This window comes from Cajanus cajan, chromosome 8 (genome assembly GCF_000230855.2).
Source record: "Cajanus cajan strain Asha chromosome 8, NIPB_CcT2T_4, whole genome shotgun sequence".
NCBI classification, from domain to species: Eukaryota; Viridiplantae; Streptophyta; class Magnoliopsida; order Fabales; family Fabaceae; genus Cajanus; species Cajanus cajan.
The window spans coordinates 18547607-18619695 of NC_138524.1; the positions used below are offsets into that span (position 1 = coordinate 18547607).

At 31.8% G+C, this 72089-nt stretch overlaps 4 protein-coding genes and 1 pseudogene across 6 annotated transcripts; all 5 read right to left on the bottom strand.

The window, feature by feature from the left end:
* Positions 1-24106: 24106 nt before the first annotated feature.
* Positions 24107-28018, bottom strand: LOC109807665 (G-type lectin S-receptor-like serine/threonine-protein kinase At4g27290). Its single transcript, XM_020370240.3, has 7 exons — positions 26465-28018; positions 25934-26041; positions 25652-25809; positions 25359-25569; positions 24984-25221; positions 24754-24904; positions 24107-24664 (listed from the first exon to the last, which is right to left on the bottom strand). The coding sequence occupies exons 1-7, from the start codon at positions 27732-27734 to the stop codon at positions 24356-24358; spliced, it is 2445 nt and encodes an 814-aa protein (XP_020225829.2). The 5' UTR covers positions 27735-28018; the 3' UTR covers positions 24107-24355.
* A 2244-nt stretch (positions 28019-30262) lies between these two features.
* LOC145950800 (G-type lectin S-receptor-like serine/threonine-protein kinase SD1-1) lies at positions 30263-32335 on the bottom strand (annotated as a pseudogene). The gene is made up of 3 exons (XR_014428651.1): positions 32009-32335; positions 31778-31928; positions 30263-31694 (listed from the first exon to the last, which is right to left on the bottom strand). The product of XR_014428651.1 is annotated as a G-type lectin S-receptor-like serine/threonine-protein kinase SD1-1 (transcript).
* On the bottom strand, positions 32008-32855 carry LOC145950287 (G-type lectin S-receptor-like serine/threonine-protein kinase SD1-1). The gene is made up of 4 exons (XM_083061369.1): positions 32817-32855; positions 32659-32772; positions 32457-32576; positions 32008-32247 (listed from the first exon to the last, which is right to left on the bottom strand). The coding sequence occupies exons 1-4, from the start codon at positions 32853-32855 to the stop codon at positions 32008-32010; spliced, it is 513 nt and encodes a 170-aa protein (XP_082917495.1).
* Positions 32675-47903, bottom strand: LOC109807091 (G-type lectin S-receptor-like serine/threonine-protein kinase At4g27290). The gene is made up of 3 exons (XM_083062576.1): positions 46708-47903; positions 33349-33477; positions 32675-33044 (listed from the first exon to the last, which is right to left on the bottom strand). The coding sequence occupies exons 1-3, from the start codon at positions 47729-47731 to the stop codon at positions 32908-32910; spliced, it is 1290 nt and encodes a 429-aa protein (XP_082918702.1). The 5' UTR covers positions 47732-47903; the 3' UTR covers positions 32675-32907.
* A 2443-nt stretch (positions 47904-50346) lies between these two features.
* Positions 50347-53911, bottom strand: LOC109807666 (G-type lectin S-receptor-like serine/threonine-protein kinase At4g27290). 2 transcript variants are annotated; one of them, XM_029273103.2, is made up of 7 exons: positions 52498-53911; positions 52091-52198; positions 51813-51886; positions 51521-51731; positions 51167-51404; positions 50947-51097; positions 50347-50863 (listed from the first exon to the last, which is right to left on the bottom strand). In XM_029273103.2, exons 1-7 carry the CDS (start codon positions 53777-53779, stop codon positions 50555-50557), a joined length of 2373 nt encoding a protein of 790 aa, XP_029128936.2. In that variant the 5' UTR covers positions 53780-53911; the 3' UTR covers positions 50347-50554. The 2 variants fall into 2 exon arrangements, with proteins under 2 accessions (XP_029128936.2, XP_020225831.2); XM_020370242.3 differs by having other exon boundaries at positions 50388-50863; positions 51813-51970; positions 52498-53907.
* Positions 53912-72089: the final 18178 nt, after the last annotated feature.

Sequence of the window (72089 nt, forward strand, 5' to 3'; positions counted from 1 at the left end):
TGAAAGAGAAGTCTAGGGTTAATATATATAAACAAGATAGTTACTCTAAAAATTATTACGTAAGTTTCCTTCTTAATTTGACATATAGACGCAAAGAGAATCTCCACCAATAAGAAAACATAATTTTCTTGGAAATAAAAGATTAACTGTTATTTTCTAATTTCAAATTTCATTTGAAAGTTTTCATTTAAAAAAATAATATGCAACTTTTTTGTTTGCTGAATTAGACAATAATATACATGCTTCCATGAAAGATAGAAATTGAGAATCTACCTCTATTCATTGGGTTAAATTTCCTTGTTTCTGAATGAAACAATAATAATATAATAATAATAATAATAATAATAATAATAATAATAATAATTATTATTATTATTATTATTATTATTATTATTATTATTATTATTATTGTGTGTAATAATTTATAATGCTTTAGTTTCATAAATATAAGAATTTTTTTTAATATAATCTTTATTTTTATGTTCACATATGTATAAGGAGATCCTATTTTGAGTTGACACAAATGATATAAGATTTAGTGTGAAGTTGTGTTTTTCATAATGTGAGTTGAACATCTCTATGATCATAAAATCTTATTTTGGTGTACATATCTATTCAAGAAGATTTATTGGTACCAAAAGTAAAATTTCTTTGATTGACTTTCTACTTATCCTTAGTTCAATAAATAAAGTTTTAAGTGAAATTAAATATTATCAAGTTTCGACAAATTATTAAGTGAATAATAATATTTAATTTGAAGATCTCTTCATGTTATTGGTTCCTTTCTAGTAATCATGATAGTATCATTCTCAATATATCTACTATTTTATTCATTAAAAAAAATATAAGAGGAGGTTGGTGGAACATTTATTTTTCCAATTAAAATAAGACATTTCACTATCTTACAATTCATATGGGGCACGTTTTTTTATATATTTTTATTTCAGATTTCAAATTTAGTTGACAAATTTTTTTATCACTATATACTTTTCAATTTTTTATTTTTATGTTTATGACATTCATTTATTTATCATAATTATATATGAATTAAAATTCAATATTTTTAAATAAATTATTAATAAATAAAAATAATCTTGTGTTATAATATAAATTATTTATCATAAATATAAAATATAGTTTAAAAATATTTATTTATATAAATTTTAAATATAATTCATATATTCAAATATAGTATATATATATATAATTTATTATAAAGCTAAAATACTAATAATTATATTAAAAGTTATATAAACTATAGTTTTTTTATTAACTAGCTATGTAAAATTTTGAAATTAGTTATCACCATTAAACCCTATTTATATAGACGAAAAATGTTTAACTCAATAACTACTCATTACATGAACCAAAATATACGCAGTAAAGGGGAAAAGAAACATAGGCTAGTTAATTTGGAGTGAGCAAAAAGAGAAACAGAAAGCAGATGGTATTTGAAGGTTAGCAAATGAGAGAAATAGTATAATAACATAAAACACGCTTCCTTGGAATGGAATCTCGATACTTGTCGTGTTCACTGTTCCAACCTTCTCTTTTTTTGGTTCCACTCCTAACACTTTTCTTAATTCAGTATTACTGCCATTAAGTTAACGATCTGGTATCAAGTGATTAGGTGTACTAGCCTAAACGATCGAGTGGAATTGTTGTCTGGAGGCTAGCTTAAGCGAGCTCATGCGAGCTCTTTCTTAAGTAAGCAAGTATGCTACCTTAAGCCAGTGAAAGTCTTTGTCCTTATCTAGTTAAAGCAAGCATGTCTACTAGCTTAAGAGAGCTCTAGCTAAAGTGAACATATGTGCTAGGTTAAGCGAGCAAAATGTTCATTTGAGAGTTAGCTTAAGGGTAAGGCTAATCTAAGGATGACAAAAATACCCACATCCGCGCGCGTATCTGTGGGTAAAATCCGTTACGAATAATAAATGGATAGGCTAATTGGGTACCTGCAGATAATGGAGATGGATAATTTTTTAACCGTTTATAAACGGGACAGGAGCGGGTATGATGGTATCCATACCCGTGGGTACCCATTTAATAATATTTCTTAAATATCCTAATTATCCTTGTACTACATAACCCTAAAACTACACTCTCTCATCTTTTTTTTTTTTCATAATCACACAGCCCACACATTAGTCATCAAACATTATGAGATTGAATTATTGTAACTTTATGATATGAAACTTTCATTTACTTGTGAGATTGATGAATTTTAAATTATTGATTATCTTATTTTTTTATTATTATTTCAACATAATTAACGTTAATTACAAGTTCAAAATTAACATTAAATTTTTATTTTTAATATTTCAATGACATTAAATATAAACTTAAAATTATTTGTAATATAATTTTTTAATTTCTTAAAAAATTTATAAATATCCATGGATATCCACGGATATTTAAGAAATTCATGGATACTCGCTTAACGGATACTCGCGTAAGTATGAGATGGATATGGGACCAATTTTTATCTAGAAGGTGTGGGGACGAGTTTACTATTACCCGCCCCCATGGGGCCCCATTGCCATCCCTAGGCTAATCCAACATATTTTTAGGTCTAAAATAAATTTTTAAATGAGATATTTTTAAAAATTAATAATGATATATTTTGATAAAATAAAATAAAATTATTTTAATAAAACTTGTTTTTAATAAAAATTTCGAGCATATGTAAAATTGTTTATTAAATTATCATAATCAATTTCTTTTTATCATTTATTTTTTGGTAGATGTTAAATTTAATCCATTTAATTTTTGTGTAGACATTGTCGATTTTAAATAAGATTTAATTAATTTTACTTTTGAAAAACTTCTTTCAACCAATGCAACACTTACAGGAATTGTTAACATTATTTTTTAAGTAATATATGCATTTAGAAAAGAATTAATTCTTTTTAAATAATTAAGTATGTCAATTGGTGTATTATTTTCTACTTGTATAAATTCTCTTACAATTTTAAGTTCTGTAAATAAATCTAATCTATCAATATATGAGTGATTATTATGTTTTAATAAATGCTAAAGATTAAGGTAATATTCTTTTAAATTTTTATTGTCTAGTGACTTTAATTTTTCAATGCTAAATAGAAAATTAAAGATATCTTCATACATTTTAAATTGTTCAAATCTACTTTGTGATGTAGAAATTACTTGATCTATGATATATATATATATATATATATATATATATATATATATATATATATATATATAATCAATTTTAAATGATTCTTCAGGAGATTTTATAGTTTCATTATCAATAATCTCATCAATTTTTTTTTCTATGAATAATACATCTTTCACGAAACTTAGGTACGTTGTATATTCATTTCAATGACAATCTTTTTAGCATAAATTATGTCATTTTCAAACTCGTCTTCTCTATACTTTTCAAAAAAAGAAATAAGACTTTTTAATTTTTCTATAGCAACATAAATACTCATATCTTTTGATGACTAAAACTTTTTATTAATTGAATTTACTACAAATAATATATGTCATATTAAATAATTACATGCCTAATGAAAATTCAAAATTTTCAAGCTCATAAGTTGTTAAACAAACAACTTTACTTTTTTATTTTAGGATCATCGTTAGTTTCATTTAATTTCAATAAAGTATCTCTTATTTGTGAAGTTTGAAATTTTAAAGCTTTTACACTTTCACTATGACTTCCCCAATGTGTTTGTGACAATAATTTGAGAGTTAAGTTAGGGATATGATTTTGTAGAATTTTCCATTTTTTAATTGAAGGAGAAAATAAGGTATATATACGTTGTAATGCTCCAAAAAAATGAAGTAGCTTTAGGACAAGAAATATTAGCCATATCACAAAGTATCAAATTTAGACTATGACAACTACATGTGAAACATAAAATGATCTAGGATTAATGTCTAAAATTCTTTTTTTGCACACCTTGACATTTTCATTTCATATTTGATTCATTATCATAATCTTGTCCTCTTAGGTTATTGATGTCAAGTGATCCAATAATATTTATTTCATTCATAATAGCATCAAAAAGACCATTTCCACTTGTATCTTATACTTTGAAAAATTCTTAAAAAAATATTCAGACTTATGTTAGAGTTGAAGAAACATCTAGACATCATAATACTAAAGGCATTAATTTGTTCTTTATGATGACTTAATTATATCTGGAGTACAATCAAGTATCAGTGAAAAATATTTTTCATTCTTAATTTTTTTAATAATGTTTGTTTTAATCTCACTTGCTAACAAATTTATTATTTCATTTTGTATTCTATGTCCAAGGTAATGATAATAAATTTCATTACCTTTAATCCGACAAATGTGATCTTACATTATAGGATCAAATTCTACAATCATTTCAATTATACTTAAAAAGAATCCACTATTTTTTTCATAAATCTTTTCATTTTTTTCATTGAAGGTTAAGTTATTTTTTCAAGAGTTTTAACAATCGCAATAATTCCAAATAATGCATTTTCCCAATGTTCCTTATCTCTATTTATTTATTCTTGAACATGTGTATCAATTATTTTATTTTTTAAGAATCTAGTTTCTAAGATAATCCATGAAGTCATATTAGCAATGTGTTCTTTACTTATTTCATGATTCCTCAATTTAAGGTTAATATTCCTCCAACCTCTACTACCTACCTTCATTAGCTAATTTACTTGTACTAGGAGCAACATTAAAACAATTTCTAACAAAAACAAAATACATTGTCCAAGTCTTGGGAATAAATCAATCATCTTCTTTCACATGTTTTACCATTGGACAACTTTTGAATGTAAAATGATAGAGAAATTAAAGTGTCTTGAGAATTCATCTTTAAGAAAATTTATATTGTTAACTTTAATAGGACTTTTTTCTGTTAACAATGTTCTCAAACTTATATTAACATTTGTCCACAGACTTAATCATATATATTTTTAGTTGTTACTTCTAATTTTTCAATTTCTTTTTCTTTTTCATTGTGAGTTTGAGAATCAATATAATATTATTTATCAATTTATATATGTCTTCTCTTCATTTTCATTGGTATTTACATTATTAACTTATTCATTTAATGAACAATCACCTATATTTTCAACTTTACTTTTTTTATTTGTGTTGATAAATCTATCTATAGCTCACTTATGTGAATCAATTAAATCATCAACTCTTTTTTTTTTTTTTTTTGGAATAACTAGATTCATATTTTCTGGTTAACATTTTAAAATAAAGCAATTAATGTTTGATACTATATTAAAAAATATATAAAAAAAATAAATAATTATAAATCAAGAATACAAAGAAACTCATTATGTTGTTCTTGGTAGAGTGTGATCTATGAAAAAGAGATTATTCTACTCATAGGATCTTTTAATGAAATTAGTTTTTGAAAATTTATCTCATCAAACTCCAAAAACTCGTACATTACAAAAGAGAATTACCAGAATAAATCAACCTAAAGTACCCAATAAAGAAACCCTTTGTCATGTTGTCTTTGCGGCTTGTGAAAGTCAAAGCATACAACAAGCACAGTGATGTGAGAAAGCATAAATGGAAGAGTGTTAGCAGATAAGACAATAATGTGTTAAGTGTGTAGTCTAAGTTCTAGTCCCACATTGCTTAGTTTGTAAAACTTGCCTCTTCCTTATGCTATATATATAGAGGCACCTTGTAAGGTTCTAATGCATCAAAATAAAAAATAAAAAAAAAACTCTTCCTAGTGTAACCGTGGATGTAGGTACATACATAGTGTGCTGAACCACGTAAATAGTTGTGTTTCTCTTTCTCCTTTTTTATTCTCTCTTTTAATGCTTGTTGCCTAACAACTGGTATCAGAGCCTTAGGTTCGGGAGAATATTCTTAGTATGCTCTGTGGTTGTTAAGTCTCAATTTTACTTCTTTTTGATGAGACTTATTGAACAAATTCCACTCATCCTTTGAACCATTGCAATATAATTGTTCTCTTTTTGGTTCATTTTGTATGCAGATATAACTAACCCAAATTCATCTAACAATACCTTAATCCACCTCATTTTTTGTACAGGTATTGAGCTAGAGATTTGAGGATTGAAGATCTTTTGGATTGGAAACACAAGGAGCCAAGGAGCAGAGCAGAGTGTCTGCGCCGGGCGTAAGATGACGCTGCGCCGGGCTTGAGAAGAACAGAGCAGTGGACTTTTGGAAGTTGTACATGCGCCGGGCGCGAGACTCCACCACGCCGGGCGTGATCGAGGCAGAGAGTACCTCAATACTCTCTGGAACGAATTGCGCCGGGCTTAATAGAGAATTGCGCCGGGCTCGCTCTAAGGCAGAGAATGCTTGAAAGTCTCTGGAAGACACTGCGCCGGGCGTAAAAAGTAATTGCGCCGGGCTTATAACGAGGCAGAAAGTGCTCAGAAGACTATGCGCCGGGCGCGACAACTTATGCGCCGGGCGCAGAACCCTAATCTGACCTCCCAGGCTCGTATTTGAAGCCATTTTCGAGGGTTTCTCCCTCATTCACACATTGGGCGCGTTTTGGGAGCTGTGGAAGGGATTCCCGGAGCTTGGAGCCGTTCGTGTGTGGGTCTTTCCTTCGGTTCTTCATTTCTCCCTTCATCTCTATTTTGTATTTACCCTCTTTGTTGAGTGGTTTCACCCATTTTTGTGGGGTTAGATGTAACCAACGAATTCTATTGTAATCCTTACGGTTTTTATGATATATATACATGTTGTTTCATTCATTGTTGTTTATGTTTCTATTCTTAATGCTTGCTTTGGATTTAATCTCATTGCATGATATAGGTTCCATTGGGTATTGGAAAATAACCCTTGAAACTAGCTCTGAAACAAATGCCTAGTGGGAAATGTATCTAGGAATGGAGCTTAGCCCATTAGTAGTCTTAAACCCTAGCCCGTAATGCGGATGTAGATATTGGGTACTCAAGGGATTGATATTCAATATCCACATCTAGGCTCTTGCTCTAAGGGATTAGGTTTGAGTAAACTATTGGGTTGACTAAGCAATGAATTTAACAAGAGATTAAGGATTCATTAGTTTGACGTTTGGTGAAATCTGACCCCACAATCTCACAAAACCATAAAATCATTTCTACCCTTTCCACTCACAAACCAATATTTATTTACAGCTTTCATTCCAATAGTCTTAACCTTGAATTCACATGACAAATTATGAAATTGGAATTATTTTTTAGTCACGAATAGTCAATAAATGCTTATTTTACCTTCTAATCCCTGTGGATACGATATTTTTACTACTTGAACGGCCGGTATACTTGCCGTGTTTGAGACCGTTGATAGAATTAAACTAAATTTCAATTATAACAAAAGTACTTCAACGGAAATTTCAACAGTGGTTGCAGCTTTATCTGATCTTCCACAACAGAAAAAGATAATCTTCAGCATTCTTAGTATGCTCTGTGGTTGCAGCTTTATCTGATCTTCCACAACAGAAAAGGATAATCTTCAGCTTAGAGGAGAGAGAGTCTCAGTTTAGAGAGCAAGAGCTTTTCTCAGCAACAGAGCAATGGCGTTAGAAGAGGGGAAGGTGAAGATAGAGAAGTTTGATGGCAAAGACTTCGGCTTCTGGAAGATGCAGATAGAGGATTATCTGTATCAGAAGAAGTTATATCAACCCTTAATAGGGGAGAAGCCAGACGATATGAAACAGGAAGAGTGGAACTTGCTAGATCGACAGGCTCTTGGCGTGATCAGACTGACATTGGCCAAGAATGTCGCGTTCAACATCATCAATGAGAAGACAACTGCAAGTCTGATGAAGACACTATCAGACATGTATGAAAAACCGTCTGCAGCCAACAAAGTACACATAATGCGTCGGTTGTTCAACCTCGAGATGGGAGAAGGTAACCCTGTGATTAATCATATTAATGACTTTAACACTATTCTTGCCATGTTAGAGTCAGTACAAATCAAATTTGAAGATGAGGTGAAGGCATTGATACTATTGTCATCGTTACCGGAAAGTTGGGCTGCAACTGTTATTGCAGTTAGTAGTTCTGCAAGGGATAGCAAGTTAAAGCTCAACGACATTCGCGACCTGATCTTGAGCGAAGATGTTCACAGGAGAGATTCCGAGGAGCCTTCCAGTTCTAGTTCCAATTCAGCATTAAATACTGAAAGTAGAGGAAGGACCACTCAAAAGGGTTACAACAATTGAGGAAGATCAAAGTCAAGAGCTAAAGGTCAGCCAAAATTCTGGAATGATATTGTTTGTTGGAATTGTGACAAGAGAGGTCACTTTACCAATCAATGCAAAGCTCCGAAGAAAAACAAGAATCGCAAGAAGCGTGATGATGATGAATCCGCAAATGCAGCAACTGACGAGATAGACGAGGCATTAATCTGCAGCCTAGATAGTCCTATCGAGTCATGGATTATGGACTCAGGTGCGTCATTCCACACCACTCCTTCTAATGAATTGTTAACTAACTATGTTTCTGGAAGGTTTGGAAAGGTTTATCTTGCAGATGGAAAACCTCTGAGTATTGTTGGAAAAGGAGATATTGCTATCAGGACCTCAAGTGGGAGCCATTGGACACTGAAAAATGTCAGACATATCCCTGCCTTAAAAAGAAATTTAATATCTGTAGGGAAGCTGGATGATGAGGGGCACGAAACCACTTTTGGAGATGGAGCTTGGAAAGTCAAGAAAGGCAATCTCATTGTCGCTCGTGGAAAGAAGCGAGGGTCACTTTACATGGTTGCAGATGAGAACATGATAGCAGTTACTGAGGCTGTCAATAATTCATTCTTGTGGCACCAAAGACTTGGGCACATGAGTGAGAAAGGAATGAAGCTAATGGCGGCAAAGGGTAAGCTATCAAAATTAAAGCATGTAGATATCGACACTTGTGAACACTGTATCTTGGGAAAACAAAAAAAAATTAGTTTCTCAAGGCAAGGAAAGACACTGAAAATAGAAAAGCTTGAATTGGTGCATACAGATGTTTGGGGGCCAGCTCTAGTGAAATCTCTTGGAGGCTCATGCTATTATGTCACCTTTATCGATGATGCTACGAGAAAGGTATGGGTTTATTTTCTCAAAAATAAGTCTGACGTGTTTTCTGTGTTTAAAAAATGGAAAACAGAAGTTGAAAATCAGACAGGTTTAAAGTTGAAAAGTCTGAAATCTGACAATGGTGGAGAGTATAATAGCCACGAATTCAAGAACTTTTGTTCAGAACATGGGATCAGAATGATCAAGACAATACCAGGAACACCAGAGCAAAACGGTGTTGCAGAAAGAATGAATAGAACATTGAACGAGAGGGCTAGGTGCATGCGGATCCAATCGGGCTTGCCTAAGGTGTTTTGGGCAGATGCAATCAACACAGCGGCATATCTCATAATTAGAGGACCATCAGTTCCTTTGGGTTATCAATTGCCTGAAGAGGTATGGTCTGGAAAGGAGGTAAATCTTTCACATTTAAGAGTATTTGGCTGTATGTCATATGTTTTGATAGACTCTGATAGTAGAGATAAATTGGATCCCAAGGCCAAAAAGTGTTATTTTATCGGTTATGGTTCTGACATATATGGCTACAGATTTTGGGATAACCAAAACAAGAAAATCATTAGAAGCAGGAATGTCACTTTTAATGAGAATCTATTTTATAAGGATAGATTTTCTGCAGAATCTATTGATACAGGCAAATTGCCAGAGCCTTCTGAGAAAGTAGCACTTGAAGAAATTTCAGAAAGTGATGTAACCAACAAAAGCCAGAGTACAGATATAGAGGTTGAGTCAGAACCAAAACCAACATCTCCACCTTTGAGAAGATCCTGTAGAGTTTCAGTTGCACCAGAAAGGTATTCTCCTTCATTACACTATTTATTGTTGACTGACGCTGGTGAGCCAGAATACTTCGATGAGGCTATACAGGGGAATGATTCCGTCAAGTGGGAGTTAGCAATGAAGGATGAGATGACATCTCTTCAGAAGAATGGTACATGGTCACTAACTGAATTGCCAGAAGGAAAGGTGGCTCTACAAAACAAATGGGTCTACAGGCTAAAGGAAGAATCTGATGGTAGAAGAAGATACAAGGCGAGACTTGTAGTCAAAGGATTTCAGCAGAAACCAGGAATTGACTTCACAGAGATTTTCTCTCCAGTTGTAAAAATGACTACCATCAGAGTTATTCTAAGTATTGTTGCTGCAGAGAATCTTCACTTGGAGCAGTTAGATGTTAAAACTGCATTCTTGCATGGAGATTTAGATGAAGATATTTATATGACCTAGCCAGAAGGTTTTGAAATTTCAGGCAAGGAAAATCTTGTATGCAAGCTTCATAAAAGCTTGTATGGCTTGAAACAATCACCGAGGCAGTGGTACAAAAAATTTAATGAGTTCATGCAAAACTCAGGATTTAGCAGATGCGACATGGATCATTGTTGTTATGTTAAGAAATATGTTGATAGTTATATTATCCTTGCTCTATATGTTGATGACATGCTGATTGCAGGGCCTAATATGATAGAAATTAACAGGCTAAAGCAACAATTGACTGAATACTTCGAGATGAAGGATCTTGGTCCAGCTAAACAAATTCTTGGCATGAGGATTTCCAGAAATAGAGCAGAAGGAGTCTTGAAGTTGTCTCAAGAGAAATATATAGAGAAGCTTCTTGACAGATTTAATGTTGGAGATGCCAAAATCAGGAACACTCCTTTGGGAACTCACATGAAACTCTCAAAGAAGCAATCACCAGAGACAGATGAAGAAAAGGGCCACATGTCAAAAGTACCATATGCATCAGCAGTTGGGAGCTTAATGTATGCCATGGTGTGTACCAGACCTGACATAGCACATGCTGTTGGAGTTGTCAGTCGATTCCTATCGAATCCCGGGAAGGAGCATTGGGAAGGTGTAAAGTGGATACTAAGATATCTGAAGGGTACTTTAGGAATAAGTTTATTCTTCAGAAGAGGTAATTTCACTTTACAAGGGTTTTTTGATGCAGATTTGGGAGGAGATTTGGAACAAGAAAAAGCACCACTGGTTACATTTTCACCTTGGGAGGAACTGCAGTGTGTTGGAAGTCTAAGCTTCAGAACAGAGTTGCTCTCTCAACTACCGAAGCTGAGTACGTAGCCATCTCAGAAGCAGCCAAGGAGATGATCTGGCTAAAGAACTTTCTCAGTGAATTAGGGAAAGAACAAAAGAATGCTCCATTGTTCAGTGACAGTCAGAGTGCTATATGTCTTGCAAAGAATCCTGTCTTTCATTCTAGATGCAAGCATATTCAACTAAGATACCATTTCATCAGAGAGTTGATAAATGATGAAGAATTATCTTTGCTGAAGATCTCAGGATCAGAAAATCCAGCAGATATGCTAACTAAGACTGTTACAACTGACAAGCTGAGGCTCTGCACTACCTCAGCTGGTCTTCAAGGATAATTGAAGATGAAGACATTGCACTAGGCGAAGGAGCCGATGAACTCGATGTTTACAAGGAAGCTAACTAGAACTCAGACTCCAAGTGGGAGAATTGTTAAGTGTGTAGTCTAAGTTCTAGTCCCACATTGCTTAATTTGTAAAACTTGCCTCTTCCTTATGCTATATATATAGCGGCACCTTGTAAGGTTCTAATGCATCAAAAAAAAAAAAAAAAACTCTTCCTAGTGTAACCGTGGATGTAGGTACATACATAGTGTGCTGAACCACGTAAATAGTTGTGTTTCTCTTTCTCCTTTTTTATTATCTCTTTTAATGCTTGTTGCCTAACATAATGTCCATACCTTAGCATTTTCAAAAATGGTTCAGCTTTAGCCCTAAATGACTTAGCAAGCCTTGATCGATAATCTTTTGGGAATATATATAGAATGTCACCAATGTCGAAGGAAGAGCTTGGAGAGCCTTCTAAGCCACATCGAGAATGTCGCAGGAAAAATGCTTCCTCATTCGGACGGTGAAAGTATCGGCTATTCCTTTCATATGCGACACAAAATTTTATTTGTGACACGACGTTGGTCATCCTTGGACGACCTATTATTAAATGGACCTACTAAATCGATTATTACGTCACTAGTATAATATAGTAGATACGAAATCGGTTACGAGCTTAATCGTTTTGGTATGTGTTACTAAACCAGTAACTATTTAACTGAGTAATAAGTCACACATATAAAATTGATTTAAAACTTGTTTGAATAAAAGTGTTTCTGGTAATTTTTCTAATGGAAATATAGAGTATTTTCTAATAGAAAAACTCTAAAAAAAATGTTTTTAAACTTATATTTAAACAAAATTTTAATTTGTAATTAATTTTGTTATATACAAAATTGGTTATGTGATAATTCTGTGACTTTCTTAAGATTCTTGATGTTGGGTTTAGAACTCTCACCTTTGGGTTCGAAGATTGATTGATTTGTTTGATTTGTGAATTATGATGCATGAATTGATGTTTATAAATTACAAGTATTATAAAACATTTGTATGTCTTTTGGTGTTGAATGTGTGGTGGTTGAGCCATCGAAGGGCATGTGAATCCCTCCAAATCGGGAAAATCGTGTTTATATGCAAGTGATTTTGCAATCAGGTTAAGCATTAACACAAAATAGACCTTTAGTGACATTTAATATGATTTTTAGTGTCAATTTTATTGTTATAAAATCTTTTATTGGCATTTTCACATTAGTCACTATATGTAGTGTCGCTAAAATATTTAACAGCAATTATTCTAAATGTTGGTAAAAACCTTTATAATGGTAAAAAAAAGTGTATAACTTTTTGTGGCATTTTTAACTTTCTAGTCGATGTGGAACTTGTAAAATGAAGGTTGTCTTCTACTTATATATTCTTTTTAATTACTTTATCTATAGTTGATGTGTGACTTGTAAGATGAGAATTGTCTTCTACTTATATATTCTTTTTAATTTGCTTATTTTTTTTTTAATTATCTTATCAATAGTCGGTTCCCTCAAATTTAGGGACTATTGAGTTTAATAATAGTGAGTAATCTCTTACCAACTTAGAATAGTAAGTTATAGGTCTAACTCAACCCTACAAAATAATCTTGTAAGGTGAGAGTTATCATCTATTTATATACTCTTTAATTATCTTATTTATAGTCAATGTGGGACTTAAGTTTTTCCTAATAAATAATTGTCCTAATAAATAATTGTAATAGTAAATTTTAGTATAATGTAAATACATTTTTAGTGACCATTATATATTAATCATTAATATTTTTATTAAATAATAAAATAAAGATAATTAATTTATTGTCGTTAAATAATTATCGATAATAATAAATTTTGTTGTAGTGATGGGAAATATAGTTCTTAGTGCTATTGGGCTAAGCACGGTAATTATGAGGTCAAGTGTGAAGCTCTTTAGATCATTCCCTACTCTTTTTTCTCTTGACCCTAAGCAAAAGAAATATTTTGCTAAGAGTGGTACATTACAAAATTAGGTTTCGTGATCTACATTAGAATCATAATATTGGATGTTTGTTAATTAATGACTTTTGAATCACTTAAAAATATTGTTTAAAACTTCATATATGATTCAATTAGTGAATAAAGGTTAAATAGTCATATTAGAAAATTATTATGTATTCTTTGTAATTTTAAGTATAGTAAATGATTAATTAAGCTTTGAGATCAACATAATATATAATTGTAGTTAATTTTATAACCAAATATTATATTGAAATACCATAAAGGTCATAGAAGCATAAGAAAAATGGTATATAAGTCTTAAATATGAATATATATTTGTTATATATAATATAAAAATAATGTACGTAGAATTATAATAGATTTATTAGTGTATAATTTAATGGGTTGTGTTATTGTGTTGACAAATATGTTCTTTGTTACTTAGGTCATTATGAATGATTGCTGTGTGAGAAGTCTAAGTAATACTTAGCCATTTGAGTATAACGTCTAAGCCTAAGACTTTGCCATTTTTTGAAAGTCTAGGTAAAATACTTAGTCAATTGTTAAGTTTAAGCGATATGTTAGCCAATTAATAGCTAGAATAATTGAAATATTAATAATTGAGATTAATTGAAAATCATGTGATATTGTGACATGCGTCATTTGCATATCTTGATTTTTGACATAGAATTGGTGTGGAATCTTATACCAAGGAGGTCCCTTAGTTGTTAATGGATCCAAACCTTGGGGTTAGTTAGCTTACTTTGGGAACCCCATTCATGCTCTATTGTGACTAAGCCCGACGTATCCTAGTGGATCCTTACCCTTGACAAAAGTGTTTGGGTGCAAGCTTTATTTTTGGGTGTTTAGTATTGACATGTATGTACTCTTAGGCTATCTTATAATCCTTTGGGAAGCATGTGCTTTTGAATGGTGCTACATGCAATTGCACTAGAGTATGTGTGACATTACATACTGCACATGATATAACAACCTTTTATATGTTTGAATATAATTTGTTATTGTTATTAATATATTTATTATATATGTGTATTTGTTATGTTTGTGTCTATTCAAACTTATTTCATGTGAAGTCCCACATCGGCTAGTAAGGTGAACGAAGCATGTCATATATATGGGTGTGGATACCTTACTCTTGAGGACGCGTTTTGGGGTGGTGTTGGCCATTCCCGAGAACAAATCCGTGAGGCCGTGGGCCAAAGCGGACAATATCCTCATGCGGGTTGCTTGGGCTGTTACATTTGGTATCAGAGCCGGGACCCGGGCCGGTGTGCCAGCGAGGGCGCTGGACTCCCTTGAGGGGGGGTGGATTGTGAAGTCCCACATCGGTTAGGAAGGAGAACGAAGCATGCCATATATATGGGTGTGGATACCTTCCTTGTGTGAAGGCCTTTTGGGGTGGCATGCGTGCCATTGCCAGAAGCAAAACCGTGAGGGCTGCGGCCAAAGCGGACAATATCCACATGCGGGTTGCTGGGCTGTTACATTTCACACTAGGAGCATATAAGTAAAACATATTCCACTCTTTTTTGTTTGTTATGTTTGTGTTTGGGGTTTAGGGTTTACCAAAGGTTTGATGTTGATTATAAGGCTTTGGCCTCCAAGACTATGGATACCATGCTTTCACATGATTGCGACATTCGGACTTGGATACTCTATATATTTTAGTTGGTTCATCTTTTATTTATACATTTTAATTGTGTTAATTCATGCTTCATAGACATTTGTATGACTTTCTATAATGTCTTAATTATTTATCATAGATTTTAATATTGTTTCATTTATCCAATTAGAAATAAAATGTGGAATTTTTAACATACCGTTGTTTTTCTTTAAATAAATTGCAATAATTCTTTTAGTAATTATAATAATCACAAAGGGATAAATCGCATCACATATGCACAAGGTCATCACATATGGACAAGGTTGTATATTTGAAATTTGAATTTTTTACCAAAATATTATTTTTTTAAAAAAAATTACAAGATTAACAACTGTGCAAGTTTATTTACCACACTAGAACCATTTACTGTGCATGCTCAGAATTCGGTCCCCGGGGAACCGAATTCTGAGCTTCAAAGTATTATTTTTTTTGTTTTTTTAACTTAGAATTCGGTTCCCGAGGAATCAAATTTTGAGTTGTTTTTATATTTTTTTTTGTGTTTGGGGACCGAATTCTGAGCTTCAAAGTATTATTTTTTTAACTTAGAATTCGGTTCTCGGGGAATCAAATTTTGAGTTGTTTTTATATTTTTTTTTGTGTTTGCGATGAAATTTGGGCAGATTTTAAAAGTGGAACGGTCCGTTCCGAAAGCAGAACGGGCCGTTCTGCTTAAAGCCACAGAGTCATTTTTTCGAAATTGAAACGGGCGAAGAACGGGCCATTCCAGAATTAAAAATTACACCTTTTTTTGAATGTGGAACGACCTTGAAACGACCCGTTCCAGGAACTGTTTTAACGAAGGAGAACGTGGTTTGGAACGGCCCGTTCTGGGAAAAATTTTAAAAATGACATTAAATATATATATATATATATATATCATTTAATAATAAAAAAATTATATCATTTAATACATTAATAAAAATTAATATATATATATATATATATATATATATATATATAATTGAAATTGGTTAATAATTATATAATTTTTAATATGTATATAGTACTTGCAAACAGTAAAAACGCAAGGTTTCTACACTTATAAAATACTTTAAATAGTACTTAAAAACAATTATAAAATATTATTTAAACTTATAAAATAAAACAAAAAGAATCTAAAAAAACTAAAATCAAACTTAAGAAAATTTAAAAGGATTAAAAGTATATTATACTCCTTCAATTATTCCGTCTCATAAAGGTTTGAAAACTCGTATGTTTTATTAATTATCTTTTGATTTCTATTTTATTAGTCACTTTTATCTCATAGTTTATATAAGACTTTTGATAATTTTTAAAATAATAATTATATATTATTAAATGATATATATATATATATATATATTTAATCACATAATCAAAAGATATATATATTTTAATAATCATGAAAAAAATTTACAGATATTTCTTACAAATTTTGCTACAATTTTAATAATCATGGAAAAAAAATTCCATGGTAAAAATTTACAGAAAATATTGTAAGAATTTTATTTTTTTTCTTGCAAAAATAAATTCGCAAGTAATGTTTACTAAATGGTAGAAAAATTTTGCAGGTAACTTTTTCTGCGAATTTTCCTGCAAATTTTAATTCGTAGGAAAAATAAAAAATATTTAAATTCATAAGTTTAATATTTTAAAAAATCTCCAAGTCCCACATCGATTGAAAATTAAACAATTAAAGAGTATATAAGTTGGGGCAACACTTACCTTACAAGTTGAATTGTATGGTTGAGTGTTAGGCTTATAATCTACAATCTTAGAATTTAAAAGATTATGTATGAGGTATGAAAATAAAAGATTATGAATTCTTAAAATATATAATTTATAGTAATTTTTTTTAATTTTTTCGTAAAAAATATTCCTGCAGAATTTCTTGCGAAAAAATTCGCAGGAAAGTTTCTTGTAGGAAATGCAATTTTTTTTTGCAAGAAACTTTCCTACGAATTTTTTTTTGCAGGAAACTTTCCTACGAATTTTTTTCACAAGAAATTTCGTAGGAAAATTTCCTGTGAATTTTAAAATTCGCAAAAATATATTATCCACAAAGGTATTACCTGCAAATAAAATTTCGCAGAAAAATTTGTAAGAACATTTCCTGCAAATTTTTATGAAAAATTCGCAGGAAAAGTCACATGTAATAAGAAAAATTCTAGTAGTGTATATAGATGTATATATTTGGCACATGGATAAATACAATTTTAGTGTTGATTGTAAATAAAATTTAACAACATATTTTATATATTTTATATGTCACTATAGTCTATACCCGGCCCACACTTGATAATATACCAATATATATTATATTTATTGTGTAGGAAAAAAAATAAGTTTTAGTGACAATTTTTGTATCACTATATGGTGTGGCACTATAATAATTTTCTTGTAGTGTGATTCTCTTATTTATTTATATTCATTTTGTTCATGTATCTATTAAAATGTTCATTTTAATTTTTTATCTTTTACATTTGAATTGATTTGGTCTTTTTAAAACCATGATCATTTTTATTATTACAACATAACTTTGAATAAAAATTTAACTAATTCAATACGTGAATCTTATAATATTAAATTCACATTTATGAAAACAAAGTAATTCAATTAATGTTAATTTCAAGAGAGCTATAAACATAGTGAAAATCGTATGGAAAATATATTTCATGAACAACTAAAAATTAATATGAAATTATATTTTTAAAATTTTTTAATTGCTTTTGAACTTATTTTTTATATGAAACATGTTAATGAAACTTTTTTTTTTTTGAATTTTTGTTGCGTTCGATAATTTTCTTATAAGTAAATATTATAAAATAAACTTCAAGTCTTGAACTTGTTAAAAAGGGATTATGTATAAAAATTGAAAATAATTGTTGTTTCAAAAATAACCAAATGAATCCAAATTTTAAAAAAATAAAGGATCAAAATGAATATTTGATAAACGACCAAAATGAATCTTAAGTAAAATAAAGAAAATAATATAGTTTAGTAAAAGAAAAAAATCCCATGAATTATACTTTGAAAATCAAACTCAAAAAAAAAAAAAAAATAGTGATGAAACTTCTATTTTAGCTTAATGTAAAATGCGGTCTTGACATAACAAAAGCCAGTGTTGTAATTTTATAACTCAAAACAAGAAATAGTTAACCATTAAGTTTTTATGTTTTTGACATTAAGCCTAGAATCATTTTGAAAATACAACAAAAATGATATTTCGGCTATTTTATTATGTTTAGTTTTAAAAATAAGACGAATGGACCCTAAATTAATGAATAGATATAAAACTGCATTGTGCAAATGTCATAAATTCTACGAATTAATAATTTTGAACCCTAATTAAGTCATTTATTAGTGTTACTGTAACACGTAAATGCATATAATACAATATGCAAATCGAAAATAAAAAACAATAAAAATAATTGATACGATTGTATTTGTTAATCCTGTTTTATTTAATTAAAAATAACATAACTGCATCATTTTCCGTGATAAACATCTTGATTAATATATATAAAAAATTAACATATATTTTCATCTTCACTTCATTATATTATAGATGATTTTATAATCTGTAAAAGATATTAATCCCTATAATATAAATTATTCTCTAATTTCTAAAATATTAAAAAAAGGGAAAAAATTAATCACTATATAAGAGTTTTTGACATGTACTACCAATGTGGCCGAGCTAAATTGGTTCAACGTATATGAGTTATTATAAACTTTATAATATTTATATGAATTTTAATGGATAAAAAAATTAAATATGTTTTTAGTATTTTAAAAAATAGGTGAGTTTATTTTTTTTTTATCATTCTAAAATTTGTAAACATTATTTTTTTTTTATAAAATGATCAAATTATAATTTTTTTATGTAATTTTTTTTGTTTTTTGGTGTACATCTTCAAAATATAAAGTCACTTTATTTTTCCCATAAAAATTAGTTTAATCTAAATAAATAATATTTTTTAATGATTTATAAATAAATTTAGAGGTATCATCCACTAGCATGATATATCAGAAATAATTGTGAATAACATCCAAGATAATCACTTAACTTTTAACAAAGAAACAAGTGATTAAAAATGATTATATAATAATATAAATTAAAAACAATAATTCCAAATTTTTGAGGATGTGACAAATCTAAAAATTTCTTTCCACAAAATCGAAATTTATCTATTTTATAGATATTAAGAGCATATATTTAATAAAAATAATTGATACGTACTTAAAATAAGCATATTAAATCACTAATATTTAATTCCTAAATATGTCATTCTTTATTTCATTTAATGTCACTAATTTTAATAGATGAAATTTCAATAACTTTAATCAAAAACTATATAAACTGTGTTTTATTTTTATTTTTTCCCCATAAAACATACCCTCTAATAACTAAAACTGTTTAGGAATAACAAGAAGTAGAAAAGAAAAACTACACATATTTAGCAAAAACTTTAACAATTCATAATTCGTTTGGCCATTTGAATAGTTCTAGTTTCTTTATTTACAGATTGTCTAAGAACAACATGATGTTACCAAACCTTTTGTACCCAAATACAACAAATGTATGATGCATATTAACTAAAGTCTATGAAGCAAACCCTAAAATCATGCAAGACCATACACTCATTAGAACCGTTTGACAAGCTTAATTAAAATGTAGTGTTTTTCTAAAATAACCCAAACCCCATCTTTAAAAGGCCATCAAGAGCCTCATTGTAACTCAGACCAGCAAGCAAAAATAATAAAACAACACAATTGTTTTATTAGCACAGTAGCGGGTCTCCAAAACAAGTCACATTTTGTTCATCATGGACATGAAGAAGGTCACTTGTGTTGTCCTCATGGCTGCTGCCTCCATGAGTGCTGCAGTGGCTGCCACTGAGGTTCCTGCCCCTGCCCCTGGCCCAAGCAGTGGAGCCTCAGCTACCTTGCCCCTTGTTGGCTCCTTGGTTGGAGCTTCTGTCTTGTCTTTCTTTGCCCTGTTCCACTAAGCACGTCATGGCAAGAGACTTACAAAAGAAACAAGGAATGTAAGAGCAAGAATCATGATAGAATGTAAGAATGGATGATATGATTTTGTAACCAAAAATATTTATATTGACATTATTTAATGAGAATGTCCATGGCTTCATGCTAATGTGTAAACACTTTAACATTGCGTTTTAGAATAATATATAATATATCGATAAATTACATTATAAATTATTGCAAACGAGATTATGATTAGACGAAAACAATCACGATCGAAGTTTTTTTTAATAAAAAAATATTGGGCAGAAACTGGTCTCGAATAAAAAATTGGATTCAAAAGTCCATTATGCATAAGGTTACATACGATATCTGTTACAAAAATGGTTACCCTTATGAGAACAATTCTAAAACAAAAAGTGCAGAAAAGAACCGTACAGATTTTAATTTTATTTGAAATTATGTTGGAGCTGAATTTTCGCAGATACTATAGGAAAGGCTGAGTTTTGCAAGATGATACAACCACACTACAGGGAACTTAATCCTTTGGAGAGATCTTACCATGAAAAAAATTGGTATGTTGTCTTTTTAAGTTAGAGTCTCCTATGTAACATTGTGTACGTTGTTACTTGATGGAGTTATTTTATGATATTTGTTTAAGAGAATATTTTATAAGACTTATTTTTTATTAGAGGAGCATAATATAATTTTATTCATGAGTCTTTATTTATAGAGAAAATTTGTTATATAAAATTAAATATTGATATTATCCTATTCTAAAATAAGGAAATAAATCTTAAAATAATCAGAACATATTAAATCTAAATATTTAAAATATAAATAAAATATTCTTATAAAAAAACTAACTTAATCTCCTAAAGATATTTAGGCATATTCCCAACATTACTTTATTGTATATGATATATGTTGTTTTATATTGTGTTATATGTTGTAAGTATTGTTGTATTTAGAACTATGAGGATTGAGAAATTCTTGAATGTTAAAGTTATTTTGAATTGTTTAAGTCAAGATTAAAGTTGGTCGAGTTTTAAGGAAGATATATAAAGTATTTAAGAAACTTGAACTTCATAAACTTATTTTTTTAAAATTTTAGAGAGATAAATTTTAGAATCAAGAAAATTGTTTCTTCTTTTGACATTATTTAGAGTCCCTAATTCCTTCCCTGAGGTAGTAATTGAGTAGTTGAGTTTGATATTCAATCCTAGCAATTGTGAATCTTTATGACAAGTTGTTGTATGAGAGGTTTTGAAATCTTTTTCATTTTCCTATCTTCTCTTTGCTATGTGAACCAATTGTGATAAGGGAAGCTTGTTGTTTAAATCCTTAAGATGCTTTAAAGTTGTGTTTGAAGTTGTTCAGCCCATTGGTGGCTCAGTTGTTAAAGATTGAAGTTGTTTTTAGGTTGTAAAAGGTTAGGGTTTTTCAAGTGTTCAAGACTTGTGACCCAATGAACTTGAAAAATTGATGAGTTTTGATGTTGCATTGTGAAATTGATGTTGAATTCATGATATATAGATTGTTTGGATGTTTCTTGATGGTTTGCATGTGATGGATCATATTTTTGGTGGTTAGATTTGATGAAAGAAGGTGAATCTACATGAGGAGAGTTCATGTTTTTGCCTAGCAAAGATGAATGCTTGCTTAGTCACTAATATGTAGTATAAACTTTTTATGTGGAATATTTTAGATATTCTATGTCAATCCTAAACTTGTTATAGATCTCGATGACATAAAATGTCCAAACATTTTATGAAAGGTCAATACCCATCATAGAAAATGCATTTTCTATTATGGGTAGCCAACACTTTTCATGGTATGAGTGCCAAGTGTAATGTTTTTAACACATTGACACCTATTTTCTATGGTGAATAATTTCACACCCATCATAAAATATTCCACATTTTATGACAGCATGCTTCATAAAATGTGGGATTCTTTTAAAAAAAAATATTTGGCTATTTTTTAATTTTTCCCAACCTATATAATAAGATTTTTTTCAAGTATAGTTCAATATAGTATAGGATTGTCCAACTCAATACAGTCATATATAATATGTAATATGCCTTAAATAAACAACCAAATAACAATAATAACATAAAGTAATACCTTGTATATAAAGAAACACTCAACGATTCTAAGTTAATCACGTATAATGAACAAATTAAGAAAAAGTTTCCAATTTCCTAAATACAAATAAACAAACACAAAGCTAGTTCAATAGTTAACTAACATGCCTCTATGATGGGTGTTGACTTACCGACATAGAAAGAACTTTCTTTATTAGTGAAATAATACTTGACATAAAAAAGTTTTCTCATATTTACAATTTTGTCATCACATCACTTTCTATGGCACGTGACATAAACCCCGACATAAAATGTGTTATAAAAAAGCTACTTTGCACCGATTAGAGTTCATCTAGGGCCCAAATTACATTCTCACTTAGCAACTTTATTATTGCTCAACAAGAAGACAATTCCGTGATAGCTTCTTTTAGAGCTCGTCCAACAAGAGGACCCTCAAGGTTAAACCACTTAAATTGCTCATTCAGTTGTATGAGATCTCCATAAGTTGTTATACATAACTACACATTTGTTACTCAATTGTATAAGTTGTTATCAATTGTTTTCAATTTCTTATGTTGTTAACACTAGAAGAAAATGTTAAAATAGCTGCGAGAAATAAGCGTCGATTAATAATTGATGCAAATATTATCAGAAAAACTGACGTTATTTTAAAACGTAATATCGACTTTTTTAACACTAATTTAAATTAAATTAGTGTTAAAAAAATTGACACTAAAAAACATTATATCTAAAAAAAAAATAATTTTAACTTTTTCAACGCTAAATTTAAAATGTCATGAATCATGTACTAAGTCGTGAATCATGTGCACTATGAGTTGGCGTACGTATGTATGTATCAAGTCCACCATATACATGAATCATGATAACCAAAAGTCAAAGTTAGGCTCAACTAGAATTTAATGCTTTTGGACCTAGTGTAATTGTTTAGAAGATAAAATCCAGTTTTGGTATTTTTTTTATATTATTGATAACTATGAATAATGTTGACGAAGTCGAACAACTTTTGCGTCTACTTCGTCTAGTTAAAGTTGAATATATACTTTGCAACTAAAATGATTGTTGAAGATCTTAATTATATGCTATTTGACACTGACGTTCCCTTCGGTGACGGTCAAATGACAATGAAATGAGATCAAGGGGGATGCAAATGCCGGTAAGTGTGCCTTCTCGGTTCTTCCATCGATTGTTAAATGAGAAATAAAGCACAAATTTTTTTAAAATGGTTGGCACCGTGCCCATATGCCTTAATTTTCGATACAAAAACTAACAATATGATAGTTTCAGTGGTGTTGAACTCATAATATTTGCTGTTGAACTCATATTTAAAATATTGAATTTAAATTTTGTAATTTGAAAAAATCTAATTAAAATTTATTATTAAAAATGATCCATCAGTATTTGTAAGTATAGCGTGAGAATATTATTCTCTTTGTTCTCTATTATAATATAAAAGAAAAACTCATTATTATATATAAACAAATTTCAAAATTTTTACGTCATTTAATAATATATTTTTAAAATATTTTCTTAATTATAACGTTTCAGTTGTATTTTTTAATATTTATATTAAATATAATTTAGAAATAATAAAATGATAATAAGTAATTAAATTTAAAAATTTATTTAATATTTTTCTTAGTTTTAGAGAGACGTAGCGTCTTTTAGATTCAAATCAAAGAGTATTTTATTTTTTTTCAACTGAGCGCCTCAAACCACGATTTTGAATATAAATTCTTATACTTTTGAATGTAACCGATAACTTGAAGCAGATTGGCATTACAAAAATGTAACTAATGTAAGACTTTATGTCAAATCAAGTAATGTCTCTAGCTTAATATTTTCTCTTTTAAGTTAATTTATTACATAAAACTTATTCTTTTTTATTTAAATAAAATCAAATATTTTAAAATCTTTTATCAACAAATTTATCTAAACAAAATTTTATTTTAATTCTAATCAATTATTGCAATACTTCATAATTCATATAATAGATTATTCAACCGTATTTACAAACACAAATTAATACACACTCTTTAATAGTATGCTTATCCCAAATATCAGTTTGGATACATGAACAAAGTTAAAAGCTGGAGTTCATAATAGCTCTTTCACTAGTTATGCATGTATAATCAAATAACTGATATGTATCACATAAGCTGAAACCTAATCATTTTCTTGCCTTCATTTTCTATCTTGCATCTAACATTGTGATGGAAAGCTTGTTAACTGAGCCCAATATGTGATTTGAGGGTGAAGAATTTTCTTCATAAGTAACATCTTTCTCGATGTAAAAAGCAGGAACCTTTGGATTTGGCAATAATTTATCACCATTCAACATTAAAATAACAGATGATATGTTTGGCCTATCTTCTGGTCTTTGTTGCACACATAGTAGTCCTACCTGTATGCATCGCATGACTTCCGAGGGTGCACATTGTTTTCCTAACACTTCATCCAGTAGTTCCATTGTCCTCTCTTCAGTCCATAATTTCCATGACTAAGATGGTGAGAACTAAGTTAGTAGGTTGGAATTGGAAATAATGAAATTTATACTAATTAGCAACATTGTTAGATCAATATGCTTACATGGCCAAGAAGATTATTGCTGTTTTCTGCGTCTGAAAATTCTCTGTTTTTTTTCCCACTTACAATCTCTAATATTATCACACCATAACTAAAAACATCTGATTTCATTGAAAAATGTCCACGTGTAGCATACTCTGGAGGTATATAACCACTGAAAATGACTTTTCATTATTAAAGTAGAACTTGACAATACATTATCAATAATCATAGTAAGATATAAAGTAACTTACTATGTTCCAGCCACCTTATTTGTGTTTGCCTCAACTTGATCTCCCAAAAATAATCGAGCCAAGCCAAAGTCTGATATTTTAGGATCCAAATTTGCATCTAGTAAAATGTTACTAGTTTTAAGATCTCTATGAATAACCCTCAGCCTAGAATCGTGATGAAGATATGAAAGTCCTCGAGCTATGCCACTAATGATGTTGAAACGCTTATGCCAATCTAGCAACCTCTTTTTGGTCTCGTCTAGTAAAAAACAGACATGCATTTAGCGCAACAGTTACAACCTTCATCATTTCATGAACCACAAATACAAAATTAAAAAGAAGATTTCCATATATATGACTTGATCAATGTTTAAAATAAATCGTAAAGGTTCCGACCAAAAACAAAGTTGTCCAAGCTTTTGTTAGCCATGTATTCATAAATTAACATTTTTTCTTCCCCATCGATGCAACAACCCACAAGTTTTACAAGATTACGGTGCTGAAGTTTTGCGATCAAAGCTACTTCGTTTTTGAACTCTTCTAACCCTTGGCCAGATTTCTTTGAAAGCCTTTTCACCGCTAACTCTTGTCCATCTATCAGTATGCCCTGGAAAAAAAAAATCATCTTCAAAAACTAGAAATATTTTATGAAAAAAAAAAAAATTTTGGAAATCAATTTTCTTTATCACCTTGTATACTGGTCCAAAGCCACCTTCTCCTAGCTTGTTTTTGGTTGAAAAGTTTTCAGTAGCATTAGATAAGACCGACAAATTGAAAGTTGGCAAATCAGCAACTTCGTGTCTATGTTTAATTTTGTAGGGCTTGCTATTAAGTTTTCTTACTATTCCTGTTTGGTTGAAAGATAGCAGTATTTAAACACCAGCTAACATGTAAAATTCATATACTTTGTTTTCTTCTTTTCTTGTTCCTAACTGGCTATATTCAATGGTAAATTATATTTATATACTTACCTGGATTTTTTATTATAAATATGCATGCACATGTGACTAATCCAAAAAGAATCACACCAACAGTGATTTCTATTGTCCTTTTCTTGATGTTTCCATGGCCAGCATGATCTAAAAGTAACATAGTATGATCAGTCACCATAACCAACTTTAAGCACAGCAGCTGTAGTGATTCAAGCTTAAAAAATTGAATCTAATTTCTTTACACCAAGTGAGAGAGAAAAACATTTTATTTAATTAGAAAAACAAATGCCACATAATAAATACAATACATTACTAATAAATTAGTTTTATTGGCAAAAGCTTGCAACCAACATATCTTCCTTTCAATTATTTTCATTTGAGCATGCATTTCAAGGCACAACAATACAATGATTGCTCAAGTCACCTTGAATATTCTCATGGCCTTACCCTACTCCACTCTTTTCTCGTAGAATAATGCAATAATCAACAGGAAATGGAACGGGAAAAGAAAGGGAAGAAATCCAAGGCAAAAATCAAAATCAAAATAAATTAAAAAAATTGATTGAGTACCTAATTCTGAAGCAGGGACTCTGACATACAAGTCTTGTCCCCATTGAGGGAATTTCCTCGAGTCTACTAAAGTATTAAACCAAAGTAGACAGCCACTTCCTCCATCACGAATATCTAAATTTGCATATGCTGCACAGGAACAATTTTTAAGACATGACTTCCGACATTCATCAAGGTTCATGGTTCTATTAAACCATGATGAAGACGTGTCTGGCAATTTCAAGTGTGTGTACTTCAAGAAGCCATCTGCATAACTGTTTTTGCAATTAGATATATTCCTTGGAACACAACCATCGGACCAAATTGCGACATTCCATTGATCAGGATACTTGGGAACATACCCTCTCAGGCATTCACAAGTTGGAGAGTTACCATCATAATTGCAAATAGAATTTGCACCACAAAAGGCATAACTCTCGCATTGATCTTTCTCCTCACTTGTGAAGGCCACTTGCCGAGTGCTTCTTTGAGTTGACCAAAACAAAATCTTCCCTGCACCTGAAGGGGTCAGTGTAACTACCTCGAAGAACGGTCTATCAAGAAGCTCAAACTCAAAATAGACCTCTTTTTCATTGGACACAAATTTTAATGACGATTGAGATGGAGCCGGATTTCCAACTAGAGACAAACCATTCCATGATCCTTCTCTCATTATTATATCATGTCCCTTGAATTTAATTACTTGAGGATATCCTCTAAGATCCATTTTAAAAGCATATTCTCCCTCAGCAGGATCTTCAATACTTTTCCAAGATGATACATATCTTTCTAGACCAGTCTCTAAGTTCCATCCAACTTTCATACCTGACAGCCATGTATCACCCGGATAATCAAAACTTTGCCACAAGACACTGTCCATGTTGATTTCTTGTCCATTTTTCACAACAAAATTTCCGGAATCCAAAAGATGAGCAGTTGGATTATTCCCTTCGTTGCTTGATATGTTGGAAGACCAAATAGTGTTGTTTGTAGCATTGAGAAGCACAAGAATCCCTTTTTCATTGAGTTTGAGAAGTCCTGATTTATCATCAAGAGGGTTATTTCTGTTGGCCACCCACACCACTGTTAAAGGGGATACGTTTGTGTACCATATACCCAAGTATCGTCTTGTTGAATTTCCTGGACTGAAGAAACCCACTTCAATAATTCCACTTGCAGAAACCAAGGTATCACCATCTCTGATAGATTGACCCACTGCTAAACTGTCTAGTGAAGTGGAAGTAGTAATCAGGTAGGAGAATAATAAGAACCAAATGAATAACATTTTCATGCTATGGAAGCAATGACTTATAAATTACGTTCGCAACCACGATATGGCCTCTACCACTAGTAGAAGTAGAAGCTTGAGGAAGACGAGCTTTTGGGAGAATATATAAGGTTTTTTGATTACGCAGAGGAATTATAGCAATAATAATATGCAAGAGAAATTGACATTGATATTTTTCTACTATAGAATGAGAGAGATCTCAATGAACTGATTCGGAAGGGGGCCAAAAGGGAAGTTGCAAAAGAGTGTTAGAATGGTAGATGGTTAATAGAGTAATACCAAGACAACACAACACTCATTATTGTCAGAACTCAAAAGAAGACTTGTAAGTCAATGACAACCGTATAGTTGTTGCGCGTATAAAAGTCATAATAGAAATTAGATATAACAAAAGATATTCTTCCGTTGCGGGTGATGCATGATAACGAATTGTGTTGAAAAACTTATGTTACTTCATTTTTTACTTTGAAAAAAAATATAATGGTGCCAAAAATTCTGACAGAGAATATACACTACAACAAAATTTATTATTAATATAATAAAAATTATTTAATACTATTAAAATAATTATTTTTATTTTATTATTTAAAAAATATTAATGACTAATATATAATAATTATTAAAAAAAATATTTATATTATATTAAAATTTATTATTAACAATAGTTATTTATTAAAAAAAATTTAAGTCTCATATCAATTAAAAATAAGATAATTAAAGAATATGTAAGTGGATAATAACTCTCACCTTACAAGTTAATTTTGTATGGTTAAATTAGACCCATAATTTACTATTCTAAGTTAGTATATTAGATAATTAAATAATATATAAGTTATGAATCATTTCTTAAATTTTTAGTAGTAATAGAAAAAAATTAAATACCAGTTAAAATTGCCACAAAAATTTAAACATTTTTTTTTATCATTATAAAAATCTTTATCAGCATGCAGAATAATATGAAAATACTAGTAAAAAATTTTGTAGTTATTTTTATTGTCACTAAAAGTCTAATTTTTTTGTAGTGAGGATGAGAAAATATAAATCCAAATCATACAAAAATATATATATATATATATATATACACAAAATTATAACATTATTATATAAATATAGAAAAAATGAGGGAATAGAATTTGTACATCTTGTTTAAAGAATTGATTTGTCTTACTGTTCATGAGAATCAAACAAATATTGTAGAAGACGCTTGACTAGGAGATACCCGATCATAATTAACATTATGATCATGCTTACTTGAAGTGTCCTTAACTAGAACATGCACACTTACGTACATCCTAATATGCACAACTATGCTTGAGTGATGCATGCCCCAAGGTTGAAAGATGCACATCCATGCTTTAGGAGCATTGTTATGTTGCCTAATAAGCATCTTCATGCTTGCAAGGTTGTCCTAATTTTAATTATAAACAAGAATGTCTAAAACACATTGTAATCATTCAGTTTTTAGTTTGAGTCTTATATCTCTTTTGTCTCTTTCTATTTCTTGTTGAGGTTATGTAAGAGGCTAAAAGTCAAACCCTCTAAAAAAGATTATTCCACTTTTGGTTAATTCTTTTCCTTTGTTTAATAGATTCAAATATCATGTTAAAATATTTACCTATCATGTAGTTATTTTTCATGAACTCACATTGATGAATCAAATTAATTAATTTTTTTTATTATATATTTTAGTATTTTTATCTGAATTAATTAGAAGTGCGTAATCAAACTCTTTTTGATTACAAAATCCTGAAATAATTGAATTAGGAAATTATTTATGATTAAAAAAACTTATTTTCTTAATTCTCCAATGAATTAGTTTATTCACTCATGTGTTTCTATGCTTTATTTAATGAATAAAGATCTAACAATCAATTTGAGACTTTCCTAAGACAAAGACTATTATATCAAGGGTTATTAACAATTTCATAAGTAAATTGGCAGCAAACTTTTAAAATTTGTGAAATTTTGGTTAATTGGGTAATTTGACATGCTTCTCTCCAAAATTCCACTAGAATCCTCTCAATTGAGAGAGTATAAAAATAATGCGGAACTCATTTCTAATTTTTCACAAATCTCTTTAAATACCACCAATTAAACTAAAATATTTATTAAAAAAATTCACTATAATTTATTCCTCTCTCTATTAAATCATCCCATCAATCAGGGTAAGAATCTAGAAATTTGGAAAAGCTTAATAAATCTAAAATTTAAGATAATTTACCAAGATTATTAAAATTTAAGTGAAAAATGTTCTGGTTATTTCTAGAATTTCATTATTATTTTAGAAACCTTCTAATGACGTGTCTAAATGAAGCAACAAGTACAACTTGTTACAGCTAATAAAGAAATATTGGTCCATCATGCACCACTTATCTCACTAGCTCACCGTAGAACTTTTCATAAACTAAAACAAAGTACATAACACACATGAGTGACTCGTTGTTCATCGTTAACAATGTTGAAGTACTTGTATAAGAACTAAAATGAATGTTTTTTAAGTATAGAAATTAAAAAGTAAATTCGTAACTACACAAATTAAATGAGCAACTAATCTAGTATGTTATCAATTTTTGCTAACAAATTACCATTAGAATTGTCATAAACTAAAACATAAAACACATAACACACATGAGTGACTCGTCATAAACTAACAATGTTGAAGTACATGTATTAAAATGAATATTTTATAAGTATAGAAATTAAAAAATAAACTTTTCGTAGTTACACGGATTAAATGAGTAATCTACTATGTTATCAATTTGTGCTAACAAATTACCATTAGAATTGTCAAAATGGATCAATCTAGTCTCACCTAACTTTTACATTGATTTTCTTTCTTACCATTAGAATTGTCAAATGCATCAATCTAGTCTCACCTAATTTTTACACCGGTTTTCTTTCTTACCAGGTCTAACATGATAAATCAAGTCAAATTAAACCACTTAATTTATTTTAATAATTTTACATGTAATAAAAAAAAGGAAAAAACATTGAACGGACAAATAAGCCAAAATACCTTTTAAACCTAATTTTATTGGCCAGGTCTAGCTCAATTAGACCGTCAAACTGGGATAAATTAGCTTATCTTTTTTTACCTAAAAATAAAGAGTTTGACTTTTCAAGCCAATTTTGAGATCTCTGCCTACCATTGATGAGATTTCCAAAATATGTACATGATGAAAAATCATATCGATAAGAACCCAAAAGAACCGCACCACATAAAATGATAGATATTGTAGCTACATATCCCAAGACCTTATCAACCTCGAACTAGAATCTCTTACTCTCGATGTGACTCAAGTTACATAATTTACAATTGGATCTAACACACATAAGGTACCAAGACTCTCAAATCTCACGAGTGACAAAAAAAACTTCTTAATTTTTTGTTTTCTTGCTATTTATTGAACAACTTAAGAGTGGTCTAAATTATTTCATGTCAAGATTCAGAGAAACTTCACAACTACGTTATATTGCAAATTACAATTAACAATTCTTGTCTTCATTGTATTGTATCTCATACATTTATTTGGATACATAAAACAAAGGTAAAGAAGGAATCATAATAATAACACATTCACTAGTTATGTATCATAAAATATGTGACATGTCCACATTAGAAGGTGAAGCTTTATCATTTTCTTGCCTGCATTTCCTATCTTGCATCTAACGATGTGATGGAAAGTTATTAACGGATCCCAGATTGTGATTTTCCAATAAAAAATTTGCTTCAGATGTAACATCTATTTCAGTGTAGAAACCAGGAACCTTTGGGTTTGGCAATAATTTATCACCATTCAACATTAAAACCACTGATGACATGTCTGGCCTATCTTCTGGTCTTTGTTGCACACACAAGAGGCCTACTTGTATGCATCGTATGACTTCCGAAGGCATGAATTGTTCTCCGAATACTTCATCTAATAGCTATAGTGCTCTTTTTTTGGTCCATAATGTCCATGCCTAAGATGGATAGAATTAAATTAGTATGAGTTAAATAATTCCACTTATATCAATTAGCAACACAATTAGATCAATATACTTACATGTCCAAGAAGATTATTGCAGTGTTCTGGGTTTGAAAATTCTCTATTTTTTTTCCCACTTACAATCTCTAGAACTATCACACCATAACTAAAGACATCTGATCTCACTGAAAAGTGTCCACGTGTAGCATACTCAGGTGACATATAACCACTAAAAATAAAAACATTCAAATAAAAAAATTAAAACTTAATAGCATAATGTAAAGGAATCATAGTCAAATAGAAACTTACTATGTTCCAGCCACCCTATTGGTGTTTGCCTCAACTTGATCTCCCAAAAATGATGGAGCCAAGCCAAAGTCTGATATTTTGGGGTCCAAATTAGCATCTAGTAAAATATTGCTAGTTTTTAGGTCTCTATGAATAATTCTCAACCTAGAGTCTTGATGAAGATACAAAAGTCCACGAGCAATGCCACTAATAATGCTGAAACGCTTACACCAATCTAACAACTTTTTGGTTTCATCTAGCTAAAAACATGCTTGCATTTAGCATAGAAGTTGCAGTGTCCATAATTTTGTAAAGTACAAACAAGCAATAAGATAAAAATTGCCATAGAGTTTTAGAATAAATGGTAAGAGCTCCTTCCAAAAACAAAGTAGTCCAAACTTTGGTTGGGCATGTATTCATAAATTAACATTTTTTCTTCTCCTTCGATGCAGCAACCCAGAAGCTTTACAAGATTACGGTGCTGAAGTTTTGCAATCAATGCTACTTCATTTTTGAACTCTTCTAATCCTTGCTCAGACTTCTTTGAAAGCCTTTTGACAGCGAACTCTTGTCCATCTATCAGTTTTCCCTGAAAAGGTCCACATGCTAAAGTTATAAATATTTTTTATGAAAATAGTTATGCTATTTTGGTTATCAGTTTTCATTATCACCTTGAATACGGGTCCAAAGCCACCTTCTCCAAGCTTGTTTTTAGTTGAAAATTTTTCAGTAGCATTAGCTAAGACTGACAAATCAAAAGTTGGCAAATCAGGATCTTCTTTTCTCTGTTTAATTTTGTAACATTTGCCGTAAAGTATTCTTGCTGTACCTGATTGGTTGCAAGATAACAGTATTTAAACACTAACATGTAAAATGCATATACTTTGTTTTCTTCTTTGCTTCTTCTTAATTGGCTATATTCAATGGTAAATTATGTCTATGTACTTACCTGGATTTTTTATTATAAATATGCATACACATATGACTAATCCAAAAATAATCATTCCAACTGCGATTTCTACTATCTTTTTCTTGATGTTTCCATGGCCACCATGATCTAAAAGAAACAGAACATCATCAGTCACTAACATTAACCACAACAGCTCTACTGATTTATGGTAAGAAAGTGAATCGTGCTGAGTGAAGGAGAAAACATTGTATTTAATTTAAAAAATAATTGACATACAACCAACCGAATGGTATAATCTTGCAACTAACTTTAGTTGCAGTTGTTAGAAAAATCTTGCGACTTTACTCCACCTTTCTGTCTTAAAATAATGCAATAATCAACACCAAACCGAACGGTAAAAGATTGCAAAGAAATTGAAGGCAAAAATCAAATAAAAATGTCGATGGAGTACCTAATTCTGAAGCAGGGACTCTGATATACAAATCTTGTCCCGATTGGGAGAATTTCCTCATGTCAACCAGACTATTAAACCAAAGCAGACAGCCACTTCCTCCATCACGAATATCTAAATTGGCATATCCTTTTGTTGAGACCACTCGAAGTGATCAGACTCGAAAACGGTTCAACTAATTTAGATTACCATACATGGAAGACTTATAACTAGTCCTAAGAGGGGGTACTCGAGACAGGGCCGAGTTAAGATTCGAGAGCATTCGAGCTGGAAACAAGATGTCACATGGAAACATTCAAGGTAAGGTCGAACATAATGCACTTTGGAAAAGTCAAAATGGCTAAGCCAGAAGCGGTTATCTAAATCAAGGAAAAGAATAGGAACACGCGGGAAGAGCGGTTTAAAGAAGTTATTCTGAACCACGTAGCAAACGTAGTGGGTAGCGGTTATGGATTAAGAGTATACGTGTGCAGAAGTAACCACCCATTGTGTCTCTATAAATAGAAAGATCACGGACCTCTTCAGGGTCCGAAAAACTCATACCTAAATAGAACTCTGAAGCACTCTCCGCCTGCGCGCATATGGCTTTTGTGTATGGAATCGTGTTTGGGTATGACCCCTTTTCGACCATGTTTTCTTTTCTTTTCTAGATTAGGCGTAGAGTAGTCTTTTTATTGTTTTTGTCTTTGCTTGTAATGATGATGCCATAAGGTACAAGACGTATGAACCATGATTTGTATTGGACATATATGCATTGTTCATTCTGTTCACGTTATTATTTGCCTGCATGATTGTTACTTGTTGGTATTTGTCGAAGAGCATTTGGAAACAAGTAATCACTAGTATTCGTTTCCGGTAGTAATAAGGTATTAACACAGTAAAACACTTAAACAGTAAACACCTAAATTGAAATACACTGTATGCTAGTCTAAAGAAAAAGAATCCAAGACGAATTCCACCGTAAACAAATTGGCACGCCCGGTGGGACTCGTTTAATTTAAAACAAATTGGACTAGTTTTAGGTGCTTGGATTGCATGAGATTGAGGAGTGGAAGAACTATGTCTACGTCTGATAACATGAACGCAAACCATAATAATGTAGATGTAGAACAGCCTAACCCCAATCTTGATAATGTCACCAATGTGACCAGGGGGGCAAGATCTCCTCCTGTGTTGCTTGAAAACCATGCTAGGCATAATAATACCACTCAAGAGTTAGTAAATGTTACTAGAGAGTACCCTTGGGGTATGCCACCTAATTGGCGAAGTACCCAACCTGCGTATGTCGAAATGCCAATGTTTTATAGGGCCAAATTCACAAATGAATATATCCCCACAGGGATATAATCCTGGGCCAAGTGGATTGGGTTTTGTGATGCAAGACCCATATCAGCATGTAGGAACGAGTCAGGAAGGTTCATTAATTCGACAGGGTAGTTACATGCCCACGGGTATTAGTAATCAAGCAATGATGGCCCTTCGACAACAAATGGACCATAGTAATCATGACATGGTCAATTTGTTGTCAACTCAGATGCATAACATTATGACACCCCTTTACGAGCTAATAAACAAAATAGGAGATAAGTTGGGTAATGGGCCTCCTTCGAGAGCAATGAGTGTGAATTTGAATGATACAGAGAACCCTGGGGGGCATGGAAATTTGCAAAACATAGTTCGACCTAATAGGAACCCTAATGATAATTTAGATCAAATGGTAGAAAGGATATTGAATAGACATGGATTCGATGTAGGTCGAAATGAACGCCCATACTTTGTGTCAGCCTTTCCAGATTATATTACACAGGTAGAATTACCCCGTGGAGTGAAAGTCCCAAAATTCTCGAAATTTGCAGGAGAATTAACTGAATCAACAGTTGAACACATAGCTAGGTATGGGGTCGAATGTGGGGATTTGGCTAATAACGAATACTTGAAAATGAAATATTTCCCAAGTTCTTTGACCAAACATGCTTTCACCTGGTTTACTACCTTACCCCCTAAATCGATACATACTTGGGTACAGCTAGAGGGTAGCTTTCATGAGCATTTCTTTCGAGAGGAAACAAAGGTTAGTATAGTCGATCTAATGAATATCAAAAGGCAAAGTAATGAAACATTAGATGACTATTTAAATAGGTTCAGGCAATTAAAATCTCGATGCTATACTAATATTCCAGAACATGAATTGGTTAGAATTGCTGCAACAGGTTTAGACTTCTCAATACGCAAAAAATTAGTAAACGAACAATTAAGGGATATGGCTCAACTCGCTGAGAAAGTAAGGAGGATTGAACAAATTAAATTAGAAAAGGAAAAGTTGAGGAAATTTGACAAGTTCGTTCGAAAAGAAAAGATAGCGTATTTAAAAAGTTCCGAGTTAAGTGAGGATTCTAATTATGAAGTAGCAAGTGAAGATTTCGAGATTAATTTGGCAGAATTACGTCCTGGACCTACGTACCAATGTCAAATGCTAAAACCAGGAGGTAATACAGAAGGGAATTCGAGTAAGAAGTATAGTTTCGATATAACTAAGGCAGAAAAAATATTTGATATTTTATTAAAAGATAAACAAATTATCCTTCCAGAGAATCATAAAATCCCACCATTCGAGCAAAGGAAAGGAAAGAAGTTCTGTAAATATCATAATATGTATGGGCATTGGACTAACAATTGTGTACGTTTCAGGGATCTGATCGAAAAGGCGATTACTGATGGTCGTCTAGCATTCGAGGAAAAGGATATGAAAGTCGACACAGACCCATTTGCTGCTCATACTGGTTATGTCGAACCGGTCCCTTTGGGGATCAACATGGTGGATGTCACTGTGGAAGAGGATGAAAACATCGAGCCTATCTCTGATGAGAAACTCGAAGAATTAATGGAGGACTTTGCTAAGGAGCAAGGACCTATTTACCCAAAGGAGGGAGACAGCCTAGTCGAGTTCCTCTCGAAAAAGAAAGAGGCAGATAAGGAGGTCATGTTATGTCCTCGTTGTAGTGCCGTTTTTGACAGAGCTGCTGCCAAAGCCTTCGAAAAATCAGAAATGCTGAAAAGCTACAAAGCTAAAAAGCTGCGTGAAAGAGCCCAGGTTTGTGAAGGGTCGAAGGCAGGATTGACTATGAGGCAAATTCATATGCCTCAATATAATGCTCCTGTCGGAAAAATGGAGATGTATAATTCTTCCAGATTTGGCAATACTTATGTGCCTAATGCGAATGTGCCTGTGGGAAAATGGAACACTCCCCCTAGACTAAGCTTGGGAGGCATGGGTCGAGGAAAACAAATAATGAACCAGACTAACCACCCTATGCAAGGGGTTCCCGGGAAGATGCCAAACCCTATGACAGGGCCTAGTCGAGTTAATTCTGGGGGATACGGACGTGGTTTTCGACAACCCATGAATAACATGACCAAGACTCAGTGGAGGAGACAACAAAGGATGAGAAAGGCTACTTTCGAGGGAGTCAAGGGAAACCGATTCTCGGTCCCAGTACCTCCAAAAGGGGAAGCTTCTCGAAAATTCCTAGAGGAAGATGAAGATATGATCACAGACTGCTTTGAAAGTGGATTCGAGGACTCCTTAGAGGACATTTGTGGAATAGTTTCCATTTTTCCAACTGAGTTTGCTGAGGCTATGGAGGCCGTGAATGAACAAGAGGATGTTTATCGTGAAGATTATTTCGAGGATCCTAATTATGAGTCTAAGGTAATTTGGGTGAACCAGATTTCGAGGGTAGTTCCTAAGTTTAATTCTGCTGTGTTCGACTCCCCTACCGAAGAAATGAAAAATCACCTGAAGCCTCTCCTGTTGACCTTAATGATCGAAGGGCAGGAAGTTAATAAGGTCTTGGTAGATGGAGGTGCAGCTGTGAATATCTTGCCCAAAACAATGCTAAAAAGGTTTGGGAAATCCTCGACTGATCTAAAACCCCACAATATAATGATTTCTGATTACGCAGGGAAGTCTTCAAACCCTGAAGGCATGGTCCTACTCGATGTACAGATTGGAAGTGTGAAGAGGACCACTATGTTCATAGTGACGCCTTCTAAAGCAAATTTTAATGTGTTGCTGGGTCGAGAATGGATCCATGGAATAGGTGTCGTTCCTTCGACAGATCATCAGAAAATCTTTTTCTGGAATGATGATGAAGGGCTAGAAGTACTTGAAGCTGATCAGAAAACGTATGAAGTAGGGATGTATTTCGCTGACCAACAGCTGACAGCTTTTGCGAAAACTAAGCCTTTCGATGCTCATAATTCTGGAATGATGGATGAGGAAGAAGGAGTAAAGAAAACCTTTTGCTGGGATGTTAGGAAAGGTTTTATGATTCGAGCCGATAAAGATTCGGCTCCAACGGAAGAATGAGAAATGAAGATGTTTATTCGAGCTTTTTAGCTCGAATATCGGCTTACATAGCCGATCAAACGGCCAATATGGCCGATGAAGTTGAAAGTGAAAAAGAGGGTTACAGAAAAGATACGGCCTCTTGGGCTGAAGAAAAACAAAAAATAGAAAAACAAAGAGGCCAAAGAGTCTCTAACGAAAAAGAAAAACAAGAAGTTGAAAATCAAGGAGATCAACAAGTCTCGAAAGAGAAACAAAACCAAAAAATAGAAGATCAAATTGAAGGGCAAGAGTTTGCATCAAAGCTAGATTGTATCTTCGATGATTCACCGTTAGGATTTGAAAGGCCTATACAGGAGGAGTATAAATTAGAATCCCAAGATCATCTCGATGAGATTAACTTGGGAACGGTCGAAGAACGAAGAATAACATACATCAGCAAGTTCTTGCAAGGAGAATTCAAGGAGGAATTAATTCGAGTATTGCATGAATATAAGGACTGTTTTGCATGGGATTATGATGAAATGCCGGGATTGAATCGAGAATTGGTGGAACACCGTTTACCCATGATATCCGGAAAGAAACCCATTAAGCAAAATCCTCGAAGATTCGCTCCAGAAGTGATCGAGAAAATCAAAGAAGAGATAGAGAGATTATTAAAGGCAAAGTTCATTAGAACTTCAAGATATCCTGAATGGGTTTCGAATGTAGTACCTGTGATTAAAAAGAATGGGAAACTCAGGGTATGCATTGATTTTCGAGATCTTAATACAGCAACGCCCAAGGACGAATATCCTATGCCTATTGCTGAAACCATGATAGACGCTGCAGCAGGTAATGAAATTATGAGTTTACTCGATGGTTACTCTGGATATAATCAAATCTATATAGCAGCTAATGATGTATCGAAAATTGCTTTTCGATGTCCAGGTGCATTAGGCATGTATGAGTGGGTAATGATGCCATTCGGACTAAAAAATGCCGGTGCAACTTATCAAAGAGCAATGAATTTAATCTTCCATGATTTGATTGGTAAGTTTGTGCAGGTATATATTGATGACATAATTGTTGGCTCGAAACAAAAGAAAGACCATTTGTATCATTTGAAACTAGCCTTCGAGAAAATGAGGAAACATGGTTTGAAAATGAATCCACTGAAATGTGCTTTTGGTGTTACAGCAGGTGAATTCTTAGGATTTATTATACACCAGAAAGGGATCGAGGTGGATAAGAACAAAACTAAAGCCATCATGGAGACCAGGCCTCCATCGAATAAGAAAGAGCTTCAATCTCTCTTAGGTAAGGTGAACTTTTTGAGAAGATTTATCTCGAATTTATCTGGTAAAACTAAAGTGTTCTCTCCTTTGCTGCGTTTACGAAAGGAGCAGGAATTTCGATGGAACGAGGAGCACCAGAAAGCGTTCGAGGAAATTAAGGCTTACTTAGCTCATCCTCCAGTACTTGCACCTATCTCTAAAGGAAAGCAACTCAAGTTGTATATCTCAGCTAGCGATTCGACTATTGCGGGCATGCTGGCGCAAGATGATGATAATGGTATCGAGAGGGTCATTTATTATCTAAGTCGAATGTTAGTAGGAGCAGAAGTTCGATATTCTCCTTTAGAGAAATTATGTTTAAGTTTATATGTTGCTTGTACAAAGTTGAAGTACTATATTAGGACTCGTGATGTTGTAATATTTTGTCGAAGTAATGTGATTAAGTATATGTTGTGTAAACCTGTTCTACATTCTCGAGTTGGTAAATGGGCGCTTGCATTAACTGAATATTCGCTCACTTTTGAACCATTGAAAGCAACTAAAGGCCAAATACTTGCAGATTTTCTTGCTGATCACTCGAGAGAAATAAAAGATAATTTATACTTAACCACCAAACCTTGGCAATTATATTTCGACGGGTCCAAACATGCATTAGGTGCTGGAATAGGTCTTTTAATAATAAACCCCCAAGGAGTGCCAACCAAAGTGTCATTCGAAACAGACAAAAGATATTCGAACAATGAGACTGAATATCAAGCGTTGATAACTGGGCTCGAAATACTAATGGAATTGGGTGCTCGAAATATATTGATTCATGGTGATTCTCAATTAGTCATCAAACAATTAACACAGGAATATAAATGTTTAAATGAGAAGTTAATTGGGTTAAGAGCTCGAGTTATACAATTACTTAATGTGTTTGATGAAGTTAAATTACAACATATCCCTCGAGGTTCAAATACTATAGCAAATGAGTTAGCTCAAATTGCCTCAGGGTATAAGGTAAGTAAAAAATGCTTGGAAAAATTATCGTATGTACAAGGTGAATGGGTAGATCATCAAGAAATACTGAATATGGATCCTTCATCTTCGAGTCAACAAGATTGGAGAAGTAAATTGATTGAATACTTACAAAATCCCAATGTAAAAGTAGAAAGAAAAATTAAACTCCAGGCTCTCAATTATATGCTGTTAGATAATGAATTGTATAAAAGAGGTTTCGATGGAGTCTTGTTTAAGTGTCTCGGAGATCACGAAAGTTATATAGCTATGGCAGAGACACATGAAGGTATTTGTGGAGCACATCAGGCTGGAAAGAAGATGAAGTGGGTTTTGTCGAGAAAAGGGTTGTATTGGCCAACCATGATAAAGGATTGTATAGAATTCGCGAAAAGCTGTGAGGAATGCCAAAAACATGGACCTATACAAAAAGCACCAGCCAGTGAGTTGCATTCGATCATCAAACTTTGGCCATTTCGAGGATGGGCAATGGATTTAATTGGACAAATACATCCACCTTCTTCAAAAAATCACAAATATATATTAGTGGCCATAGATTATTTTACAAAATGGGTTGAAGCTATTCCTTTAAAAGAAGTCGAGCAAAAAGATATAATTGATTTTATCGAAGATCATATTATTACAAGGTTTGGAATTCCTCAAACAATCACTACTGATCAAGGTACGGTTTTTACAGGCCGAAATGTTGCTCGATATGCAGAATCAAGAGGGATTAAGTTAATTACTTCAACACCATATTATGCTCAAGCTAATGGTCAAGTCGAAGCTGCTAATAAAGTGGTTATTGGATTAATTAAAAAACATATATCAAATAAACCTCGAAGTTGGAATGAAACTCTTGTTCAAGTATTATGGGCCTATAGGAACTCACCTCGAGACGCCACGAAAACAACCCCATATAAATTAGTATATGGCCATGAGGCTATTCTTCCTATCGATATTAACTTACAATCAATTCACATACAAAAACAAAATGAATTACCCGTGGAAGATTATTGGAATTTAATGTATGATGAATTGATTTCTTTAGAGGAATAAAGATTAATTGCGTTACAGAATATTGTTCAACAGAAAGAAAGAGTCGAGAAAACCTATAATAAGAGAGTAAATATGCAACGTTTTCGAGTCGGAGAATTGGTATTAAAAGTTATACTTCCCATGGATCAAAAATCTCGATATTTGGGGAAGTGGTCGTATAATTGGGAAGGTCCTTTTTTAGTAGAGCAAGTATATTCAAAGAACGCATATGTAATTAAGGAGATAAATAATTCAAGTGCAAGCAAAGTCATAAATGGAAAATATTTAAAACATTTCCATAAGAGAGCAGATGAATAATTGTTCAATACAAGGCAAATATAAATTAAAAGGTCGAAAAACAGATAAGAAGAACAAATTATTGCAAAAATTGCTTCTTGAAATCCTCGAAAGCCTTGTAAGCTTCATCCAAATTTTTCTTGCGAGAGGCACATTGAGACTCCAAGTGCTTTTTCTGCTCCAAAGTCTTGGCTAGTCGAGAAGAAATAGCTTTGCCCTCTTCCTTAAGCCCTGTCTGATGCTGCTTAATTTCTTGACTCTTAACTTTCACACCATCCTTCTTCGAGCGAGTTCTATCAAGCTCATGCTTTAAAGCTTCGATCGCGTGCTCGATATCAGCCTCTTCCTTTTGCAAAGCCTGCAAAGAAGAGATCATGTCTTCTGTTGATTTCTTGATGGAAATCAATTCGTCTCGGATTTTTTCGAGCTTAGCACGATCTCCTTCAGTCTCGACCTCAATTTGGGCTACTTCTTGATATGCAGTAGACCATTGAGTTCGAAGTTCCCATGCACGGCTAAAAGGCTTGATAAAAGATTGAAGCTCCAAAGAAATGTCAGAAGGAAGGTCAGAATAGCTCAGCAGGTCATCAAGCATTTGTTGAACTTCTGTTTTAAATTCAGGGATAAGGAAAGCTTGATCGAGATCTTCGACATATGCCTTCAATCGAAAGGATTCGAGCAAGGGTTGGTAAGAAGGTACTTCAGAAGCCGGTTCAACAGTGGGCAATTTCTCTTTTTCTGACCCAGAAGGACCACTGGTCCAGTTATCCAAGACCTCGAAGATACTATTGATATCTTCATCCTCGTCGTTGAAGAAACTCATCAAATCTAAATCTGGTGAGGGAATGGAAGAGAGGCCCTGGACAGAAGAAGTAGCGCCTCCCTGGGTCGAAGGAGAAGTAGTAAAAGGCCGGGGAGATTCAGTAGAACCTACACAAGGGGAAATACATAAGAAATCTCTATTAAACAAGTTATCATATCAAAAAGTAAAGTCGAAAGAAATATACCCTTGTGTGGACTCAAGGGAGGTCGTAACTCAAAAGAGGGTTCACCTTGAGCAGAGTCTGGTTGCGGCTCCACATGGGTCAAAGGCTCTGGTTGGAGAACCTTACCCTCTTCAGCCTGAAGAGGAACCTCTATCGAAGCCATCACTGAGGCCAGCGTTGCAACATCCACTGGGGAAGTAGGCAACTGATGAAATGAAAGGGTAGGTTAGAAGATTAAGTTGAAACACGGGAAAATTTGAAGTCGAAAGGTATGAGAACATGAACCTGTTGAGTCACTTCAGTGACAAGAGGTACGTTTTTCTGTATCTCTCGAGACATGTCTTGAGAGGAGTCCAAGGGGATGATCTCGATATCCTATTGAGGAAATGTTAGACAAATCAAAAATATAAAGCAAATGAGAGTAAAAATCGAAATACCTTTGGAACAGATTTCATGGCGTCGCTAAGTAGCTTCCCGCCAGAAGGTTGATGGGATTTCTTGGGAAGAGGCAAGACCATTTTCCCTTTTCCCTTGTCTTGCTTTTTTGTGGTCGAGACCTGAATTAAAAGGGATTGAAAGGTAAGTAATTAATTATGAAATATGAGTATGAGAATAACCTTTATGTTTGAATTAAACTACTTACAGTTTTGGTACTGTCCGAATCCACTCTTGGTTTTTTTTTAGGTTTCTTGTTTCTTTGAGGCTTCGATACTCTGTGAAGTTGAAGTTAGTTCAAAAGGAGTGAAATAGAGTATTATAATATTAGTAGAGAAAGGCTGCAATCGAAACAAGACAAACCTTCGAACGTAAAGAAACCTTTTCAGCAGCGGTTTTTCTTTTTCGACCTTTCTTCGAAACACCCTCGTCTTCGTCACTCTCCCAATCAGGAGTGGGATCAGGATGTCGAGGAACACGCTGAGGAATAGCAGCTGCAAGGATGGACCAAAAAGTGAGACAAGTTCGAGGTATACTCGAAAAACAAGTAAATGAGAAATATTTACCAGGAGGAGGGTTAACGTTATTGACCCAACATAATGGCCACCACTTGTTTCGAGGAAAATCGTACACGGAACATCGCGCGTAGGTAACTTTATGCTTTACGGGAATTTCTTTGCGCTCAAGGTAAAACGGGTCGAGTGTTTTCACCCAAGGAGGATGAGATACATGTTTAACCAGGCCAAAAAGGGCATTTGGAAGAGGAGGTATATACTTTGGACAAAATTTTTCGAAATTAGTTTTACCAAGAGGGTTTATTACCTTTTTCGAGCGTATGTTCCATTGTACCATTTTCGATAAAGACACAGAAGCGTCAAAGATGGTGCGGTGTACATTGTCAGGTCGATAACAAACCTTAAAAAATTGTTCGAATTGATAAATGATAAGTTGATTCTTGAAAGTACCTGGTTGTTTAGACCCCTGCGAACAAGAAAGAGGAGAGTTGATCAGCTTCTTCAAAAATATATCGAAATAGATAAGCTTATCAGTACAATACTGGCACCACCAACGAAGGTAACATCTAGAAACTAAGAAAGAAGGTGAGAAGTTGCAAGGGGTAAGTGTAAGCTTCTTGTCAGGACGCAAAATGAATCGTAGAACCTCTTCATAGTTCCCAGATTCGACGCAGATGTCAGCGTCTATACCCTCTTTTCGACGAAGGGGAAGAGGTTTCATCTGGCACAATCCAAATTGTCGGGCAAAGAGTTGAGGGTGGTAAGGGTAAACTCGAACATCTCTTTGCCTCATACCAGAAAAAAGTAGATCCCATGATAAAAAGCCAAACCAAGTCTCGATCATATCTGAAGCAATATCCCCCACTTGGTTGTTCTGTCGAAGCCAAGGAGGACCTATCAGGGAAGGTCGAATAAACGGAGCCAAATCTTCACTGAATTCCGTGAAGTTAAGGATAGTCTCTATGTAGAGTCCAAAATTATTTACAGAGCGTTTTCGAGGGGTTAAAGTTGTCAGTCGAGCCCCTTCGAGTTCACAAGAAGAGTTAAAGATTGAAGAAAGGGAAAGTTTTTTCTCGAAGATGGCATTGAGCCATAGTTGAAGTAACCAAAGTGGACCAGAAAGATTTCGAGGGCCGGATTCGCGAAATAGACTCTCAGAAGCTTCATCAAGACAAGTGTAAAGAGAAGCCAATAGCAGTTTACTTAAGCAAATCTTCTTCTTCAAGTGTAAGGCTTGAGCAAGAGTGTAATAGTATTTTGGTACTTGAAGAGAAGGCGTGCAGAAAACACAAGCAGATAACCAGTATAATAAAAAAGCAATATGTTCAGAAGGTGAAACGGAAGTCCCAGGTTGTCCCATATGTGCGTTTATGAAAGCTAAATAGGTCTTTTTATCCCAAGAAATTGAAAGGTCTTTGATCGAAATTTCATCATCGAAAACGTCAGGGTAAAACCTATCTCCTAAGGGGGACAAACCAGTGATAGCGGCAATATCTAACAAAGTGGGGCAAACAAATCCACAAGGAAACTTGAAGGCTCTCGTCTCCTTGTTCCAGAAGAAAATTGCGGAAAGCAACATTTGGGGGTCGAAGAGATGTAGATCAAATTTTGCAAGTTGAATGAACTCTGAAATCCCCGTCTCGACCCAAGACGAACTCATGGCATCTTCCACGCGTAATAGCCATTGAAGATGTCTATCCTTGGTAGGGGGAAATGCTCGAAAAATCTTAGTAGTATCTTTAAACAAAGAAAGGTCTATGGAGGGCGAGTGGATGAAGGGCAAAGCAGAAGAATCCTCTGGGAGCATAGTGTTACCAAATTTTTTCTTGTTTTGACCCATGAATGGTCCTAAAAAAGCATGAATATTACCATTCTCAAGAGAGAAGGGAAGAAGTACCTGAGAATTGTAAATCTTGAGACTGGCTTCTTCCATGCCAGGGATAGGCACAAAGGTCTCATTGCCTTCAGGAATGGTGTGCATTGGGGCGTTAGTCATCAGTAATGTTCCTGCCTGAGTAGAAGTGGCTGCAGCAGTGGTGGTAGTAGCAGCAGAAGCCATTGTTGTAGACAAAACTGGGGATGACCCAGTAGTAGGGGACACCGTTGAAGCTACGGCGGCAGAAGTTGAAGCAGCAGAGGAAGCCATGGACGTTAGAAGAAAGCGAAGGAGCACCGAAGAAGAAGAAGTAGAAGGCTTGAGCGTGAAGAAAGCAAATAGTGAAAACGGTGGATTAACCCTAGAGTGAAAAAGGATATAAAGGGGGCAAAAAATCTGATGGGCTTAAAGTGTAATGGGCTTAAACAAATGAATTTTTCAAACAAATTAGTGGTTTTTAAAATTTAGTGATTATAACAACTGCCAAATATTTTGGTAACAGCAAAAGACACAAACACGCGCCGTATATGCAGTTAATGTCACCTCAACGGTCATGTACATTAAATGCTGATTTTAGTGCGAGCCAGAGTAGGGTTTCATCGAAAGAAAATACTCCTCTTAGAGATATTAGTTAAAGAGAACTTAGATAGGAATTCGAATCTTTCTAGAACGAACAATCAAGATTGAATTCCTAGGGGGGCATTTGTTGAGACCACTCGAAGTGATCAGACTCGAAAACGGTTCAACTAATTTAGATTACCATACATGGAAGACTTATAACTAGTCCTAAGAGGGGGTACTCGAGACAGGGCCGAGTTAAGATTCGAGAGCATTCGAGCTGGAAACAAGATGTCACATGGAAACATTCAAGGTAAGGTCGAACATAATGCACTTTGGAAAAGTCGAAATGGCTAAGCCAGAAGCGGTTATCTAAATCAAGGAAAAGAATAGGAACACGTGGGAAGAGCGGTTTAAAGAAGTTATTCTGAACCACGTAGCAAACGTAGTGGGTAGCGGTTATGGATTAAGAGTATACGTGTGCAGAAGTAACCACCCATTGTGTCTCTATAAATAGAAAGATCACGGACCTCTTCAGGGTCCGAAAAACTCATACCTAAATAGAACTCTGAAGCACTCTCCGCCTGCGCGCATATGGCTTTTGTGTATGGAATCGTGTTTGGGTATGACCCCTTTTCGACCATGTTTTCTTTTCTTTTCTAGATTAGGCGTAGAGTAGTCTTTTTATTGTTTTTGTCTTTGCTTGTAATGATGATGCCATAAGGTACAAGACGTATGAACCATGATTTGTATTGGACATATATGCATTGTTCATTCTGTTCACGTTATTATTTGCCTGCATGATTGTTACTTGTTGGTATTTGTCGAAGAGCATTTGGAAACAAGTAATCACTAGTATTCGTTTCCGGTAGTAATAAGGTATTAACACAGTAAAACACTTAAACAGTAAACACCTAAATTGAAATACACTGTATGCTAGTAAAACACTTAAACAGTAAACACCTAAATTGAAATACACTGTATGCTAGTCTAAAGAAAAAGAATCCAAGACGAATTCCACCGTAAACACCTTTACAAGAACAGTTTTTAAGACATGACTTCCGACATTCATCAAGGTTCATGGTTCTATTAAACCATGATGAAGACGTGTCTGGCAATTTCAGGTGTGTGTATGTCAAGAAGCCATCTGTATAACTGTTATTGCAATTAGATTTGTTCCTTGAAACGCAATCTTCAAACCAAACTGCTATATTCCATTGATCGGGTGACTTTGGAACATAACCTCGCAGGCATTCACAAGTTGCTCGGTTACCATCTGAACTGCATATAGAATTTGAACCACAAAAGGCATAATTCTCGCACTGATCTTCCTCCCCAGTTGAGGTGACTTGCAAGGTTCTTCTTTGAGTTGTCCAATACAAACTCTGCACTGTGCCTGAAGGAGTCAGTTTATGTACCCTGAAGATCGATGGAACAACAAGGTCGTACTCATAATACACCTCTTTTTCATTGATGACAAAGTTTTGTGATATTTCAGGAACCGTAGTTGGTTTTGCAACTACAGACAAGCCATTCCATGACCCTTTTCTCGATTTTATATCAGGTCCCTTGAATATAATTATTTCAGGATATCCTCTAAGGTCAAGTTTTAAAGCATATTTTCCCTCAGCAGGATCGTTGTCACTATTCCAAGATGATATATATCTTTCTAGACCAGTCTCCAAGTTCCATCCAAGCTTCATTCCTGGGATCATTGTATCACCGATTTCATCAAAACTTTGCCACAAGAAACTGTTAGTTTCTTGTCCATTTTTCACAACAAAATTTCCGGAATCCAAAAGATGAGCAGTTGGATTATTCCCTTCGTTGCTTGATATGTTGGAAGACCAAATAGTGTTGTTTGTAGCATTGAGAAGCACATGAATCCCATTTTCATTGAGTTTGAGAAGTCCTGATTTATCATCAAGAGGTTTATTTCGGTTAGCCACCCACACCACTGTTAAAGGGGATACCTTTGTGTACCATGTTAGTACTTCCGTTTTGCTTTGTTTAACCTTTTTATAAGAAAACATATAAATATAATAATTTTTCATATATTTATTTTGATATTTTTATTTTCATTCATAATAAATATATTAATTGTTAAAATATAAATTAATTAAAAATTAAATAGGATATAAAAGTATTATTGACAAAAAAAATAATTAATAATATCTTAAACCTTAAAAATGATAAATAAATAAAGATAAAATTTAACTAAAATAATTGATAGTTAAAAAAGAGAGTTGAGCAAAAGACAATTGAACAAAGCCTAATGATATAAACATGTTCTAGTTGAACATCATTAATACCTTTTCATCTTGCAAAAAAAAATATGGAGATACAATTACAATTTCACATCATTAAAATATATAATTTCAAAATGAACGATACTAAATAAATGTTGAAATGTGTGTATAAATATCCTATAATAGTCTCATAAATAATATAAAAAATATATAATAACTCTTCTAATGATAAATATATCTCTCAAACAAATTCATAACACAATTCTAACACTTTTTTTTTTAAAAAAATTCTCATCTTGACTATAAAACTTCTATCAAATCTCAATAGACGTAAAGCAGGGAAGTTGTTCCACACACGACTCGGATGAGAAAAGTTGGGGTGAAGAGCAGTAAGTCGCATATCATTGTCATGGGAGAAGACAAGTAAGCCAATCACAAATTCCACGGCAGGAAAGGATTGGCACGAAAGATATCTCTTAAATAACAAAAAGTAGGATTTTCAATCTCCTCTTTCTTTTTCTTTTTTGTCTTATCCACATAACTCTTTTGTAATTAAATCAAATGTGGAATAAGTTATTTTTTTCTCATCCAATACCGTAAATTTTAGTGATTCAAACACACTCTTAATATTACATATTTTTAGATGATTTTAAATAACAAATTTTTAAAACCTCAAAAACTAAATCAAACCATGAAAGATTAATATAGTATAATTTAAATTTCGTAATATATTTAAATAAAATTAAATTGATCCATATTAAATTTTTTTATTTAACTTTAATGACTTTTAAAATAAAAATTGAAATTACACCAAGTAATTAATCTTATCCATCATAAGCACCTCTCAATTCCAACATGTCTTTCTTTTCCCCCACTTCTCGACTAGACTATAAAACTTCCATCAAATCGCAATACAAAAGCAGTGACAAAGAAAAAGTTCCGTTGAAGACCGCTAAGTCACACATCATTGTTAACCGGAGAAAACCAGTAAGTCACACACGGGTCGGACAAATAAATGTTATTGTTGCCTTGAAGACGGGTAACTGGTAAGTCACACATAACAGAAAAGGATTGCCACGAATATGGTGAGTTACATAATTCATTATTATCGAAATATAGTTGAATATGGAAAGTGTGTAATAAATACAAAATATATAATAGTAACTTTAAGGTTAACTTAATAATTTCACATGTTTGTCTTGTAAATTCTAAGAAAATCATTTCAATTGATAATATATATATATATATATATATATATATATATATATATATATAAATAACAATGTGAGACTCACTTAATTAAAATTTCTCACAAATATCTTTAAATACCTTTCACTAAACTAATTTCTTTTTTAAAAAAAAGTTCACTCTAATTCATCCTTCTCCTATTAAATCACCCCCACCAACCAGAGACTAAGAATATGAAAATTTGGAAAATGTTAATAAATCTAACGTTTAAGATAATTTACCAATTATTGTTAGTTTAAGTGAATAATGTTGTAGTTCTTTTTGGAATTTTTTTTGAACTTTATTTTCTTTATTATTTTATAAACATTTTAATGATGTGTCTAAATGAAGTAATTACTAGAACTTGTTATACTCAATAACAAAATATTGATCCATCGTGCACCACTTGTGTCACTGACTTACTGTAGAACTCGTCATGCATAACAAGTAAGTGACTTGTCGTCAATCATTAAGGGTATTGAAGTACTTGAATAAGGACTAAAATAGATGATTTTTAAGTAGAGACTAAAATGTACAATTTTCATAACCATAGGGATTAAATGAGAAATTTACTATGTCCTCAATTTATTCTAACAACTTACCATTAGAGTTGTCAAACAAGTCAATCTAACTTGACCTAACTTTTACACTCATCATTTTTTTACTAAACCTAATCCGTTGGATTAAATCAAATTGGCCCACTTTATTTATTTTAATAATTTTACTTGTAATTTAAAAAAAAATATTAGATAATAGGTTTAGTAATTTTCAAACCTATATTTATTACCAGTTTAATTGGTCTATCGAATTAGGCCAAATTAATCTTATCTTTTTAGGATCTAAAAATAAATAATTCAACTTATTGAGCCAATTTTAAGATTTCTATTTATCATCAATGAGATTGATCTAGAATATGTACATGAAGAAAAATTATATTGATAAGAATCTTAAGAGAACCACACAACACAAGTTGAATACTCCAAGACCTTATAAATCCCATGCCAAAATATCATACTTTGGATGTGGGTCTCAAGTCTTATGCCTTCCAATTGGATATAACACACATAAGATACCAACAATCTCAACATGTGTCAAAAAGAGCTGCTAATTTTTTATTTTTTTTTTTGTATTTTTTTGCTTTCTTGTGATTTGGTTAACAACTTGATAGTGATCTAAATTCTTTCATGTCAAAATTGGTTGAAACTTCACTACTTTATTCTATTGTAGATTACAATTAATAATTCTTATCTTCATAGTATTTTATCTCATACATTTATCTGGATACATGAAGCAAAGGTAAAGCAAGAAATCATAATAACACTTTCACTAGATATGTATCCTTAATTAACTGATATGTCCACATATGAAAGCAAAGCCCCATCATTTTTTTGACTTCATTTCCTATCTTGCATCTAACACTGTGACAGAAAGTTCATTAATTGAGTCTGGTTGGTGATTTGTTGATGAAGAATTTGCTTCAGATGTAACATCTATTTCAGTGTAAAAGCCAGGAACCTTTGGGTTTGGCAATAATTTATCACCATTCAACATTAAAACCACTAATGACATATCTGGCCTATCTTCTGGTCTTTGTTGCACGCATAATAGGCCTACCTGTATGCATCGAATGACTTCAGAGGGCATGAATTGTTCTCCTAACACTTCATCCAGTAGTTCGAGTGCCCTCTTTTCGGTCCATAACGTCCATGCCTAAGATGGAAAGAATTAAATTAGTATGAGTTAAATAATTCAATTTATACCAATTAGTAATATAGTTAGATCAATATACTTACATGTCCAAGAAGATTATTGTAGTGTTTTGGGTTTGAAAATTCTCTGTTTTTCTTCCCACTTACAATCTCTAGGATTATCACACCATAACTAAATACATCTGATTTTACTGAGAAGTGTCCACGTGTAGCATACTCGGGTGGCATATAACCACTGAAAATAAAAAAAAAATTTAAACTTGACAACATAATGTTAAAGAATCAAAGTCAAATAGAAACTTACTATGTTCCAGCCACCCTATTGGTGTTTGCCTCAACTTGATCTCCCAAAAATGATCGAGCCAAGCCAAAGTCTGATATTTTAGGATCTAAATTAGCATCCAGTAAAATATTGCTTGTTTTTAGGTCTCTATGAATAATCCTCAACCTAGAGTCTTGATGAAGATACAAAAGTCCTTTAGCAATGCCACTAATAATGTTGAAACGCTTACACCAATCTAACAACTTCCTTTTGGTTTCATCTAGCAAAAAACACGCTTGCATTTAGCATAGAAGTTGCGGTGTCCATAATTTTGTAAAGTACAAATAAGCAATAAGATTGTCATAGATTTTTAGAAGAAATCGTAACGACTCCTACCAAAAACAAAGTAATCCAAACTATGGTTGGGCATGTATTCATAAATTAACATTTTTTCTTCTCCTTCGATACAGCAACCTAGAAGCTTTACAAGATTACGATGCTGAAGTTTCGCAATCAATGCTACTTCATTTTTGAACTCTTCTAACCCTTGTCCAGATTTCTTTGAAAGCCTCTTGACAGCGAACACTTGTCCATCTATCAGTTTGCCCTGAAAAAGGTCATCTACTAAAGTTAGAAAATTTTTGACGAAAATAGTTCTGCTAATCTGGATATCAGTTTTCATTATCACCTTGTATACGGGTCCATAACCACCTTCTCCAAGCTTGTTTTTGGATGAAAAGTTTTCAGTAGCATTAGCTAGGACTGACAAATCAAAAGTTGGCAAATCAGCATCTTCTTTTCTCTGTTTAATTTTGTAATGCTTGTTGTAAAGTTTTCTTGCTGTACCTGATTGGTTGCAAGATAACAGTATTTAAACACTAACATGTAAAATGCATATACTTTGTTTTCTTCTTTTTTTCTTCTTAATTGGCTATATTCAATGGTAAATTATGTGTATGTACTTACCTGGATTTTTTATTATAAATATGCATGCACATATGACTAATCCAAAAATAATCACACCAACTGCGATTTCTACTGTCTTTTTCTTGATGTTTCCATGGCCAACATGATCTAAAAGAAACAGAACATCATCAGTCACTAACATTAACCACAACAGCTCTACTGATTTAAGAAAGTGAATCGAGCTGAGTGAAGGAGAAAACATAGTATTTAATTTAAAAAAATAATTGCCGTACAACCAACCGAACGGTTTAATCTTGCAACTAACTTTAGTTGCTGTTGTTAGAAAAATCTTGCAACTTTACTGCACCCTTCTATCTTAAAATAATGCAATAATCAACAAGAAACCGAACGGTAAAAGAATGCAAAGAAATTAAAGGCAAAAATCAAATAAAAAGTCGATGGAGTACCTAATTCTGAAGCAGGGACTCTGATATACAAATCTTGTCCCCATTGGGAGAATTTCCTCATGTCAACTAGATTATTAAACCAAAGCAGACACCCACTTCCTCCATCTCGAATATCTAAATTTGCATATGCTGTACAAGAACAGTTTTTAAGGCATGACTTCCGACATTCATCAAGGTTCATGGTTCTATTAAACCATGATGAAGACGTGTCTGGCAATTTCAGGTGTGTGTATGTCAAGAAGCCATCTGTATAACTGTTATTGCAATTAGATTTGTTCCTTGAAACGCAACCTTCAAACCAAACTGCTATATTCCATTGATCGGGTGACTTTGGAACATAACCTCGCAGGCATTCACAAGTTGCTCGGTTACCATCTGAACTGCATATAGAATTTGAACCACAAAAGGCATAATTCTCGCACTGATCTTCCTCCCCAGTTGAGGTGACTTGCAAGGTTCTTCTTTGAGTTGTCCAATACAAACTCTGCACTGTGCCTGAAGGAGTCAGTTTATGTACCCTGAAGATCGATGGAACAACAAGGTCGTACTCATAATACACCTCTTTTTCATTCATCACAAATTTTTGTGATATTTCAGGACTCGGAACTGGATATTCAACTAGAGACAAGCCATTCCATGACCCTATTCTCGATTTTATTTGAGATCCCTTGAATTTAAATGATTGAGGGTATCCTCTGAGATCAATTTTTTCAACATACTCTCCCTCAGCCGGATCGTCAACACTTCTCCAAGACGATAAATATCTTTCTAGACCAGTCTCCAAGTTTTTTCCAACTTTCATTCCTGACATGAATGTATCACCTGGATAATCAAAACTCTGCCACAAGATACCGTCCTCGTTAGCTTCCTGTCCATTTTTCACAACAAAATTTCCGGAATCCAAAAGATGAGCAATTGGGTTATTCCCTGCGTTGGTTGATATGTTGGAAGACCAAATAGTGTTGTTTGTAGCATTGAGAAGCACAAGAATCCCATTTTCATTGAGTTTGAGAAGTCCTGATTTATCATCAAGAGGTTTATTTCGGTTAGCCACCCACACCACTGTTAAAGGGGATACGTTTGTGTACCGTATACCTAAGTATCGTCTTGTTGAATTTCCTAGACTGAAGAAACCCACTTCAATAATTCCACTTGCTGAAACCAAAGTCTCTCCATCTCGGATAGATTGACTCACTGCTAATATGTCTGTTGAAGTGGAAGTTGTAGTCATGTAGGAGAATAACAAGAACCAAGTTAATAACATTATGATGCCATGCACCATTATGTTGCAGAAAAAACAGTGACTACGAAACTAAGGAAGATGGGGTTAACGTCGATTAAGCGCTCTTGACGAAGAAGAGGCATAGAATGACCATAAAATATACTATAAAACAAGACAAATTAAATGAACTTGCTGCGGGGGCGCGCCGTATGGAACATGTTAGTACTTTCGTTTCTTTTGTTTAACCTTTTTATACGCAAACCGATAAATATAATAACTTTTTTTATATAATAATTATTTTTATTTAATAAATATATTAATTGTCAATAAATAAACTAATTAAAAATTAAATAAGATATAAGAATACAAGTGATAAAAAATAATTAATATTATCTTATATTATAAAAATGATAAATAAATAAAAATAAAATTTAACTAAAAAATCAATAATTAAAAAAATGACATTGGCACAATGCTTAATAGTTGATTACATCATAAATACATTCTAATTGAAAATGATGAATATTTTTCTATTTTTCAAAGATGTCTTTCCTTTTATTAAAATTCAAACAAGATCTCAGGTTGTTAAAATTATAAAAATTATAAAATATATAATACTCCATCATAATAAAAACAATTTTTAATTATAATAAAAAAAACATGTAAACTCAAAGTGAAAATGTGTATACAAATAACTTATAATACTTCAATAAACAATAACAAAATATAATAACTTTAACCTTTAACATTTTTTTTCCTCTTCTCATCTCGACAACAAAACTTCTATCAAATTTGAACAGAGACTAATTAGCATGCTCCATTATTTTTTTTTTTTTTTTTTTTATCATTTCGCAATCTAATTTAATTTAATTTAGTTTATATTTTTTTTTAATAGAAGTAAAGAAGGGAAGTTGTCCGACACACGGCTCGGAAAAGAAACGTTCCGCTGAAGACCATTAACACTAAGTCACACATCATCGTTGTCAAGAGAAGACCAGTAAGTCAATCACAAAATCCATGGCAGGAAAGGATTGGCACGAAAGATATCCTTCCAATACCAAGTATTCCATTATATAAAATCTACATTAAAAATATTGTATTACTTTTATTTTTCATGTTAGAGAGAATATATATATATATATATATATATATATATATATATATATATATATATATATAGGGGAATGCTAATGTACTCCTCCTACCTATTTTTTAGTAGGAGTATGTTAGCAATCTACACCAATTTTTTAGGACAAAAAAGTCACTCATTTATTTTGATTTGGTTAATTCGTACAAATGATATTATAGTAATTTAATTTAATTTTAAATGAAAATAAAAATATTTTCTCTCTCTTATTAATTTCATTCTCCAATTCATTTATTTTTTCTGTTAATTAATTTTTATTTGTTCAGAGAGAGAGGAAGGAGACATCAAGAAAGATGAGAGAAAAATGAGTTAAAGAAAGAATTTAATAGGAGAGAGATAAATAAGTTAGAGAAAGAATTTAATAAGAAAGAGAAATGAGTTGGAGAAGAAATTTAATAAGAGAGAGAAATGATTTAGAGAATGAAATTAATAAGAGAGAAAAAATATTTTATTTTCATTTAAAATTAAATTAAATTACTATAATAACTTTTGTACGAATTAATCAAATCAAAATAAATGAGTGGTTTTTTTGTCCTAAAAAATTGGTGTAGGTTGCTAACATACTCTCACTAAAAAATAGGTGGGAGTACATTAGCATTCCCCATATATATATATATATATATATATATATATATATATATATATATATATATATATATAGGAGGGTTATAATAATACTGATATAACTTTTACTAAGTATTATATGGCTCAGTAACTTTATATTAAATGTGAATTTTGTCAATTTAACTGTTAGATTGAAAGTTTATATCTCATATCATATATACAAAATTTTATATTAATTCAAGATGATTTGATACTTCATTTTTATAAAACAAAATTGACGTAATATATTCATTTCAAAATACACTAAAATAGGAATATTTTGATTTCCTTCAAGTTGTTCAATTTTAACAAAATTGATATACATATATAAAATGATATGAACTTTCAATCTAATGATTGAATTTACAAAATTTACATTTAATATAAAGTTATTGAGTGGTATAATACTTCGTAAAAGTTACACCAGTGTAATTATAACCGTTCTCATATAATTAACACAGATTAAATTAAATAAAGAAAAAAAAAATTGAAACCACTTACACTACATTAAAATTAATTTTTTACGGTCATTATTTTATCTTTTAGGATTCATACAAATCATCATTATTTTTTTAAGAGTTAATCACCTATATATTACTAGTGTAAAATTTTTTTACACTGACAACCAATCGTATCTTTTAATAGTGTCATGTCATTTGCTAATTTAATCAAATAAAAATAAAATAAAATAATTTAAAAGATATGATTGGTTGTCAGTGTAAAAAAACTTTACACTGACAGTGTATAGGTGATTAATTCATTTTTAATTAAAAATTAAATAATAGTTAGTATATCCAAAATCACTAATACTGTTGTTAACATTTATATAAAATATCGGTAAAAATCCACTAAATTATAAAATAAAAAAAAAATTAATTACATATAAAATAATTACTAATAAATAATAAAATTTAATGATTAGTATTTATTATTTATAAAATCGTGTAATTTATATTGATTTAGTGACAATTACATTTTTATCATCAAAAGATTGTTATTAAAATTTATTTTTATGAGTGTTAATAAACACATGTATTGGAAATTGAATCTAGCTAGGTACAAAATATGCATAAACCATTGACTTTAAAGTCAATTATAGAACAACAAATTTTAAATGGTATGGGTGACATTTTTACGATTAATTGCATCCCTTTTAAAATGGTTGACTTAGGACCAATTTTAAAAGTTCATGTGAACTTCTTACAGGAGTAACTGATTTCATATGTAGGGTATATGAGATTGGTTATCAACACTGGATTTCATATTTTGCATACAAAATCGGTGAGTATGTAACATACGAAATTGGATCTTTCAAAATTGATATTAAATGTTCTTTAAATTGTGCCGAACGCCCCCCTTCATTCACACTTCACTTTGCAGTCTCCTTCACGTTGTGCCCTTTTTGCCCTCATCGTGGTTGTATCTAGGGATGGTAAATAAATTCATACTTGTAGCTAATATCCGAACCCGTTCTAATTTTAACGAGAAATACTCGGTTTAACCGAGTACGGGTATGGGTAAAATTCGATATGTTAAATCGGGTACGGGTACGGGTACGGGTATATACATACCCGCGCCCGTACCTGTACCTGTCTCTGATTGAATTATATTAAAAAAAATATTTTATTATGTACATTTATAGTTGTTTAATTATTAAGAAATATCTTTAGTAAAATATGAGATAGAAAAACAATTCAATTATAATTATAATATAATGAAAATATAATTTAAAAATAATATATATTTTTTTTGTAAAAAAATAATAATTTTTATAAGTACAAGTAGCGATATACCCGATACCTAACGAGAACGGAGATATGGACAAAAATTACATACTCGATAGATACAGATATAGGTACAGGAATGAGTTTAAGTCACGGAAACGGGGACGGGTATCATGAAACCCGTACCCGCCCCGCCCCGCCCCGTTGTCATCCCTAATTGTACCCGACCCTCTCAACTAGCTCTGCCCTAGGTGCTACCCTCGTACTCTGCCCTTACTTTTGTCTCCTTTGCACCTCCTTCGACCTCACTTTTGTCTATGTCGTGTTTTCCCTCTGCATTCCTAATCTTTCTCTGACTACTTTGGGTTAGTGCCATATGCTCCCTTCCTAAAATATTTTACGTGGTTGTCATTCTCCCACCTTGGTGAATGATGAATGAATATATTACATGTTTATTGACTTAACAATCATATATTTAGCTTTGTTTTTTCTTCTAATATCATGTAGTTCCTATAGCCTTATAATATTCTAGGTGTCGTAAAGAAAAGAAAACGTTAAATTATATATTTAGTTATTTTATTTATTTTTAAGATTCAATTTAATTTTACTATTTTTAAAAGGTTTAATTTGATCTTTTAATTTTTAAATTATGTTTAAAGTTTTCTTTTTGTCCAAATTAATACTAATGATATTAATAAAATTATATGAAAAGATAACATGAAACATTTTTTTTAAATTAGCGAATCAAATTGAATATTTTAAAAATTATAGAATCAAAAATATTTTTAAAAAAAAAAGTAGAACCAAATTGAATAAAAATTTATTTAATGTATTTTTAAATAAATTTGATTTTTATTTTCCTTACTTAACAAAATCATGATTGATAACAAATTTAGTATTTAAAATTATCACAAAAGGAAGGAGTTATCTATTTACGAAATGTTCAATTTGATTTCATTAATTTTTAATGATTCAATTTGGTCTTTTAATTTTTAAATGATATTCAATATCACACTTTTGTTCGATTTCATTAATATCGTTAGTGTTAATTAGGACAAAAGGATAATATTGAACTTTTTAAAAAAATTAGATGACCAAATTGAATCTTAAAAATAAATATAGGGACCAAAAATATAATTTAGCCAAAAAAAATTTACTTGTCATCAACTAGATACAACAAATAAAAGAAAGTGTATAAAAGAAAATCAATATGAGTAGTGACATAGCTTCACAATGAAACATATAAACACAACATACTAACCTATAATAAGCATTTATTAGTGACATACAAACATCAATCTTCTCTAACTTTTGTGATTTGCTCATTAGAATATCGATGCAAGTTGCAACTAGAGAAGTAATACAAAAATGAAAAATAACATTAAAATTAGCCAAATGAAATTCTACTTCAAAGGAATTATGTATAATCAAGATATAATTTTTTTGAATTGTCCCTCCTTCGCTGTATTTGATAATATCCTTCATATATTTACAAATGTAATATCCATAGTCATTGCAATTAGGTTGTTTTAGAAACCAAAAGCATAAACATTAATATAATTAATGTTAACACAATTAATTGATTTTCAAATAATAATTGTAATCTATCTTAATTGTTGTCTACTTGATGTTGCTTGACATAGACTTTGAAACCATAACTCCTATTTGAGTTCTGTAAGCTTGTATAACCCTAGTTAATAAAGAGAAATAAAGTATATATAAGTAACAAAAATACAACAAAACACGCATATAATGTGAATCATATGTATATTCTTACATGCCAAACAACTTTTTCAAATCTTTCCACATACTAATTTCATTCTCCAATGAACCAAGATAATGAATTGTCTTTTAAGGTTGATCCAAAGCAAGACCCATTGTTGGCTAAAAAAACTGAAATGATTTAACAAATATGAATTGCATCTAGCTTTCAAAATAATGCATTGCTAATGAAGTTAGGGAAAAAAAGTTTTACTTTATTTTGATTGGTGTAATAACAAACTTATCAATCACCTCATTATCAAAAAAAAAAATACTAACAATTTTTTGCGTTCATTCTTTCACAAGTAATTCAAGTGTTGTTATTTGGGGGATAAGAAGGAATGTCATATGATTTGGCTTAATAAAAGTGTGATACAAATACTTTATAAAAGAAAAATATAATAATGAATTAATAATGTTATAAATGAACTATTAACCAAAGTTAAAAATGTTAATAATGCAAAGTTGTATAATGTACCCAACATATATAGAAATTGCAACTACAGCTAATCATGCATGGTCAATAACTTTTACATTAACTAACTCTTTATGTTCATCTAGCCCAAATGTCTTTCTTTATTTTTATTAGGGGGAGTGGTTCTATAGGCTTCAATTTTAGGTGTTAAAAAAGATAGTTGCACCATTCAAAAAGATTGGGGCAAACTATTGTACGAGGTGTATGTTGAATGGCAACCTTCCCCTGACCCTTTCCTTTGGGTGCAACAAACTCATTCATATTAGTGGTCTTTTTCTTTTTAGATAAATTTAAATCCTAAAACATTATTAATTAAACAAGTTAGCTAGTGGATAAAATATTGTCACAAACAATTATGAATTAATATGGTTGTGCAAACACACCGCATGAATCATTTGTAAGAGGTTGATTGGTTATTCCACAAATGTACCTATTGTTTATCTTATAGTCATTATGTCATGGTCAACATTAGTTATTATTGTCAAGGAGACATAGTCATTATGTCATGGTCAACATTAGTTATTATTGGCAAGGAGACATTTGGCTAGCTTCATAGCAATATCTACACTATCTTTTACATGTCCATTAGGTAAATATTTACAGTGTAGTGTATCACTTTAAATATTATGCAATTTCCTATGGGCAACCAATCAAAGTAATGCTGATCTTACAAACAATTTACAAGAACATACCCCTACATTATAAAATAAAATTACAATGTAAAATATTTCAAATAAGAAAATTTAGAAAGCTCTTACTAATTTAAAGTAATCAAATTACACCAACATTGCAGTTATTATAGAGAAATTAATTATATCAGGAAAACTATTAGATGAGATTGCGCAACTTCCTTTATCAATATTAATATCAACATCATGTTGTTCAATACACTACAAGAAAAACGCAAATTTTCGACGAAAAATTTCTGACGGATATGAATCTATTAGAAAATATAAATTTTCCGACGAAAAATTTTCGAAGGATATATAAATCCGTCAAAAATTTTTGACGAAAAGCTTCCGACGGAAAATTCGACGGATTTATATTTCCGTCGGAAATTTCCGACGGAAATATAAATCCGTCGGAAAATTTAAGACCATAGCACACTTCCTAATGTCCCTTGTTTGAACTTTTCGAGAATCCGATGATCGTTTTTTTAAAACTCATAAATATTATTTTTAATATTATAAAATGAATAAATTTTATTTTTATTTTTTAAAAAATATTTTTCTTTAATTTTATCTTTTTAAAATGATTTAAATATGTCTTTAATCCTTATAAAATTAATAAGTTTTGATTTTAGTTTCTGTAAAAAAATTTGTTTTTCATTTTCTAAAATTGAAATTTTTATTTTTAATTCTTATTTTTTATGTAATCATTTTTAACTACTTTTTTAAAATAAAAAAAGATAAATAATTATCTTAGCTAGGTGTCATATACAACAATTACGTACTATTATCATATTGATATTTAACACATCTAAAATTGTTTTTAGTTTTATAAAATAAATATTATTTATTTACCTTAAAGTAATCAAACTAGTGAATTTATATTTTAGAGGGATGAAAATCAAAGAAAAATATTTTACTCATTTTACAAGTACGAAACAATGTTTATAAATCTTACAAGGATGAAAAATAAAGAAAAAAATTTACAAAGACCAAAATCAAAATCACTCATCTTATAGAGACTAAAATATATTTAAACCTTCTAAAATTAATATTTTTGATCTTAACAATTATCTTAAATAAATAATATTTATTTTTAAATATTTATAAAATACTTAGAGATGTTAGTATATTGTCTTTAAAATCATAGTACGCAAGTTCAAGTGTGAATATTTTCATATTTGTGTGTTTCATGAGTTTTCTATTAAATAATTAGTGCATATATTAGTTTACTAAGTACTTTTATTTGTTTGCCACTTTACTTTTTGACAAGGGTCTTAAACTTCTTGAAAATACCAAATATTTATGATTTTGCTTTTATGAAGTAGATCCAAGTCATTCTAGAAAAATCATCTATGAAGAGAATGAAATACTTATTGTTATGGAGTGACGACGTCCACATTGGTCCACATATATCTGTATGGATCAGTTCCAACAAGTCCTTTGCTCTCCATGTTTTGCTTGTTGAAAACGGCAGTCGGTGTTGCTTGCCAAGGAGACATCCTTCACAAGCTTCACTATTCTCCTTTAGGCATGGGAGATCTCTCATCATATTTTTTTATATAATAACTTTAAGGCATGCGTATTAAAGTGGCCAAATCTTTGATGCCAAAATTCTATTCCTTTAGGCATGGGCCTTGTCTCAAGCTTATAGGGAAACTTCTATTCCTCTTCTCCATTTTTACTCAGCCAATCTCTAGCTTTTTATTGTCATATATTTTACATGTGTCGCCTTCGAAATGGAGAGTATAACCTTTCTCCATCATTTGGCCAATTGGCCAATGCTCAAGAGATTTTCTTTGAGATTGGGAACTAGTAGAACATCAGTAATAAGTCTCGTACCTTTCTTCATCTCCACCATAACTGTGCCTTTGCCTTCAAATTCAATGATAGTGTCGTTCCCTATTCAGACTTTCACTTCGACGGATTCGTCAATATCCTTGAAGATGCTTGAATCTTTGGCCATATGATTGCTGCAACCACTATCCAAGTACCAACTTCCACTTGTTTCACTATTGGAATCTTGGCTAGCATAGAAAAGATGTTGCTCACCTTCTTTCTCTTCAGTAAGGTTTGCTTGATGCTTATTTTTGTTGCGACAATACTTCTCCACATGTCCAATTTTATTGCAGTGGTGACATTGTGGCTTTCCACAATATCGACAGCCTTGCTCAGCATGATTTGTCCTCTTGCAAATGCCGCATGGAGGATATTCATTCTGATAATTTCTAGAGAAATTTCTAGAATTTTGTTTATTTCTATAAGTTTCTCCATTATTCTTTTCATCTTTATTTTGAGACCGTAATTTGAGCTTTGATTGAAAGGCATTTTTAGTTGAATCCTCATCATACCTATTCAACCTTTGCTCATAAGCTTCAAGTGACCTCATCAACTCTGTTACTGATAAGGTAGATAGATCTTTTGTTTGTTCAATCGTTGTCACAATTGGATCATACTTACGGGGAACACTAATTAGAATTTTCTCCACAATTTTCTTATGAAGAATATTTTCCCCGTACGCTCTCATTTGGTTAACTATTTCTTTTATCTTAGAATAGTAGTCCTTTACGGTCTTAGATTCCTTCATATTTAACAATTCAAAGTTACGCCATAGAGTTTGTAATTTTACGGCACGTACCTTTTCACTTGCTTCGAACTCCTCCTACAGCGTAATCCATGCTTCTTTGGCTGTTGTTGCACCCATTATTCTCGAAAAAATTGTGTCGATCATAGCTTGTTGCAGAATAAATAGCGCCTTTGAATTCTTTTGTTTGTTCTCTTTCAACTCCTTTTTTTGAGCCGTAGTAAGGGATGAGGTGTCTTCTAGAGTAGAAAATCCTTCTTCTATCGTGTCTCATAAATCTTAGAAGGTGAAATATATCTTCATTTTTGTACTCCAAAAATCATAATTTTCACCATTAAAAATGGGAATAGGGATAGATGAGGGTTGAATGGTGTTGGCCATGGATTAGAATTTTGTTTTGAAAATGGGTAGAATATTGGAAAAAAAATTTGGAAGTAGTGGGGTAATATTTCTACACCCAATAGATGACTGAACGTAGCTCTGGTACCACTATTAGTTTATGAATTATCAAATAGTAAAAACTTCTTTTATTGGTAGAAAGAATGGGGAGGAAAATTTATATTGATAAGCTTAGTTGAAAGGAAAACTAGTTTAGAGGAATAGTTGGAATAAATTTGAGTAGTGGAAATGACTTACTAGTTGCTTGAATGCAAATGTTGAATACATGGCCTATTTATAGGCCTCAACACCATCATTCATGTTTTATGTAGAAGATTCTAGAGATATCTATTCTAGAGTTTTCTCTCTATACATAATTGTCTGCATAATTCTAGAATTTGTATCATCTAGTAGTTACTAGTATACATCTATGTATTTTCTATAATGATCTAGCTTATTCTAGAAGTTTGTATCACATTTTAACAAATTAAGTCACCTTATTTCTTTCAACGGCCGCTCCTCATCAATCAAACTCATCCACCAACAATTAAGTAAGTTCCAAACGTACTTATACTAATGTAGCAACACGAGTACAAGATTTTATTTTATTTATTCAAAAAATAATGACCACAGCAGAAACCTATTACCAAAAAAAAGCTGGAAAAAAACTGAATCGCCAACAGACGACAAGAAAATCGAAAACCATATTCAACCATATAGATTCCCTAACCCAGTGTTGAGTTTCACTTTCACTACTAAACCAAAACTTTAAATAGCCTTCACCCACTCCCAGTTTCCCTTACCATTATCGCTGTCCCTAACATCGCCGACGTCGTCGACCAGACCGAACACGATGCCGTGCGCATCAAAATAGGGAGCGCAAAGACCTTGCAGTGGTGGAGGTCAAGGAGGTTGGCGAGGACGCAGGCAGCGGAGGCCTTGTAGAAAGCATCAACAGCGTCGTCGACCCTTGCATCTTTAACGAGGATAGAGAAAACCCATCCGAGCCTTGCATCCTTAACAATGAGGGAGAAAACCTATCCAACAAAACCTTACTACATACAAAATTTGCATATGGATTTGGTTATGGATGAACATACCTGATTGCGAATGCAGGACGTTGTTGACAAAAGAAGAGCCTAGACTGAGGTTGAAAGTGTGAGAAAGCTCTGAAAGTGTGAGAAAGAAAATAACGTGAAAAGGGGATCAAAATTCTCAGTCTCTAACCCCTATTCTCAAACCCTGGCCCACAAATCACAAATTACTACATCATTACTTTTATTTTTTTATTTTTATTTTTAAAAAGTGTAACCAACTCTGTTACGGATTTTTCTTTACTAAAGGAGAAGAAGAAAACATACGTGCTTAGAGGTGGGTGCTAAAGAAATATGCAAGGGGCCACATGAGGGAATGCCCCAAGCTTGGGTCCTTGAATGCCATTGAAGAGAGGCAGGAAGCCCAAGTCACAACCCCGTCAAAGAGGGCATTCGATGCATCAATGCCATTCGTACCAGTTCTTACTAACATCGGATTTGCGGTATCAATGCACCTACTCCTCTATGCATCAATCTTCTTTCTCCCTCTATTAGTCCCTCCAGGAAACTTCGATTCGATAGCACCTAGAGCAGCGAAAAAGGCAAAAACAGTAAGAGCTCCTTCTGTGGCAGTCAAAATAGTGGGAAAAAACAGTAACAGAGTTGGTTACACTTTAAAAAAAAGATTAAAAGTAATGATGTGGTAATTTGTAATTGGTGAGACAGGGTTTAGGTACAGGAGTTAGAGGCAGAGGATTTTGATCCCGTGAAAAGGTGCCCAGGGAACGCGAGAGAAAATCGTGGATATTTAAAATCATTTATTTTAAAATTGATTTTGTATATAATATATAAAATTGGTTTTTAGATAATCGATCTAAAAAATAAGAATTTTTAAATCGTATATTTAATAACCGATTTTGTATATTATATATAAAATCAATTTTAAAATAATTGATTTTAAAAATAATAACATACACACCTTTTAAAATCAGTTAAATGATAACTAATTTTAAATTATTTTTTAAAATCAGTTAAATTTTAACTGATTTTAAAAGTAGTAACGTTAATTACAAAAATGTCACTACGTTACTTTTAAAATTGATTTTCTTTTAACCATTTTAAAATCTTGATTTTAAAAGTTATTTTTGCACTAGTGATTATTACATGAAATGTTATATATACAACAATATTTTTAAATTCAGAATAGTCATTGAATTCATCTAGACACTAATTTAAAGTTCAATGATTAAATCGTGGTTGAAACATATGATCAAATTAATATTAATAAAATAATAATAATTAATATAAAATAATATTAAATAAATATAATATTATAATTTTATAACACTAAATATTAAAATAAAATATCATTTATAGATTCTTAACATTTAATATTACATAATTTCATAATTATGAAAATATCCTCCAATAATATCTAAACTCATTCTTCATCTCTTTCAGATTCAAATTCCCCAATAACTCAAAGTAGATCATTTTTCTCAAAATTGACTAATATGGTTCCATCTAAAATTTACAATTAGACTAAAACTTGCACTAGTTGTCACATAATTTGTGTCATAAACTATTTTTCTAAATCAATCTAGTAACAGTAATATCACGTCTAGGCGACATATTCCTACCTAGATTTACTATCTATCCTTGGTTTAACTAAATGAATAATTGATAATAAAATTTTCTAAGCATACAATATCAAACAAATTCAAATAAATTTGAAACAAATTAAATTATTCTTCAAAAAATTTCAAACAATTCATGCAATTCAACAAAGGACTTAAATAGCCTATAACATAATGGACCTACACTCACAAACCCTAAAAATGCATTATTAGAGTGCTGATACCAACTAATGTAACTCTTTTTCCAAATTGCATTTATTAATTTGAACTAATTATTTATGTTACTAATATTTATATTATTATGGATAATATACATAAAAGATATAAAAACATATTGATAATAAAATTTATCTAAATAGTTATATTATATAAAAGTCACTAAATATTATATAAACCACTTTTTTATGCAAATATCACAATTTAATAAAATAAACTTCCATCCTATCTGGATTTATGCATCTAAACCTCTAATAGGATTTATGAATTTCTACATCATGAGATCTTCAATATTTGGGTTTAAAAATACTCACAGGGTTAGACATTTAATTTCATCCATGTCTCACACAAACAAATCTTACAACCACATAAAAAGATCATACAATTATTAATAAAAACACAACAACTTAATTAGATATTTCACCAATAAAAATCTAAATAATATGCAATATGCTTCTAAGATGCGAATTATGACTCAAAACATAATTCTCAAAATTATTTTGACTCAATATTCCATGGAGATTTTCCTTTTTTGGGTGTTTAGCAGAGTTAGAGCTTAACATCACTCTATCCAATGATTTATCAATGCCCCACTAAATGCAAACAAGTAAGTACTAGTTAGAGTGTTAGTGCACTTGGCAGTCTACCATGATACAAAATAAAATAAAGACTGGCTATCTGTGGGGTTGCCGTGTCCAAACACTTCCTAAAACCAAAGGTTTATCCCTTAGACCAAAGGTCTTATCTTACTCATTCTACTTAAATATTTACTATCTTCTGACATTGGTAGCATAAAACAAATTCCTCAATCAAACTTTCACAACCTTGTCAAGTTGTTTCTCACTCTATATATTTTTTTTTATTTCCATCTCGTTCTGCCAATTGTTTTTGAGTACCTACTATCACAATCAATCTGTTACTACCAATGTCTCAGATAGTAAACATAAAGAAAAGAATTTAAAAAACATCATTTCTAAACTCATTTTTTTATCAACTATCCTTAATATAAAAGTCATTTCTCAAATATTTTCATAGACTCTTTTTTTTTCGCCCCCAAAAATCTTTTGACCCAAAAACCATATTACACACAATATGTAACATGCATTACTATTAATCTATCACTTTAAAAATCATTCTCAATCAAAGTTTTTAAATACAATTTAAATACTTTCAATAGCAACATTCAATTATAAACAATCAACCACTTTAAGATTCAACCTTAAAACATCTAACCCACATCTATTAGAAACCATATCACCTAATAACCTAAGATTACATGCATCCAAACTTATAAGTAATGATCAGGACTTACTCTACAACTATAAAACATGAGTAAAATTAAACATCTCACACATACCTATTTCTCCAAGTTTGCTAGTTTTCTCCTAATTTTCTTGATTTCTTCTTTTCTTACTTTTTTTCCTCTTATCTTTTTTCTTTCTTCATCTCTTCTTCAAATTTTCGTTGTTTACTCCTTGGTTGTTGATGGAATCATGACAAGGAGGTCAAGAGGTGACATATTGAAGGATTCAAGAGGAATGAGCTAGAAATAAAGATTTGGGCTAGTTTAGAGTCTGGTGGGCCTAATGGGCTTGGAAGGCTCAAGTTGCTCCTCACATGGGCCACATCCTGAGATCTCCATTTTCCTCTATTTGTATATATTATATTAGTATAGGTTTCATATGTTTTGGTCTTGTATTTTGGACCACATAGATTAGGATTTTTAGGTCATAGGCTTATTGGACCTGTTTTTAGGCTTAGTGGGCCTTGGGTATTTTGGTACCCAATATTGGGCTCTTTTTACTTTTTTTATTTCTTAGTATTTGTGATAGGTTGGTCATTGTATTTATACTATTAGCATAGGATTAAGACTTAATTAGAGTAGTTAGTTAATTAAGTGAAATTTAGGTTCATTTATGTTGCATTTGGAGCACATGTGCATTAGCCAATGGGGCTGCACATGAATGCCACCAAATGAAACTCAAATGAACTCTAAATTTAACTTAATTAACTAACAAATGTGGCTGCACATGGCTGGAGTGCATTTGGACGAAAATTGAATTCAAATTTCAAATTTGAATTCAATTTCTGGCGCCAAAGTATTCCTTTGAATGACACCACTTCTAAACTCTATATAAGTCTTTCTTCCACTCATTTGTATTCACTTTGAATATATGAGATTTAATTTTGATCATTTTTCTTCAGCAAAAGTCTCTCTCAAAGTCACTTACACGCCTAGCTTTTAGGGAACCTAAAAGGCTTTTAGGTTTAGCACCTTGTGAGATATCCTTTACTCCTTTGGCATTGTTGCTCCCTCTTCTTCATTTCCGCATTTGCACCTCTTCATCTGGATCTTGAATGTCTAGATTTGGCTCAAGGAAAAGATCAAGTTGTTGAAGCAAAACCAAGGGGAGAAACTCAATCACTCACCTAGGTTTGCCATCAGTTGTGGCAAAGATGAAGAATTTTTGGATTTTTCCTTGACTTGGTTTATGTCTTGGTGTTAAGGTTGTTGTTGAGTTTTTTGGTGTGGTTTCTCCCTTTATACTAGTTTCCACACCCATTCTCAAATCTTCTAGATTGGTAGATATTTCTTAAGTTATTTTAGTCACATGGTGATTAGGTGTCCATGTTGTAGATATTTTTAGGACTTTCTATAATTTTGTTGAATTATTTAAGTATCTTAATGGTGAACCTTCCAATCTATTTAATCAAATGGAGATGAGGTGTCCACTTTCTAGAATTTTCTATAATTCTTTAGGTATCTTAATGGTTAGACTTTCAATTTATTTTAATCACATGGTAACAGGTTGTCTACTTTCTATAATTTTGTAGAATTATTTGGTTATCTTAATGGATAAGCTTTCAATTTATTTTAAGCACATGGTGCTTAAGTGTCCATTTTTGTAGAATTTTACTTCCTAGAATTTTGGAAAATTATTTTAATATTTTAATGGTTAAGCTTCCAATCCATTCTAGATGATGTGTGTGTTTAAGTAATATTTTGGAAAGTTATTTTAATATTTGAATGATAAAAGTGCAATTTATATCTTGTTGTGTGTTTAATTTTTGTTGCTTGTGTGCTTTGTGCTTTGTAAGTAACTTGGTCTTATAACTCTATCAAGATGATGTTTGATGATGAATTTTTTTTATAAAATGATTTGAAATGAAAACTCAAGATATTAGGTTTTCATTTTAAATAATCGATTATTTACTTTAATTTTCTGTAACTTGATAAACTTTGTTGTAATAATCGATTATTCAACAAAATAATTCATTATTTAAAAAACAAGTTATTTGGAATAATCGATTATCACACAAAATAATCGAATAAATTATTCTTTGTTGATTTCCATATCTGCGAAGAACAAAATAATCAATTATTCATGAAAGTAACCGATTATTTATGATATAAAACTTTATATATAATTTTTCAGATTTAGAACTTAGAGAATTTGAATTTTTGTGATAGTTTTGAAAATACTTTCTGAAAAATGTTTCGTCTTTTTAAGAAGAGGTTTGATACCTTTTGTGGAAACCTCAAGGAAGAATTTAAGAATTGAATTGATCATCATCTTCATAGAGTTAGGATAAACTACATTGGTTTGATTCATCTATTATGATATGTTTTGTAAATTAGGTAAATTCATTCTTTAATCTCTGTGATTTGTTTTCTTAAGTATGTTTTTTAGGAAAAGGAAATCTTGTAGTGGGGTGCTCCAAGTGCTTCTTAGAGCGTGCAAGAAGTGGTTTTCCTAATGGTGTAAAAGTGTATTACATGTGGTATTGTAATTGTAAAACTTCTAATATTAAAGATTAGTGGAAAATCTCAATCGGATTAATTGGGAACTAGATGTAGGTTATAAATGGATATGGCTGAACCAGTATGAAATTGTTGTGCATTGTTCTCTATCTTTACCCTTGTATTTACATTCTTGAAAATCTAACTATATGTTTAATGTTGTATGACACAACATGAACATTGCATATAGGACTAATTGAGTTTGAATTTGCAAGTAATCTCTGTATACAGTTATATATCAATATACTTCTTTAGAAAGTGATGGAAATCTACTTCCTAATGATCCCTTTGGAAAAGATAAGACTAAGAAGGGTGAAGGATGATAAAGTTGGTTTGAAGAATTGTAGGGCATTTACCCTTATTTAGTATGATACCCTACCTTTGGAGGCCTATCCTACCTTAAGGACTCTTATTGTTGTTATACATTTTTCTTACTTGTAATTCATTTTAGTAGTGATTGTATTAGGATATTTTTGGCCTTGTATTTTGAGTCAAGTAGTGTAGGTAATTTTATTCTTATATTACTTGAGTGTGTAATTAGTAGATCAGGGGAGGTGTAACTAGCAAAGTTTTTTTAGACTTATTTGGGCTTGGATGGCCCATAGGTTTGGACATCTACTTGCTCATGCAAGTAGTTTGGATGTCCAAACCATGCCAAGCTTGTCATCCAAGCTACAAATTAAGTCACATGCCTTTGATAGTGACATCTCAACAACTTGTTAAAAGTAATCATTAGTCTAGTATTTATAATGCTTATGTTAGGTAGTTGGAGTTCACTTAAGCTAGCCTAAATTATTCTTAAATTAGGATTAGCTTAATTAACTTGCTCCATAAGCTTCTAGACAACTAACTAGACTTGTAGACATTTAACTAGAGTTAGTTAACTAATTAAGTACAAGATAGTTAACCATGGTTAGTCTACCTTGCACCATAAGCCAACTGAACTCTATATATTGTAGTTTTGACCCATTTTGCGTACTATTTTTTGAGCATTTATGAAAATGGCCAAGATTTCTCTCTAGTGTTCGCTCTCTCTATCTCTCTTTCAAAAGCTTAAATCTCTCTTTGATTTACTTCCAATTCTCTTATCCTCTTCCTAAGAGTGTGGTGAGGTTTGAAGTGGTTTATCTTCCTCCTTGAAGTGACACTACTTGAAGAGAGTCCTTCAAACCATTGAAGGTGAATTTTAGAGGTTTTTTCCTTCATTGGAGACCTTGGAGAAGCTTGAAGAGTGTTAAGAAGGAAAAGATCTAGGAAGAAGAAACTTGAAGGAGGAGCTACAACAATCTAGTTCCTCCTTCAGGTTTTTTCCATCATAAAGTTTTAGAAAATCTTTGAAACTAAGAAGATTAAAGAAGAAAATTTTTAATAACTAATTCACTCCCCATCTTGGTTAAACCATCTTTTCTATCAATTGGTATCTAGAGCAAGGTTCTTGAAAATTAATCAAGTGTCTTTAAAATGGTTAGAAATAATCTATCATATGGTGATGGAGTTTCAATACATAGACCTCCTATTTTCAATGGTGAAAAGTATGTGTATTGAAAAATAAGAAATGAAAATTTTCATTAAAACAATTGATATAGTCATATGGGATGTTGTTGAGAATGGACCATATATTCTTATGAGTAAAGAAAGATGAGAAAAGAGAAAAACATTAGAGTGAGTGGAATGATGATGATAAGAGAATATGATTAAAGGGGCTAAAAACATCATTACATATGAATTATTTCATGATGAATTTTTTAGAGTTTCTCAATGCAAAACTTCAAAGGAAATATGGGACACTTTGCAATTGACACGAGGAAATTAGTGATGTTAAGCGATCTAAAAACAACATACACTAATTAAAAAATATGAGTGATTACGTATGAAACAAGGTAAAAGTCTTGATTTTTAAAAACGTTTTACATACCTTATAGATACCGCAAAAGATATAAATCACTATAATAGAAATTACTCCATAATTTCTCAGATATTAAAAATAAAATGGCAAAAAAATTAATTAATCACTACATAATAGATTTTGATATGCACTTAAGAGAAGCATATTATACATCACTAATATTCAAATTCTAAATATATAATTCTTTATTCTATTTAAGTTCTATAACTTTAATAAATTAAATTTCAACTTTAATCAAACACTATAAATTGTGTTTTATTTTTTTCCCCTTTAAACAAACACTTTATTAACAAAAATTGGTATGAATAAGAACAAGAAGAAAAAAAAAACAGCACATATTTAGCAACAGCTTCAACAATATCAATTTGTATAGGCATTTAAAATTATACAACACATGTACCTCTGTCTTGTCTAAGTATTATAACGTGAGGTTGA

Excerpts from the sequence above, each read along its gene's own strand:
- LOC145950287 (XM_083061369.1), bottom strand. The coding sequence starts at position 32,855 with ATGTTAGTGTTTAAATACTGTTATCTTGCAACCAATCAG. Across the intron at positions 32,773-32,816 it reads GTTATCTTGCAACCAATCAG|AGAAAAGAAGATCCTGATTT; the intron begins GTACAGCAAGAA and ends AAAATTAAACAG. Across the intron at positions 32,248-32,456 it reads AACTTCAGCACCGTAATCTT|CTAGATGAAACCAAAAAGTT; the intron begins GTAAAGCTTCTG and ends GCATGTTTTTAG.
- LOC109807666 (XM_020370242.3), bottom strand. The coding sequence starts at position 53,779 with ATGGTGCATGGCATCATAATGTTATTAACTTGGTTCTTGTTATTCTCC. Across the intron at positions 52,199-52,497 it reads AGTCCCTGCTTCAGAATTAG|ATCATGTTGGCCATGGAAAC; the intron begins GTACTCCATCGA and ends TGTTTCTTTTAG. Across the intron at positions 51,732-51,812 it reads GTTATGGACCCGTATACAAG|GGCAAACTGATAGATGGACA; the intron begins GTGATAATGAAA and ends GACCTTTTTCAG.
- LOC109807665 (XM_020370240.3), bottom strand. The coding sequence starts at position 27,734 with ATGAAAATGTTATTCATTTGGTTCTTATTATTCTCCTACCTGATTACT. Across the intron at positions 25,570-25,651 it reads GCTTTGGACCAGTATACAAG|GGCATACTGATAGATGGACA; the intron begins GTGATAAAGAAA and ends TTTTTTTTCCAG. Across the intron at positions 24,905-24,983 it reads AATAAGGTGGCTGGAACATA|TGGTTATATACCTCCAGAGT; the intron begins GTAAGTTACTTT and ends AGTCATTTTCAG.
- LOC109807091 (XM_083062576.1), bottom strand. The coding sequence starts at position 47,731 with ATGAAAAATTATTATATTTATATGTTTTCTTATAAAAAGGTTAAACAA. Across the intron at positions 33,478-46,707 it reads TAAAAACTGTTCTTGTAAAG|GATATGCCAATTTAGATATT; the intron begins GTGTTTACGGTG and ends TCTCAACAAAAG. Across the intron at positions 33,045-33,348 it reads AGTCCCTGCTTCAGAATTAG|ATCATGGTGGCCATGGAAAC; the intron begins GTACTCCATCGA and ends TGTTTCTTTTAG.